Source organism: Eschrichtius robustus, chromosome 7 (assembly GCF_028021215.1).
Source record: "Eschrichtius robustus isolate mEscRob2 chromosome 7, mEscRob2.pri, whole genome shotgun sequence".
Taxonomy (NCBI): domain Eukaryota; kingdom Metazoa; phylum Chordata; class Mammalia; order Artiodactyla; family Eschrichtiidae; genus Eschrichtius; species Eschrichtius robustus.
The window spans coordinates 93,550,046-93,610,993 of record NC_090830.1 but is presented as its reverse complement, the minus strand read 5'-3'; the positions used below and the strand labels follow the sequence as shown (position 1 = coordinate 93,610,993).

At 38.5% G+C, this 60,948-nt stretch overlaps 4 protein-coding genes across 5 annotated transcripts in view; 3 read left to right on the top strand and 1 right to left on the bottom strand.

The window, feature by feature from the left end:
• Positions 1–202: 202 nt before the first annotated feature.
• On the top strand, positions 203–27,943 carry TFAM (transcription factor A, mitochondrial). Of its 2 annotated transcripts, XR_011074504.1 has the most exons (8): positions 203–458; positions 1,031–1,149; positions 2,423–2,493; positions 2,906–3,055; positions 6,511–6,606; positions 11,851–11,907; positions 13,453–14,600; positions 27,921–27,943. XR_011074504.1 is itself a non-coding variant. In XM_068548103.1 (7 exons), exons 1-7 carry the CDS (start codon positions 358–360, stop codon positions 13,579–13,581), a joined length of 723 nt encoding a protein of 240 aa, XP_068404204.1. In that variant the 5' UTR covers positions 203–357; the 3' UTR covers positions 13,582–16,725. The 2 variants fall into 2 exon arrangements, 1 of the variants encoding a protein (XP_068404204.1); XM_068548103.1 differs by lacking the exon at positions 27,921–27,943 and having other exon boundaries at positions 13,453–16,725.
• Positions 27,944–31,293: 3,350 nt separating this feature from the next.
• Positions 31,294–45,929, top strand: LOC137767704 (putative zinc finger protein 487). Its single transcript, XM_068548946.1, has 4 exons — positions 31,294–31,361; positions 39,415–39,541; positions 39,814–39,909; positions 45,169–45,929. The coding sequence occupies exons 2-4, from the start codon at positions 39,442–39,444 to the stop codon at positions 45,834–45,836; spliced, it is 864 nt and encodes a 287-aa protein (XP_068405047.1). The 5' UTR covers positions 31,294–31,361; positions 39,415–39,441; the 3' UTR covers positions 45,837–45,929.
• On the top strand, positions 45,857–47,019 carry LOC137767168 (zinc finger protein 300-like; the record flags this gene model as incomplete). The annotated part of the gene is given in 2 exon segments (XM_068547894.1): positions 45,857–46,592; positions 46,595–47,019. Coding segments are annotated over 2 exon segments (957 nt in total), but the record flags the coding sequence as incomplete, so codon positions are not given.
• A 6,025-nt stretch (positions 47,020–53,044) lies between these two features.
• Positions 53,045–60,948, bottom strand: part of ZNF239 (zinc finger protein 239) — a 16,284-nt gene continuing 8,380 nt past the window's right edge. Inside the window, 3 exon segments of the mRNA XM_068548098.1 lie at positions 53,045–55,841; positions 55,844–55,919; positions 55,921–55,976. Of these exon segments, the coding sequence (XP_068404199.1) occupies positions 54,499–55,841; positions 55,844–55,919; positions 55,921–55,976 (1,475 nt within the window). The 3' untranslated portion in view covers positions 53,045–54,498.

Here is a 60,948-nt window from a genome sequence, read left to right as displayed (position 1 = left end):
AGCGGCTGAACAGGCTGCGGAGGGCGGGCTGCGGATGGGGGCAGAAGCTGCTCAGCAGTGCCCCCTCGAGGCACTGCTGAGCCGGGCGGCGGTTTCCCTTCTCCGCCCCCGAGTTCCTCCTACTTCTTCGTAGTCCTGCCCACCAAAGAACCCACTACAGCGCCTGCGCCTTCTTCCTTGCCCCGCCCCCACCTACACCGGATGTTAACCGACGTCCCATAGTGCCTTGCGAGTGGCGGGCCTGATAGCAAAATTGGGGGGTAGCTACGGTTTTAAGTCGTTTTTGTTGGGGTTGTTTTATTGTGCCCGGGCGCTGTACGAGATTGGGGCCTGGTCAGTGCTTCGTCTGCGGATGCAATGGCGCTTCTCCGGGGCGTGTGGGGCGTGCTGAGTGCTCTGGGAAAGTCAGGAGCGGACCTCTGCGCGGGATGTGGCAGTCGACTGCGCTCTCCTCTCAGGTAGGACTGCTCGCCTGCGCCTCCGGAGGCGGCAGGGCTCAGGACACCCTGGGGTTGGAATGTAGACGCTTTTCTGCGCTTTCTGCCCCTCCTAAAAGGTCAGGGCCGAGTTGGCCCTGTGATTCAGACCTCGACCTTGCCACGGGGATGGTGGCTTTGAGACCAGGCCTTACTGCATCAGTACCCCGTGCCTTGCTTCCGGCTACCTTTCCCCTCCTCCCCGCCCCTTTTTACTGTCTAACCTTGGAGCACCCCGTTCTGCTTTCCCTACGAAGTCGCTCCTAGAGTCTCCTGCCTTCATCTAGGCATTAAGGAGGCGGGGCCCAGGAGCTGGAGTGTACACGCTTTCCTCCACTGTCTGCCCTTCCTAGGAGGTAAGGGCTTTGAGACTTAAGTTTTGGAAGCTTTTGCTTCTGGATAGGACAGGATTTTAAATGTCATTATCTTTCTTGTCGAAGGTGTCAGATATATAGCATTTTGATGACATCTTGTTTGGCATCTCTGTTCAGATCCTTACGAATATGGGCACTTAAATGCTTAACATTGGTTATTTTCTTTTTATTTGTATGTAGTTTTGCGAATGTACCAAGATGGTTTTCATCTAACTTCATTGGTTATCCAAAGAAGCCTATGACTTCATACGTTCGATTTTCTAAAGAACAGCTACCCATATTTAAAGCTCAGAACCCAGGTGAGGAGTTTGGGCTATATACTCTTCTTTGATGTAATAAAGAGGCCACTAAGCAGTTAAATTGGAAACTTGATTTTCACTACCAAAGCATCCAGTGAATGCAGAAACATAACCATTCTGTTTGATGTTCTGTAAAATAGGAGGTATAACATATTTTTTACCAAATAAAAATGCTTTAAATGTAATTGACATCTAGCGAAAGGTATTTTTAAAATAGCATGCAAAGTGGAAAGCACCCAGGGAAGAGGATGAAAAAGCTGAATTTTGGGCCTTTTTGCCATTGGCCCAGAGGACCATTGATGAATCATTTTAGCTTTTGCTTAGCTCCTGCTTCTGCCACTGGGAATTATTAATAAAGTTACAATGAAATAACTTATGTGGACATGTTATGTAAACTTTAAAGCTCTACACAAATTACTGTTAATTTCAGGAGCTTTTTCACTGAAAGTCAGTTCTTGAGTTCCTGAAAGATTTCCAGTTAGGAGGTTTGTTGACTCCCTAGAAAGGGTGTGGGTCTTTATTTAGGTTACAGTGTAAAGATAATGACTAAGTTAGTAATTGCTGACCTTTGCTTATGATTTCAAAAGCCTTTTCACATGCAGTACATCACAGGGCACTTGTGAAAATCAAATGAGCTGTTAATAGTCTTACATTATAAAGAACTGGTTTAAGAGACATGCTTCAGTACTCATATCTTTTAAAATGTAGGAGTTGAAACTAACAAGTGGTTTGTTAAATCATTTTTACCCTGTCATTCCAGTTAAGATGAGGAAGGCAATGGGGAATAATGAATTGGTTTTAGTATAATTTAGTTTGTTAGCAAATGGTATTTCTGTAATTGATATACAAGGTGGTGTTACATGAATCAAGCCTATATTTTGTTGTTTAGTCAGGTTTAATGAACTTGATAATTCCTGAAAGACTTGAAAAAAATGTTTTGATTGAAATGTGAAGTAAAAAATTTGTAGACACTGATTATGCAATGACTTAAACTAGTAATCAATTTCTGAGGACCATTTTGGTGGTAAGTGATAATCCCTAATTATTAGATAACAGACTTTAACAATGTTAGAAAATATTAAATTATTTATCGTATTTAAGTTAGTTGGTTAGAGAAAAGCTAAATCATTGTATTAAGTTGTGTGTGGTATAGAGGTATCTGTAAAAATACTTAATTTTAGAGCTAATGGATTATGCTTTCCTGGAAGTCTTTAGAAATTGATCCTGAGACATAAAATTGTGACATCAGTTTTTACTTTATTTCATTTCATAGATGCGAAAAATTCAGAACTAATTAAAAAAATCGCTGAGCTATGGAGGGAACTTCCTGATGCAGAGAAAAAGGTAAGCATATAAGTTTTCAACATTGCTGACCAGTTATTCTGTAGTTAAGAATAATTGTCATGTCCTTTAAGGAACCAGATGACCCAGAGTTTTTTTTTTTTAACATCCATTATCTACAAAGGAACTTCATACCTTCTGATCCACATAAATGATGAGAATATGGATGTATGGGAGTGGCGATGAAGGGTTGGCAGCAATTTGAAGTTGAAGGCTAATTACTGGACTCTCCCCTCGGTGATCATGTATATGAAAAATACGTGACTTATAAATGTGATCCGAGAGCACATTTTTCACTTGGTGATTCAGTCTGTCTTTCCCTGAAGTCATGCAGTTGTCTTTCCCTGACAGGTGTGCTATGTTTAATTAGTCAACAACAGTTTATTGACTTCTTATATGAGTTTTCTATTTATAGATATATGAAGATGCTTACAGGACAGACTGGCAGGCATACAAAGAAGAGATAAACAGAATTCAAGAACAACTAACTCCAAGTCAAATTGTATCTTTGGAAAAAGAAATCATGCAGAAACGTTTAAAAAAGAAAGCGTTAATAAAAAAGAGAGTGAGTATCATTGAAATATTCTTTTCCTTTGGCAAATAACTGAAATATATATATCTATGAGTATAGGTGTTTTTGTCTTATTTTGATGATATGGTAGAATGTCATCAAGTGTACTCTAGTTAGGAAAAAATAGGATAGTTCCCTTCTGCCACTTAGAACCACTTGCCTTTGAGTCTGTTTTGGAAACCCTTTTTGCTACTTCTGGATGCATCTGAATTTAAGATATATAGTTAGGACTGGCATGAAAGCTGTAGGAACAGAGTTATAAAACAGCCAAATCACGAATAGCAAGAATCTTGCTTCTGGGTCTTGTCTAGAATAACCTACTGATTTGAATTGTTCTATAGGTAATGGTGAATTTGATTCTGAATATTGCTTAATAGACTGAATTAATTAACAAAGTTTAAAAAGTGCCTGTTGTATCTTATCAAATAAGAAGTGCCTTTAGGATGAAATCCTGTTTTTCCTCATTAAAAACCCCACGTTTCAAAATTAGTGGTTTCCAGCTTAAGGTATTAATCCATATAAATTCCATTGTTTGATAGTTAGACTACATCTTTCTGTAGTATTAGGTGTGAGGTGGAGAACTTGCTGGTCCAGTACATATACAATAGAAAAGGGTCATCAGAGTTAAAACTATTTCTCTGGAAAAGTAGATTCTAGCCTTTAATGTGAGGTGCTAGGATCTCTCTCCCTAACCCTAATGTCTTAAGCCCTCCTAGCACTCGGGTGAGGACTCACCCAATTTCATTTCAATGATAGTAATCTGAGACTGCTGATCCAATTAGTAAAAGGAAGCCAGAAAAGATACTAAGAGTGAGAGATAAGAGTCTCTGCATAGGGATGGTATTTGGAGGGTTGAGAACTAGGGTTTACTATCCCTGTTTTGCTCTCTCCCTTTCTACTTAATGCACCCAAACCAGTACTTAGAGTGGGGAGGACCAGAAATGAGGATTGGGCAGATATAAGGGGTTTCCTAGTCAAATATTTCTTCTGTTCCTTTCTCTGTTCTCCTCATATTCCCATTACATGTGTGTTATACCTATTGTAGTTGTCCCATAATTGTTGGATATTCTGTTATCTTGTCTTTTCTTTTCAGTCTTTGTTCTCTTTGCTTTTGGGTTTTCGAGGATTCTTTTTGTTTTTTTTGGCTGCGCCATGCAGCTTGTTCCCTGACCAGGGATCAAACCCGTGCCCCCTGAAGTGGAAGCTCGGAGTCCTAACCACTGGACTGCCAGGGAATTCCCTCTGTTAGTGTTTTTTATCTCTAGCACTTCTTTTTTTTAAAAAAATGATTGTGCACTTATTTTATTTATTTATTTTTGGCTGCATTGGGTCTTCGTTGCTGTGCGCAGGCTTTCTCTAGTTGCGGCGAGTGGGGGCTACCTTCGTTGTGGTGCGCGGGCTTCTCACTGCGGTGGCTTCTCTTGTTGCGGAGCACAGGCTCTAGGTGCGCGGGCTTCAGTAGTTGTGGCACGCGGGCTCTAGAGTGCAGGCTCAGTAGTTGTGGCTCACGGGCTTAGTTGCTCCGCGGCATTTGGGATCTTCCCGGACCAGGGATCGAACCTGTGTCTCCTGCATTGGCAGGTGGATTCTTAACCACTGCGCCACCAGGGAAGTCCCTCTAGCACTTCTCTTTGGTTCTTATGAGTTCCATCTCTGCTTACAATGCCCATCTGTTCTTGCAAGCTGTCTAGAATCCTTAGCATATTAATCACAGTTGTTTTAAAATTCTGGTCTGATAATTACAGCATCCCTGCCATATCTAGTTCTGAGGATTGCTTTGTCTCTTCAAATTAGGTTTTTTGCCTTTTAGTATGCCTTGAAATTTTTTCTTGATAGCTGGACATGATGTGCTGGGTAAAAGGAAATGCTGTATATCGGCCTTAGTAATGTGGTAAGGCATGGGGACAAGGGAAGCATTCTACAGTCCTGTGATTACGTCTTGGTCTTTTAATGAGCCTATGCCTTGGCACTGTGAAGTTCACAAGTGTTTCTCAGTTTTTTCTCCCCTTTGTAGGTGGAACAGGATGGCTAGAATAAGCTGTAGTCAGGTATTTCCTTTCATTGAAGTCAGTTAGGCTCTGATAGTATACCAGCAGGTTAGGTTCTGATTAACTAGTTTCCCCTGAGGGCAGGCCTTGTTAAGAATAATAAAATGCTCAGGCATTTCAAAGTGTTTCCTTTTCTTTTCATCCTGCTGAAAGCAAGAGGGGATTTTTCTTGATATTTACTGTTGGAATCTGGTCAGGTTCCTGGGGATAAACCTCACAATGTGAGGTCCTTCCTATGACTGGGTAACTCTCAGAGTTGTCCGCATGGAGCCTCCAGCAGTTTGTTAACTGCAGTTCAGTTTCCTCCCCGGCACTGGTTTCCATTCCTGAGTCTCTGCTCTGGTAAGCCTAGACTCCCTGTGTTCACTTGTCTGTGTCTGTCTCTTCAGTCTTGGGGGCAGCAGTTTGCCATGTGTCCTCTCTTCTGTGCATGCAAGAGGATTTGTTGATTTTCCAGTCTGTTCAGCTTTATACTTGTTAGGATGGAGTGGTGACTTCCAAACTTCTTACATGTGGAACCGGAAACCTGAAGTCTGAGTGTTTCTGTTCTTTCTCTCTGTTGGAATTTTTCTTTCCATTAGATTCCCAGTTCCAACTGGTTAGAGACTAGGTGAGAAGTGTGGGAACCAGGAAGTTGGAGGTGAAGCACCTAGGAGAGAAATCCCTAGCAGTAGCTCTAGAAACAAAAGGGGAAATGCATAGTTAAGTTGTAAAATGCCTAGTTTCCTGACTGAGAGGTTCAGGGCCATGAAAGTGATCTCTACATGTAAATCAGAGAAGCCCTACTTTTACTTATGAATGAAAGTTGGGTTTGTTATTGACTGTAACCAAATTGCCATTAAAAGCTCCATCATTTTACAAATTACTATCAAATTCAGCAACTAAATAAGTTAAGATGATGCAATATCTTTCATTAGATAATGCATCCCCCTGAGCCCTTTTGATACCTAGTAAAAATAATTGAAATTAACATATCTGTTGAGGGTTAAAGGTTGAGAGACATGCAGGGAAGGAAATGAAATGAGAGATTTTTAAACAGATACTCTAATGTTCTTGAGTTGTGGTGGAGACATGTAGTGCTTTGGCCAAGGAGATGGTAGTGTACAAAAAGATTTTGTACATATGTGCTCAGTTATTCAGTTCATGGAGACCATGAAAATAATATGTAAAGGAAATGTTTTTGTATGAAAAATAACTCACAAAATCTATTAGAATTTTCAAAACAGTACTATAAAAATTCTGACCCCAAGAGGGAACAATCACATACTTTATATAAGAATCATAATGTTCACTTTAAAGAACATTCTGTAATGCATAGTAGTGAATAAAGTTTTTCTGTAGGTGAAATTAAGTCTCATAGAGGTTAAAACTTTATCTCACTGTTCCATTTTTATTGCTTAGGAGTTAACAATGCTTGGAAAACCGAAAAGACCTCGCTCAGCTTATAACATTTTTATAGCTGAACGCTTTCAGGAAGCTAAGGATGGTACATCACAGGTAAAACAGAACTGTTTATTTTTAAAATTTTTGTTTATTCTAAGTTTTAAAATACCTAGACAGGAAATTTTAGGGGTGCCACATGTCAAATGGTGAAGAAAAGTGGTAAATTACTATAAACAAATGTTATATACAAATAAGGCCCTCTTTCTTGTATCTCTTTTAAAGATGAATCCTTTTTCTTACCACATACAATTAATTTGAATATGTAGTTGCCTATATATATAGAGAGAGAGAGTCAACTTTTAAAATTCAAAAAAACATATAAAATTTTCAGCTTTATAGGGTTGTTAAAGTTCTGGAGACTTCTTATCCAGCAGTTCTTAACTGTTTTACGGTCACTGGGAAAGTAGGGTTGAGGTGTAATATTTTGTACTGGGATTTGAGTGTAACCTATGGCTTCATGTTATATCCTTTAATAAAATTTTAGTTTTGCCCACAGGAATGTATTACACATGTGAATGGCATATGAATGTGCAGAAAAAAAAAAAAGCTTGTTGTTCCTGCTGTGGCTTAGTGTTTCGTTTATTTCCTTCTTAGAGGCTCCAAATTGACAATTCTATTTTTCCTTTTATAATAAGCCATGGTAAGAGAAGTTGTCTGTTCAGATTCCTAATTCTTGTCAATCTGAGATGTAGGTTTTTTGCCACTCTGCTTCTTTGGGTTACTTAGATCATTTTACAAATCCTGTTGAACATACGATTAAATAATGTATATATGTGATGTACTTTTTCCTGGCTATATACTTTTACTGATTTACTCCCCTTGGGATTTTAAATTTAGTTTCCATGGCCCTGCATTACTAAAAAAGCAAGCCTATTTATTTTTTTAGTTGGAATTTGCTCAGTCACTAACTTACCTTGGATTTATTGATAGTTTTCTTATTAGTATAAGAAGGTTATATGCTTGAGAATCCTGAATCAGTGGTTCTCAACTCTGACTGCATCTTGGAATCACTTCAGAAGCTTCATGGCTGGGCCTTATCCCTGGAAATTAAAATTAACTCAATTATATCATTTTTATTCATGTAAAAAATACACCCTCATAGTTTAAAGAATCAAAATAAGGCTTGTTATGAAAGATACTAGTTTTACCGTGTATTCCTTACTCCAGAGTTAATACATTCTGTTTTAGTCGATTCTTGTGGTATTTATCTCCATATTTCTAAATAATGTTCTGTATCGTTACTTCCTGATTTTTTTTTTAAATTCTAAGCATTACATATATTTTAGGCATTACCTCTCACTATTTGATGAACATTTAACTCTTATTCCACTGTTCACATTTCCATCATCCTACCTCCCAATATAGTTATCATAATTTTGTTTAGATCAACATTCAGTACTTAACATTATTATGATAATGTAAACCATATTCATAGCTGAGGTGTTCCATTTGCTATGATTATTCTTCCTTTCTTGCAAAACTTTCACTGAAATTGATTATGTCTTGTTTTTGTATTTGCTTAGTTTTTTATGTACTATCCATAATTCCACCCAAATTCTTCAATATTCACTAGCTTGAGTACATTAGAGTACTTTAGATGCATTAAATATTCTGTCAGTTCCATTAAATATTCTGTTTGTTCCAGTTTGGTTGTTGCCTTCTATGCTTAGTGCATAGCTGACATCCTGGATCTTCATCATCATCCTTGTGGTGCTTTTGCTTCTTCTGTTGTCTTTCTTGGTTTACTGATTCTATTACAGCATCTCCCCCAGTAAGAGTACATGGGAGATTAATTTTTTGAGTTCTTGCATGTCTAAAAATGTCTACATTTGTTTGATAGTTTGACTTGACATAGAATTCTAGGAAATCATGTTCTTTGAAAAATTTAAAAATATTGCTCCTTTCTCTGGTAGCTTTTTAAATTGCTTTTGAGAAGTGTAAAGCCGTTTTGATTGTTGGTCTTCTGACAGTGATCCGTTTTCTTTTTTCTCCCCTTCTCTTTTTTCTTTGTTCTGACTCTCTGGAACTCTTATTATTTGTTTATGCATCTTCTGAACTGGTCCTCTAGTTTTATTAGCTTTTCTGTATTGTTTTCTCTTGGCCTTTTTTGCTTTTCTTTCTGGGATACACATTTTCACTAAATCTCCCTGTTTTCAGCATGTTACCATTGCCCCAACTGTACTGGGTATCCACAGAGTAACTATTTTACCCTTTTAAGACGATGAATATCATAGAATCTGCCCATGATGGGGATTTAACCTCTGTTTTAAACAGACTTCCAGTCGATCCTCATGTTTTAGCCTGACCTTCACCTCTATTTTATACCTGTCTGGTGCTGCATTGTAAATCAATTTGCCTTTTACTTTTTTGGGTTTAGGTATCATTTCTCCACCTGCTTTTCAGCTTCCAAAATGCTGTGTTAGTACTGCCCTCTCCTGTTGTCTTTGTCCATGTGGTTTTTATGCCTTAAGAAATTTTAGTTTAATTTAAAAAAAATAAATAAACCACAGAAATTTATTGCTTACAGTTCTGGAGGTTAGGAAATACAAGATCAAGGCACCATCATGGTGAGGGCCCTTTTCTGGTTCATAGCTGGCACCTTCTCACTGTGTCCTCACATGGTGGAAGGGCTCATTTAATGGGGTTTTAGGAAGCAACAAAAGCAAATATCTTTCCATCCCTTTAGTTTTTTTCATGATTTATTTTTTTAGTTGAAAGATTATTCATGCAACTTCATAAATTATTGTTTAATGCATTGAGTGTGAAACTTTATGGATTAAATATATTTTTTGAATTTATTAATTTTATTATTTATTTTTGGCTATGTTGGGTCTTCGTTGCTGCACATGGGCTTTCTCTAGATGTGGTGAGTGGGGGTTACTCTTTGTTGCAGTGTGCTGGCTTCTCATTGCAGTGGCTTCTCTTGTTGTGAGCACGGGCTCTAGGCGCGTGGGCTTCAGTAGTTGTGGAGCACGGGCTTAGTTGCTCTGTGGCATTTGGGATCTTCCCGGAGCAGGGATCAAACCCGTGTCTCCTGCATTGGCAGGCGGATTCTTAACCACTGCGTCACCAGGGAAGTCCCTATGGATTAAATATAAACAAAAAGATATGTTATGAAAGAATTGAGAGCATTAAAGCAATTTAAAAAAAAAATTAATTTATTTTATTTATTTTTGGCTGTGTTGGGTCTTTGTTGCTGTGCGTGGGCTTTCTCTAGCTGCAGCGAGCGGGGGCTACTCTTCGTTGTGGTGCGTGGGCTTCTCATTGCGGTGGCTTCTCTTGTTGTGGAGCACGGGCTCTAGATGTGCGGGTTTCAGTAGTTGTGGCTTGTGGGCTCTAGAGCGCAGGCTCAGTAGTTGTGGCTCGTGAGCTTAGCTGCTCCGCAGCATGTGGGATCTTCCTGGACCAGGGCTCGAACCCGTGTCCCCTGCATTGGCAGGTGGATTCTTAACTACTGCGCCACCAGGGAAGCCCAAAGCAATTCTTTCCAAAGCTAAGAGAACAGTTATTTAGTAACTGTCCCTGAATATACTAAATGTGTTTATAAAAGGTAAGTTTAAAATATTCAAAACATAGGCTCGGATACCGTCTGGTACCTCATTTTTTCTTAATAGGAAAATAAAATTCAGTCAAAGTTCTGGTCAGAATAGTAAAGTTCATTGTTTTAACTCCACTTCTCCTTAAAATCACTGATGATATTCTCCTAGCTTTAAACAGGTACTTTTCAAACCATATCCCTCTTTCCCTCACATTCTCCTTCTCCTGTCCCTCTGTCTCTTCTCTGCCCCTTGTTCTCCACCCACCCATTTTTCCCTTCAGTCTTTGCTCTCTGGTAGCAACAGCACAAGCTGTGTGAAGTGTACTCACTCTCCTCTCTGCCTCTCCTCCCGCTATGGGATCCCTGCATCCCTTTAGTTTTATAGATGAAGAACCAAGCCTAAGGGAGGTAATATGACTTTTTCCAAGTCACATAGTTAAGTTCAGCTAAGTAGAATAAGAACTGGTGTTGTATTTTTCCTATGACTACACCTAAACGTGTTGGCACAAATTTTAGAAGAAAACATTAAGCTACAGAGAGGAAATAAAACACTTAGTCTTTGAAGTTAGTCTATGACAGAATGTAGTTTATACTTGAATATTAATGTTTCTGGAACCATCAACAAAATGAAAAGTCATCCTATCAAATGGGAGAAGATATTTGCAAATGATTTAAAGAGTTCATACAACTCAGCAAAAAAAAAAAAAAAAAAATCTGATTAAAAAATGGGCAAAGGATCTGAATAGACATTTTTCCAAAGAAAGACATAGAGATGGCTAACAAGTACCTGAAAAGGTGCTCAACATCACTAACAGAGAAATGTAAATCAGAACTACAATGAGATATCAGCTCATACCTGTTAGAATGGCTATTATCAAAAAAACCCAGGAAATAACAAGTGTTGGTAAGGATGTGGTAGAAAGAACCCTTGTGCTAAAACACTAACTCAAAAAGGTATATACACCCCCATGTTCACTGAAGTATTATTTACAGCAGCCAAGACATGGAAGCAATCTTAAGTGTCTATTGATGGATGAATGGATAAAGAAAATGTGTATATGCAGTGAAATATTATTCAGCCATCATAAATAAGGGAGTCTTGCCATCTGTGACAACATGAATGGTCCTTGAGAGTATTATGCTAAGTGAAAAAAAATCAGAGAAAGACAACGTATAATCTCATTTATATGTGGAATCTTAAAAAAAGAGCTCATAGACACATATAACAGATTGGTGTTTGCTAGAGTTGGTGGGTGGGGGTGGGGGTCAAAATGGGTGAAGGAGGTCAAAAGGTACAAACTTCCAGTTATAAATAAATAAGTCCTGGCAATGTACAATATGGTGACTGTAGTAAATACTGTACTGCACATTTGAAAGTTGCTAAGAGAGTAGATCCTAAAAGTTCTCATCATACACAAAAATTTGTAACCATGTAAGGTGATGGATGTTAACTAGACTTACTCTGATCATTCTGCAATATATACAAATACTTAATCATGTTGTACACCTGAAACTAATGTTATATGTCAATTATATCTCAGATTTTAAAAAGATACCTTTTTAAATACCTTCATACCATTAATTTTTGTACATTTTAACAGTTTAATAATTTTTACTTAGAAAAGATGTTAAGAATTGATGAATCTTTGCTTGTGATTCTTGATATCTGAGTGTTTGTTATTGGAATGAATAATAAAAAAAATTTTTCTTTAATCGTTGAAATCCCTATATCTGGTACTTAAAGATATGTTGTTTTACAGGTAAAGCTGAAAGCTGTAAATGAAAGCTGGAAAAATCTCTCTAGTTCTCAAAAGCAAGTAAGTAGTATGGTTTTAGTCTCAAGTGTCTAGTTAGAATATCTATGAGAATGTTAGAGCAAGGCTTGATTCATGTGATATACTTATATTACACAAAGTATTTTAAAATTATTTTCATATTCTTGGAACCAGTTTGGCTTTTCTCTTTTGGTAGTTTATTTTTAATTGGCTTCATTTTATTTTATTTTAAAAAATATTTATTTATTTATTTATTATTTTTGGCTGCATTGCGGCACACGGGCTCTTTCGTTGCGGCATGGGCTCTTCATTGCAGTGCACAGGCTTCTCTCTACTTGTGGCGTGCTGGCTTCTCTCTAGTTGTGGCACGTGGGCTTAGTTGCACCACGGCAGGCATGTGGGATCTTAGTTCCCCAACCACGGATTGAACCCACGTCCCCTGCATTGGAAGGCAGATTCTTTTATTTATTTATATATAAATAAATAAGTAAATACATACATACATACATACATACATAAATTTAGGCTGCATTGGGTCTTCGTTGCTGCTCGTGGGCTTTCTCTAGTTGCGGTGAGCAGGGGCTACTCTTCATTGTGGTGCACAGGCTTCTCATTGTGGTGGCTTCTCTTGCTGCGGAGCACGGGCTCTAGGCACGTGGGCTTCAGTAGTGTGGCGCACAGGCTCAGTAGTTGCGGCTCGCGGGCTTTAGAGCACAGGCTCAGTAGTTGTGGCGCACGGGTTTAGTTGCTCCGCGGCATGCGGGATCTTCCCAGCCCAGGGCTCGAACCTGTGTCCCTTGCATTGGCAGGCGGATTCTTAACCACTGCGCCACCAGGGAAGCCCCTGGAAGGCAGATTCTTAACCACTGGACCACCAGGGAAGTCCCTGCTAGGTTTTTTTTGTTTTTTGTTTTTTTTAAATTAATTAATTTATTTTTGGCTGTGTTGGGTCTTCGTTGCTGTGCAGGCTTTCTCTAGTTGCGGCGAGTGGGGGCTACTCTCTGTTGCGGTGCGTGGGTGTCTCATTGCAGTGGCTTCTCTTGTTGCAGAGCAGGGGCTCTAGGGCATGGGCTTCAGTAGTTGTGGCCCATGGGCTCAGTAGTTGTGGCTCGTGGGTTCTAGAGTGCAGGCTCAGTAGTTGTGGCACACGGGCTTAGTTGCTCCGCGGCATGTGGGATCTTCCCGGACCTGGGATGGAACCCGTGTCCCCTGCATTGGCAGGTGGATTCTTAACCACTGCACCACCAGGGAAGCCCCCTGGTAGCTTTTGACTGCAAATAAAATTGGTATTTAAAACAGTGTCACTCATAACTTAGTGTCACTGTATCCAGTGATGGTCACACCCTGCCCCTGTTCCTTTTCCATACTCCAAGCCCTGAAATTGTAACAACTTCATTAATATTTAAAATCTTTGTCTCTTACCTTTCTTCATCTAATTTTTATCTCACAAAAACATTCGTTTCCAATCCCCCCTTATATATGTAGAATAGTAAGGTAATTTCTAGAGTATATATAGGAAAGCATTCCAGAAATTAATTGCAAAGATTCCTCTAAAGAAATCATTTTAACGATTACACTTTTTCTCAGGTATATATTCAACTTGCTAAAGATGATAAAGTTCGTTATTATAACGAAATGAAATCTTGGGAAGAACAGATGGTTGAAGTTGGACGAGATGATCTTGTACGACGTTCAGTGAAATACACAGCAAAATAGTGACCCTGAGAAGTCTTAAAATAGAAGATTGAATTATGTTCATAATGGATAGACTCAAGAAACCAATTAGGTCTCAATACCCAAAGCTGTTTAAAATTAAAATGGATAAAAGTTGGTAAACATTTATATTTAATTTCTTTTCTTTAGCCCATTGACTTCTGCCAGCCAATTCAATACATTTTGTATTGGTGTCTTGCTTTGGAAAACCCAAACAGATAAGAGTTCATGCGGAATGTATTTTGTGTTTAGGAACCACTGAGCATCAAAATAATCCATGAAATGTAACCATGAATCATTTTACCTTTGATAAAGGTAAATCAGACTGTGAAGTTTTTTTATACTCTATGACTATGGAAAGAATATTCTTGTTTCCTTATATTACGGAGGCAGGCGTTTCCTTTTCAGAAGTGTCTCAAAGTTTGTAGAAGCCATAATGTTCTGTGATATAATTGTTCGTTTTTAATAGAGCATCCAGAACTCATGTTGGCAAATTCCAAATCCTAGGTATAATTCATATTGTAGTCAGAGTTGATGGTTGTACATGCAAGAGATTTCTGGTGTCAGTTGCAACTTTTATAAAAGGGATAGAGAAATTTATATATCTTTTCCTCATTGTCTTTTTTCCTAAATTAAAAACTAAAAAATTATGTACCATATCTATGCATATTGTTTTATATTGCATAGAGTAAAAATTTAAGTGTTTCCTAATTATATGTTTTAAGGTGAGACATTCATTTTACAGCTTTCTGGGGGGGTTTTTTTGTTTGTTTTTTTAAAGTAGGAATTTGTATTCTGAATTATTTTTTCTCTTATGTGAGTATATTTATCCAGAAAGTAGAGAACTTATTTGGTATGAGTTTTAAAATGAGAGATCTAAAAAAACATAAGTCTCCTGTCTCTAGATTTGGAGCCTGTAATTTTTAAACATTTTGCATAACATATAAAAGCCTTTGTATGGGACCCAGCTCTGGCCTGTTGGTGAAATCCAGCCCACTGCCTGCTTTTCATGGCCTTGTGAGGTAAGAATTGTGTTTACAATTTTAAATGGTTAAAAAAAAGAATATTTCAAGGCACATGAAAATTAATATGAAATTCAGTGTCCATAAATAATGTTTTATTGGAACACAGCCATACTCATTGTTTATGGTTGCTTTTGTGCAACAGTGACAGAGTTGACTAGTTGTTACAGAGATGGATAGCCTGCAAGGACTGACCCGTACAGTGTGGAATGAGATGCTCTTAAATTATTTGCTATGGCTCAGTAAAATAAACCTTAAGAATTTGCCAGTTAGCATATAAACCTTACCATCCTTTAGCATTTGTTTATCCTCTTAGGAGAGTCAAGCAAAGGTTTTCAAAATCCTCACCAGCATTTTGAGCAAAGTATTCAACTGTCATCATCAGTTCACAGGAATAAGATAACTCAAAATTTATATTTATATTATACAAAATATTATGCCCAAAAATTGTGTATTCTAGATCTCCAGAAACAAATGAAGATTTTTGTAGTTTGTGGATAGAAAATAAGTTAAAAGTCATGAAAAAATGGCTTTTTACATACCGAATTTGGCAAAGGTAGGGACTGTAGAGAAAAATATAGCTTAAGAGAAGCCTAAGATTTAAATATATGAAGCTGAGTGTATTCAAACAACTTTCCCCTGTGGATAGGAATACAGGACAAAGTCTGCCATTAGGTAGGTAGGCACGATGGGTCTGAGGCTAGAGTATTTTGGGGAGTAAGGGTTAGGGAAGAAAAGGACGTGTGCGCTAGTGTCTATCACAAGCTTTTCTCAATTAGGTTTCCAGGAGAGAATTAAGCCCTAATTCCCTATGGCATCTAGAATGGTACTGATTTTTTATCATCCTCAGGAAAATGGAGAAAATAATCACTCAAATAATTTACTGTGTTCTGTGCTTCAGATGAGCCTAGGGAGCAGATAGGAGTCAGTGTTTGTAATGAATATTATAGAATGGGTGAGGTAGAGAAATGAGTTACGTAAACACCTGCAGGACAAGTGTAGTATAAAACACATCTTTGCAATTACTTTCTGAGCTCTTTTAGCATTTAACTACCTATATCATTTTATACCAAACGCATTCAAATCTTATCTTCCCGAATATACTGGGAAGTTCAGTGTCTGGTAAGTTCTTAAATATTTACATCTTAATGTAGGGAAGAAAAGTATGAAACAGTGAAAGGAGCTAGAGCAAAACCATTTTATGATAATATCATTTTATTGGTTTTTCTTTGTTTCTAAAAGAATGTCATCATTAATACTTTAAATATTAGGATAATCTGATTTCACACCTTTCTTAATAAACTTCAGTACATGTTGAAGACTGGCATGCCATATATCAAATGCCATCCAGTTTAACAATATACACAAATATTCTATTGTTATAAAGAATAAGAGCTTATATCAATAACCAGTGGCCAGTCATATAACACCTTACTTTTTAGACTTTTCTTTAATTGACCCAACAAAGTAATTGCTGTAAGAGCTAAAGAATAGTGCCAGGGAAAAGATGCTGAGGAAATGAAAGCAGTGTTTATGCTTTTCTGAGCAGTTGGTCATAAAGAGATGTTTATACTTTTGTTCATTAGAGTACCAGTATTAGATTTTTTGAAATAAATTGATGATGGGTATGTGTGTAATTATTTTACTTTCTGATGTTTAAGGGATATTAATGTGCAGATTCAGCCTACTGTAATCATGTAATTTTGCTGTTGCTTTTGGCTAACTCCTTTTTTGGAAATGCCACTTTCTTTTTTTAAATAGTTGGCTATGAATGTGTATATTTAAATTTCTGAATTAAAATGATATTACTACAAGTAGAGTTAAAGTAACTAGAAAACTTTATTGATTTTTCTGACATTTACTGTACCTAAAATTAATCACCACCAGGTTGTGCTAAAGCAGCAGGAAGTTCTTATATAGTTAAGTAATAAATACCCATTATTTCTCTTAATTTTATCAATCTTTTTACTATAAGAATTCTCTCAAGAATACTCTTACTTTCCTCTCCTCACAGCCACTCTCCCTCCTTTTCAAAGCTCCAAGCTCTTACAGACAAATTTGAAAATGTTATAAGCACAGACTGTATGTTTTGAAATTTTAAAGCAGTAATACTTTTTTTTTTTTTAAATACTTTTTTTTAAATTGAACCTTTGGGAAGAATAAGAAATGAACATATTTATTACTTTGAACTTGTAAAACCTTCCAAACAGAAAGTAAAACTATACAAAGCTAGTATCATCAGTCTCTCACATTGCTCACAAAGTACTTTTGGTAATTTATTAAATAATTGATTATATTTAATGGAAAATACATGAAACATGAAACTATTTTCTAGCACATTAAAAAATACTAAAAAAAATTTTTTTTTTTTACTGGCTAAGAAGCTACATACTTAAAATTGACCCTAAACAAGAATTTTAAATAAGCTAAACATTTAAAAATCACCCTAATGTCATTTAAATCATCGTTACATAATGGTGTCTGATTTACATATGATGTGCAAGGAAATATTGAATTTACTTTTTTGCCTATATTAATTTAAGATTTATCCAATTTCATTTCTCCACCCCCACAAGTCATGTATAAGAGGAGAATAAGGAAGGCAGTATAGTTGACCTTTGAACAGTGCAGGAGTTAGGGATGTGGTCAAAAATCCATGTATAACTTATAGTTGGCCCTCTGTATACACGGTTCCTCTATATACGCAGTTCTGCATCTGTGGATTCAGCCAACTGTTGATTATGTAGTACTGTAGTATTTACTGTTGAAAAAAATCTGCATATAAGTTAGACTCACACAGTTCAAACCCATTATGTTCAGGGTCAATTATACAGTTCTGACACAGTGCCTTTTTACTATAGAGACTACCAACCATCAGCCTTCACATTAAAAAGTTGATTGGTTATACCCAACTCTAAGATTCTATTTAAATAATTTGTTTGATCTGGAGACAGGGTGGGATCAAGATGGAGTAGGAAAACCTTGAACTCACCTAGCCCAATCAACACATCAAAAATACAACTATGTATAGAGCAATTCTTCATGAAGGAGATCTGAAGACTAGCAGAACAGCTCTTGTACAACCAAGGCTGTTGTACACAGAGTCTGGTAGGGAGGAGAAGCATCCTAGCCAGGATCCACATCCCTAGCAGGTGATCCAGAAGATTGGGATGTCACAGGCTTGGGATCCTTTCTAAGAAGCAAGGAATTCACACCCCATATGAAGCATCCCAGTCCTGGGGTCTGGCACTAGGAAGACAGCCCTCTTAGTTGGTTTGAAGACCACTGGGGCTTACTGGAGGGCTGTAAGAAACTGAGACTCCACTCTGAAGAGCACACACATATTTGCTCCCAGTCCCAGCACAGACCAGCAGATTGAAAACTGGTGCTCTGGCCAGCCTGCCAGGACACCCCAGGGTACACTCCAGTCTGCACCAGGATCCCACTCCAGTCCCACCTGAACTGGCACCATTCCCCATTAAGGTGGAGACTGCCATTGCCAACACACATGTATGCACTGGGAAAAAAGGAGAGCCAGCTCAGAGGTGAAATTCCAACACCTTGGCTGCAACCTCACCTCTGACCAAGGCAAAGACTGCCACCACAATTGCACGTGTGCAAATGTACTAGCGAAAGAGCAAGCCAGCCTAGAGGTGGGGTTCTAACCCCTTGGGCCCTGACCCCACCTCTGACCAAGGTGGAGCCTGCCATTGCCATCACGTGTGTGTGCGTGCACTGGAGAAGAAGCAAAGCCAGCTCAGAAGTGCTGTTCCAACCCCTCAGCCCCAACACCACCCCTAACCAAGGCAGAGACTGCCATCATGCCAGGAAGAAACTTGACTCCCTTAGGGCTCCTGCTCCAGCCCCTTGGACTTGGTCCCGCTTCCCAATAGGGTGACAACCACCACTGAGCCTGGGACAAGTCCCAGCTCACATCTGACTCCAGCTCTATTCCCTTGGATGCTAGCCATACCTCCCATCAAAGCAGCTGCCATCAGCACACACCAGGAGAAGACACGGCCTGTGCTCACTTCAGATCTAGCTCCCACCAAAGCCACTGGGCTAACACAGACTGCATAAGGATGCTCCCACAGAAGGACATGCCTACAAGACCATAATAGGTAACAGTTTCACCTAATTTCATAGAGACAAATAGAGGAAGTCAAAATGAGAAGACAGAGGAATATATTTCAAATGAACGGGGGGGGGGACCCCAGGGGGGGAAAAATGAAACATAATTTACCTGATAAAGAGTTCAAAGCAATAGTAAAACAAAAAACAACAATAAAACACACACACACACACAAAACAGAAAACACAAAAAACAAAAACAACTTGGGAAAAGAATAGAGGAACACAGTGAGAAATTCAAAGAACTATGAAACATGAAAAAGAACCAGTCAGAGAACTGAAGAATAACTGAAACAAAAATACATTAGAAGGAATTAACAGGAGATTAAGTGATAAAAAATAATGCATAAGCAATCTGGAAGATAGAATACAGGAAATCAAATCAGAACAGCAAAAAGAAAAACTTTTAAAATTATTTATTTATTTTTTGGCTGTGTTGGGTTTTCGTTTCTGTGCGAGGGCTTTCTCTAGTTGCGGCAAGCGGGGGCCTCCATCGCAGTGCGTGGGCCTCTCACTATTGCGGCCTCTCTTGTTGCGGAGCACAGGCTCCAGACGCGCAGGCTCAGTAGTTGTGGCTCATGGGCCTAGTTGCTCCGCGGCTTGTGGGATCTTCCCAGACCAGGGCTCGAACCCGTGTCCCCTGCATTGGCAGGCAGATTCTCAACCACTGTGCCACCAGGGAAGCCCAGAAAAACTTTTTAAAATGAGGATATTTCAAGAGACCTCTGGGACAACATCAAGAATACAAACATTCACATTATAGGGGTCACAGAAGGAGAAGAGAAAGGGGTTGAAAATGTATTTGATGAAATTATGGCTGAAAACTTCCCAAACCTGAGGAAGGAAAAAATGTCCAGGTACAGGAATCACAGAGTCCCAAACAAGATGAATCCAAAGAGACCCACACCAAGACATCATAATTGAAATGACAAAAGTTAAAGAGAGAATCCTAAAGACAGTGAGAGTAAAACAAAGAGTCACATACAAGGGAACCCCCACAAGGCTATCAGCTGATTTTTCTGAAGAAACTTTGCAGGCCAGAAGGGAGTGGCATGATATATTTGAAGTGCTGAAAGGGAAAACCTACAACCTAGGATACTCTACCCAGCAAGACTGTCATTCAGAATTGAAGGAGAGAGAATTTCTCAGATAAGCAAAAACTAAAAGAGTTCATCAGTACTAAACTAAGTCTAAAAGAAATGTTAAAGGGTCTTCTCTAAATGGAAAAGAAAATGCTACAACAAGAATTTATAGGAAAGGATAAATCCCACTAGTAAAGGCAAAATACAGTAAAGATTGAGGATCAAGCTAGTATGAATAAACTAGTATGAAGATTAAAAAACAAAAATTGTAAAATCAACTATAACTACAGTAAACATGAAGGGATAAACATGAAGATGTAAAATATGACATCCAAAACCAAATGTGGGGACTTCCCTGGCAGTTCAGTGGTTAAGACTCCATGCTTCCACTGCAGGGGGCGCAGGTTTGATCCCTAGTCAGGGAACTAAGATCCCACATGCTGCATGGTGCAGCCAAAAACAAAACAAAACAAAAAAACCGAAAACTAATTTGGGGGAGGGGTGTAAAATGTAGATCTTTTAGAATGTCTTTGAACTTAAATAACTATCAGTTTAAAAGCAAGTAGATGTAGGACTTCCCCGGTGGTGCAGTGTATAAGAATCTGCCTGCCAATGCAGGGGACATGGGTTCAATCCCTGGTCTGGGAAGATCCCACATGCCGCAGAGCAACTAAGCCCACGTGCACAACTACTGAGCCTGTGCTCTAGAGCCCGAGAGCTGCAACTACTGAAGCCCACACACCTAGAGCCTGTGCTCCGCAACAAGAGAAGCCACTGCAAGGAGAAGCCTGTGCAACCTCAACGAAGAGTAGCCCCCACTCACTGCAACTAGAGAAAGCCTGCACACAGCAAAGAAAACCCAACAGCCAAAAATAAATAAATCTTAAAAAAAAATTCTTAAAAAAAAAAAGCAAGTAGATATAGTTCAACATATATGAATCCCACGGTAACCACAAATCAAAAACCTACAATAGATACAAAAAAAACTGGAAACGAACACAAGCATATCCCTAAAGAAAATCATCAAACCACAGGGGAAGGAACTAGAAGAAGAAGAAAAGAACAAAGAAGAACTACAAAAACAACCAGAAAACAAGTAACAAAATGACAATAAGTACATACCTATCAATAATCACTTTATCTATCTATCTATCTATCTATCATCTATCTATCTATCTATTTTGGCCGTGCCACGAGGCATGTGAGATCTGAGTTCCCTGAACAGCGATCGAACCAATGCCCCCTGCAGTGGCAGTGCAGAGTCCTAACTACAGGACCACCAGGGAATTCCCTCAATAATCACTTTAAATGTCAATGGACTAAAGCTCCAATCAAAAGACATAAGGTGGGGACTTCCCTGGTGGTCCAGTGGGTAAGACTCTGTGCTCCCAATGCAGGCAGCCTGGGTTCGATCCCTGGTCAGGGAACTAGATCCTGCATTCATGCTGCAACTAAGAAGTCCACATGCCACAACAAAGACCTGGTGCAGCCAACAACAACAAAAAAAAGACAGAGGGTGGCTGATTGGATTAAAAAAACAAGACCCATCTATATGCTGCTTACAAGAGACTTACTTTCAGAGCTAAAGATGCACACAGACTGAAAGTAAAGTTATGGAAAAAGATATTTCTTGCAAATGCAAATGACAAGAAAGCTGGGGTGGCAATACTCATATCAGACAAAGTAGACTTTAACACAAGGTCTATAACAAAAGACAAAGAAGGGCATTATATAATGATAAAGGGATCAATACAAGAAGAGCTGTGACACTCATTAACATACATGCACCTAATATAGGAGCACCTAAATATATAAAGCAAATGTTAACAGACATAAAGGGAGAAATTGACACTAATACAATAATAGTAGGAGACTTTAACACCCCACTTACATCAATGGACAGATCATCCAGACAGAGAATCAACGAGGAAACAGTATTCTTAAACGACACGTTAGATCAGTTGGACTTAATAGATATCTATAGGACATTCTGCCCCAAAACAGCAGAATACACATTCTCCTCAAGGGCACATGGAGCGTTTTCCAGGATAGATCATATGCTAGAACACACACACACACAAAAGCCTCAACCAATTTAAGAAGGTAGAAATTATATAACCATTTTTTCCAACCATGACTATATAAAAGCAGAAATCAATTACAGTAAGAAAAATGGGAAAAACAAACACACGGAGACTAAACAATATGCTACTAAAAAAAAGGGTCAATAAAGAAACCAAAGAGGAAATCAGAAAATACCTGAAGACAAATGAAAATAAAAACGCAACTTTCCAAAACCTATGGGACTCATCAAAAGCAGTACTAAGAGGGAAGTTTACAGCAATAAAGCTCTACCTCAAGAAACATGAAAAATCTCAAACAACCCAACCTACCATTTAAAGGAATTAGAAAAAGAAGAACAAACAAAGCCCAAAGTCAGCATAAGGAAGGAAATAATAAAGATCAGAGAGAAAATAAATAAAATGGAAAACAAAAATCAGTAGAAAAGATCAATGAAATTAAGAGTTGGTATTTTGAAAAGATAAACAAAATTGATAAACATTTCACCAGATTCATTATTAACAACAAAAGAGAGAGGGCCCAAATAAAATTAGAAATGAAAGAGGAGAATTTACAACTGATATCACAGAAATACAAACAATCATAAGAGAATACTACAAACAATTATATGCCAACAGAGTGGACAAATGGATAAATTCCTAGAAACATACAATATTCCAAGACTGAATCAGGAAGAAATAGAAAATCTGAACAGACCAATTACTAGTCTGAAATTGAATCAGTAATCAAAAAACTCCCAACAAGCAAAAGTCCAGAACTGGATGGCTTCACAGGGGAATTCTACCAAACAATTTTAAAAAGTAATACCTATCTTTCTCAAACTATTCCCACCTGCCCAAAAAGAGCAAAAAACAAAAAACTGAAGAGTAAACACTTCCAAACTCATTCTATGAGGCTAGCATTAATCTGATACCAAAACAGACAAAGACGCTACAGAAAAAGAAAATTACAGGCCAATATCCTTGATGAATATAGATGCAAAAATCCTCAACAAAATATTAGCAAACTGAATTTAACAATACATGAAAAGAATCATATATCATGATCAAGTGGGATTTATACCAGGGATGCAAAGATGATTCAACATCTACAAGTTGATCAATGTGATACACCATGTTAACAAAAGATAAAAATGATATGATCCTCTCAGTAGATCCAGAAAAAATATTTGACAAAATCCAACATCCATTCATGATAAAACCTCTCAACAAAGCTGATATAGAGGGAACATACCTCAACATAATAATAAAGGCCATTTATGACAAACCTACAGCTAAACATACTCAATGATGAAAAGCTGAAAGCTTTTCCTTCTCTAATATTAAGAACAAGTCAAGGGTGCCCACTTTTGCCATTTCTATTTAACATAGTATTGGAAGTCCTAGCCACAACAATCAGATAAGAAAAAAAATAAAAGGCATCCAAACTGGAAGGGAAGAAGTAAAACTGTCTCTATTTACAGATGACATGATACTGTATATAGAAAACCCTAAAGTCTCCATCAAAAACTGTTAGAACTAATAAATGAATTCAGTAAAGTTGCAGGATACAAGATTAATATACAGAAATTTGTTGAATTTCTATACACTAATAATCAAATATCAGAAAGAGAAATCAAGAAAACAATCCCATTTACAATCACATCAAAAAGACTAAAATACCTAGGAATAAATTTAACCAAGGAGGTGAAAGACCTATACTCTGAAAACTATGAGATACTGATGAAGGAAATTGAAGACGATACAAATAAATGGAAAGATATTCCATGTTCATGGATTAGAAGAATTACTATTGTTAAAATATCCATACTACCCAAAGCAATCTACAGATTAAATCAAACCCATAACATTTTCCAAAGAACCTGAACAAATGACTCTAAATTTTGTATGGAACCACAAAAGACTCCAAATAGCCAAAGCCATCTTGAGAAAAAAAGAACAAAGCAAGAGATATCACGCACCCTGACTTCAGACTATACTACAAAGCTCCAGTAATCAAAACAGCATGGTACTGGCACAAAATCAGAAACATAGATCCATGGAACAGAATAGAAAACCCATAAATAAACCCAAACACATATTGTAAATTAAACTATGACAAAGGATGGAAGAATATACAATGGGTAAAATACAGTCTCTTCAATAAATTGTGCTGGAAAAATTGGAGAGCTACATGTAAAAGAATGAAATTTGAACACTTTCTCACACCATATACAAAAATAAACTCAAAATGCATTAAAGACCAGTGTAAGACTTGAAACCATAAAACTCCCAGAAGAAGACATAGGCAGTATGCTCTTTTACATAGGTCATAGCAATATTTTTTGGATCTGTCTCCTCAGGCAAGGGAAACAAAAGCAAAAATAAACAAATGGGACGTTATCAAACTTAAAAGCTTTTGCACAGCAAAGGAAACCATCAACGAAATGAGAGGGCAATCTACTGATAGGGAGGAGATATTTGCAAATGATATGTGTCATAAAGGGTTAACATCCAAAATATCAATATATACCCAGAAAACTCCATATCAAAAAAAAAACAAACAACCTGATTAAAAGATGGGCAGAGAAACTGAATAGGTATTTTTCCAAAGAAGACATACTGTTGAACAACAGACGCATGAAAAGATGCTCAAAATCACTAATCAGGGAAATGCAAATCAAAACCACAATGAGGTATTACCTCACACCTGTTAGAATGGCCATCATTCAAAAGACAAGAAATAATAAGTGTTGGTGAGGGTGTGATGAAAAGGGAACCCTAATATATGGTTGGTGAGAATGTAAATTGGCACAGCTACTAAGGAAGATGGTGGAGGTTCCTTAAAAAACTAAAAATAGAACTACCACATGACCCAGCAATTCCATTCCTGGATATATATCCAAGAAAAGGAAAACACTATTTCGAAAAGATATAGGCACACCAATGTTCATTGCAGCATTATTGACAATAGCCAAGATACGGAAGCAACCTAAGGATCCATCAACAGAGGAATGGATAAAGAAGACATGGTATATATACAATGTAATACTATTCAGCCATAGAAAGAATAAAATTTAGCCATTGCTTAGTTAAATAAGTCACAGAAAGACAAATATTGTATGTTTTCACTTATATGTGGAATCTGAAAAATAAAACAAACTAATGAATATTATAAAACAGAAACAGACTCACAGATACAGAGGAACAAACTAGTGGTTAACAGAGGGGAGAGGGGTGGGAGGAGGGGCATGATAGGTGAAGGGGATTAAGAGGTAAAAACTACTAGGTACAAAATAAGTTACAAGGATGTAACTTACAGCACAGAAAATATAGCCAACATTTTATTATATGAAGTATAATCTAGAAAATATTGAATCACTATGTTGTACACCTGAAAGTAATATAATACTGCAAGTTAAGTATACAGAGGAAAGATTCATAATTTTAAGTCCTTTTTAGTAAATACAGGGGACTATCATTAGGTGTATGGTGGAAGTAACAGTCAATTCTGGCATCGTTTTTTTCAGGCAGGCATTTTAATTGTGTGTGTGTGTTGGGGCAGGGGTGGCAGGGTTGTCAGGAATTTCATCCTAGGGACACTGCCTTATGCTGCTAGAAGCCTTGCTAGAGTTTGGTTGTCTCTCTGCAGAGGCCTGGATGGAGTCATTACATACAGGAAGTTTTGCAGTTCATAGTAACCACAACAGTTCATCACCGGGAGACAAAGGGCCCATGCAACTACAACTCTTGCTGTTTCTGCCTGAATCGAATAACAGATTTGCAGTGACCAGTCACCAACAGACTTTGAAAGAAATGATGTGACTGGTCACTGATCATGGTGTGCATCCATTATTAATGTAGTGGTTTGTAGACTGAAGAGCTAGCAGGCAAGTTTGTAGTACTTTATGGGATTTCTCACAATTAATGTAAAGTAGGAACTGAAATTTGAATTGTGTTATTGGGGAGTGGTGTTTAACCAAACCATGTTGGATGAAATTCATGCATATCTGAGCCCTCCAAAGGGTTGTCTGTTGAGTACAGTGCTGCCACATTTTATGGGAATGTAAATTGTGCAAATTTAGAATAATATGAATAAATATTTGGAAGTTGTATGTTATGTACAACGTTTAAAATAGTGCAGTTCTCTTAAAATTAAAAAAAATGGTTGGGAGTCACAGAATTTCAAAACTCTTGAACAGCAAATTGAGGGCAGTGTTTGTTATTACTATATGTAGTCGCCTTTAACACACAAAATTTAACTCTATCCTGTGTCAGTCTCCTATAAATGTTGTGAATATGCCTTGAAAGTTTTGTAAAGGATCTGCTGACTTGTACTGCTATTTTAATATTCAGTGTTGTTAAAATTCCAAATCTCTTTTTTAACCAACTAACCCAAATATTCATTAAGGAGTAGTGTTAATGCTTGTGCTGTAAAACATGCCTGAAATTTGATAACTCTGGAACAGAATTATGTTTTTAATAAAATTTGATTTTGATGCACTGTGCAGTTGGATGGTAGATAATAGTCTGGAATACTCAGAAAATATGAAGCAGAATTAAAACAAAATTTCTCTATCCTATTTGTAGATTTATGCTTTTTGAGAATGCCCTCTTTACACTTTTTTCCAATGGGAAAATTAGCACTTGATTATCTAGTGATTCTTAAGTGAATCTTGCCATGTCTACACTTACACATTCCTCACATCACTACTACGTGGGTTTTGTTGAATCCTGGATTTAAAAAGACAGCGTCAAAAACTTCACAAAACTTCTGTAACAGACACTCTCAGGACGAGATATTTGAATATGGACTTGATATTAGATGCTTTTTTTTTTTTTGGCTGCGTTGGGTCTTTATTGTTGCGCGCAGGCTTTCTCTAGTTGCAGCGAGCGGGGGCTACTCTTCATTGTGGTGCACAGGCTTCTCATTGCGGTGGCTTCTCTTGTTGCGGAGCATGGGCTCTAGGTGCGTGGGCTTCAGTAGTTGTGACATGTGGGCTCAGTAGTTGCAGCACATGGGCTCAGTAGTTGCGGTGCACAGGCTCTAGGGTGCACAGGCTTCAGTAGTTGTGGCGCACGGGCTTAGTTGCTCCGCGGCATGTGGGATCTTCCCAAACCAGGGCTCGTGTCCCTTGCATTGGCAGGCAGATTCTTAACCACTGCGCCACCAGGCAAGTCCATGGACTTGAATATTAGATGCTTTTTATGGTTAAATTTTATAGGTGTGATAATGGTATTGTGATTATGTAGGAGAATGTCCTTACTCTTAGAAGATACATGATGACACAGTTAGGGTTGAAGTTTCATCACAAGTAAAGACACATCTAGATAAAGCAAATATGGCAAAATCAGCTGTTGACTCTAGATGAGATATGTCTGCTCACTGAATCTTTCAAATTTTCTATTTGTTTGAAATTTTCGATAAGGAAGAACTGGGAAATATATTGACCAAGAAAATGTTTATATCGTTTACTGAAATAGTTATGGCTTGAATATCCCATTTGTGTAAAACGTCAAGTAGTTGTGCATGTTATCTAAGGGAGATGAGGCTGTGTGTGATAACCTGTTTTTTTCAGTTTGTATTTTTACTCATCTAACAATTTTGTGTATTGCAAATGTCAACTGAAAAAGAATGCACAACCTAAAAGTTGGGAGTTATGTTTTATGAGGCTGACATTCTTAGGACTTCAAGCCGGGGAGGCAGCATCTCAAGTAACCTTGAGAAAACTGCTCTGAGGAGGCAAGGGGGAAGTCAGGATATATAGGAGTTTTGCCTCAAAGGGCAGGTAGTCGGAACAAAAGATTACCGTTAATAAAAAACAAAAAAAACCTAGGTATCTCAAGTTAAGGAATTTAGCGCTTTTCTACGTATGGGAAGATGCAAGAGTCTGGGCTCACTGAAACCATTCCTTTGATACGCACCTCAGCGATCTGGGGCCAGTATCCTGTGTTTTCTCATCCCGAGTTTCCTCAGGTCTCACTGTGGGGAGTGGCTGCAATCCGATGGCTGCTAGATGGCAGGTATTCTTTGTTTCCTTTCTAAGTTCCCTCAGGGCTCACCGGCTCACCCTCGGAGGTGGCTGCAATCGTTGATGACTATGACCGTTGATGACTGTGACACCCTTTGTTTACTGACATGGCAGGCAATATTCCATTTCTCACAAGTAATTTTGAGAAGCTGGCATCATCACAGTTTATCATGATTACTACTACCGCCAACACCACCAGCACTGGGCTGCTGTGCCTTCCTGGGAGAAGCCCTGCTACCACCAGGTTTGTTTTCAAAGTTTGCACTGCGTGTCTCTTCTCTGGTCTTCTCTTCCACCCGCGTTAGCGTCTGGGCTAGCGCAGCAACCGCCTCACACCCGCTCCCTGGCTGCGATCAAAGTGGCTCAGGTCCCACCCCCAGCTCCGGGGCGGGGCTCCAGCCGCGAGGCCGGTCGGGGGTAACACCTTCAGGGTCGACAGGCGCTCTGGCGCATGCGCCGCCCCGCGCGCAGCCTCAGTCGGGGTGCGGCGGGCACTGGAGCGCGGTTGGGGCTTGGGCGGTGCGAAAGGCGGCAGAGCTTGAGGGAGGGGCGGGGTTCAGGCCCCTATCCCGGCCAGCGGCAGCTGCTGCGGTGGCTTGTTCGAATCTGGTCTTTGTGCGCTTACCGGCGCCTGCGGGTCCCCAGAGAGGCCGCTGTAGTGTTGGCGGCCACTGTTGTGAGGCCGCCGCGCACTCGGTGAGGACGGCAGGGAGTCCTCGCCCTCCCACTGTATTAGGCCCGGAAACTGACTCAGAGTGGCTAGCGAGTGCCTCAAGACCGCAGAGCCGGCGGAGGAGGCACATCCACATCTGCTTCCTCCCTAAAAAACAATTCTGCCTAAACGTTGTGCCTGTCCCTGCACTGAGCCAAAGGACATCGCTGTCAAGTATAACGTGGACTCTTTTCTCATGGGGCACTTGTATTTCTGGGATTCTTGGTGTCTCTTCGGGGGTCTGGGATCATAGTTCATAATGGTTAGTTCTGGGGCTGGTATGAACTGTCCAGCCTGTGTGTTTTCAGTGGTTCTGATTTGAGTTTACTGAAGGACCCACCCAAGACTTGGGGGCATAGCGTGTTCCAAGATTTGGGGCGCTCATATAGGTTCCAACTAAAATGATTTTGTCCCTTAGGTTCAGGTCCTGATTCCTAGGAACAAAGCCGATCTTGTGAGGTAAAGAGGAATCCCACCTGGAAGATGGCTCATATGAGTGGAGACCTTCCACCAGGGCTGCAGAACAGGAAGATCAAGGCCAAGAAAGAGCAGGCCCTAGATTTGCACAGCCGATTGCACTATGTGATCCTTGTGCTCCGCAAGCCACCCGTCAGACTGTGAGAACGTGAGGTGTGAGCCAGGTTTCAGGAGAGGGAGCTGGGCTAAGGCAAGGGGCAAGTCTGCCCAGGAAATTATACTTCTGAGAGAGCGTAGTCTGGGGGAAAGAAATACTACCTACCACTAAGAAAACTTATCTCAGACCTTCCTGACAGCCTTTGACTTCTTTCAGATTCTCTATTCTTTCCAGTGCCTGAGGGGGCCTCACCCTATGCCCTTTATCACATGTGACATTGAGAGACGTGCGTGCTTCCTCCATCCTGACTTCACAGACACAGGAAGTAGTGAAGGAAAGAGCTTCCTGGACTACTTGTTTCTGCCTAGGATGAAAGATGAAAACCACTGAGCCCAAGAGGATGAATGACCAGGTCATCCCATTCGTAGCAACCTAGCCAATAGTCAGATTTTCCAACATAGTTAAGTCAAACCCAGTTTCTATTAAAAGACTGAGAAACTACTGCCAAAGTAGTTCAGGACCAAAAGATGTTCTACAGGAGGACATTTTATCCCGCTAGTGTGTGGAGCTTATAGGCAGGAGAATCCAGGAGATGCAAGGCAGATCAGATCTCTTGTGTTCTATTCTTTCTTCCTCCAGCCCAACTTTGTAGTTCTCTACGTGTTTCCTCGATCCACAGAAAATGAACAGATCTCAGGTGGTTTGTTTATTTTTTCCCTCCTTTGTTGACAGTGTCTTACATGAGACTTTTTAGGGTTAGTAGATTAGAATGGAAATATAGAAATAGATGAAAGTCAACTTCAGGGATAATATGCAGGAACACATCAGTATCAGGATGAAGTACTATGCAGATATATGCAAGTTCTATGCTATTACTAGACTATTCTGTGCTATCGTTGACCAAATTTGTCTGATTTTTCTGATAGTCATAGCAAAAATGCAGATGTTCTTTGTTACATGATTTGCATTGGCCTTTAAAGAAATCATCATGTGAATTCCTCATGAGGCATTAAGAATTCTAAAGAAGATGTTCCTTTCCTAATCTTCCTGTAGGTATCATAGTAAATAATCTTTCAGTGACTATGGGAAATGGGTGCAGCCAGCTGCCTGTAATTGCTCCTCAGGGGAAGCAGGACACTTTGTGCCAAAGGAGAACTCAGTCAGTTGAGGTTTCCAGGGGCTGCTCACCGTGGTCTTGTAGACCTCTTTCTCATGGTCCCGCTTGATCCGGGCATAGAACCAGGGATATCTGCAAGAAAGAATGGATTATGTCACCTTCAGATAATCTTCTCTAATATTATGTATAGATTGTGCAGCAGATAGGTTAAAGTTGTATTTTCTGGCACACACTTTCCCAGTGCCCTTTTACGTTTCAAACTGCATCACTTGTTGGATCTGTCTGGTAAGGGACACCAGTGACCTTATTATGACAAATGTCATTGATCCTATAGTATTTGCCTTAATTGAGCATTCTATCCTGTTGACACTCATGTTCAGTCCCTCCTAGAAAATGTTGATTGGTTTCTGGTCTCTTCCTCTGTGATTATTTCTTTTCTATTTTCTCCATGGGGTCTTCTTCCTCTTCTTGCCTCTTATTACTGCTTCTCCCAAGGTGTCCATTATTGGTCCCCTATTGTCCTCACTCTCCTGGTCTTTCTGAGTGATCTCTTTTCCTGTCTGGGGATGCATCATTTGCTGGGATGCTTTTCTGGCTCTCCAGCCCAGACCTCTCCCCTACCTTAGACCCAAATGGCCAACTCTCTGCTGGACATCTCTGTGTAGCTCTTCTAAAGGCCCATCAAACTCTACAATCCAAAAGGAAAGTTGTTATTAACAGCTCCCCCCACTTTCTCCTTTATTTCCCATCAAATGTTATCACCAGCAAACCCATCATCCGGGTGAAAAACCCAGTATCTATTTCTAAGTGCTGTCCTTTACCTGCTACCCGCACATCCAGTCAGTGATCAAATCTTGTTACATTCAAGTTGTTAATATTTCTTTCTTTTTTTGAAATTGAAATAAAGTGCACACAAATCCTTGGGGTACAACTTGATGAATTTTTCACACGCGCTGCAGCTGGATAGCTATCACCCAGCTCGAGATAAAGGGCATTTTCTGTACCGCAGAAGGCTTCTTTTCTTTCCAAGACTACTTGCCGACTCAGTCAAAGGTAATTATTATTTTGACTTCTGTTATCATATATTAGTTTTGTCTCATTTTAAACTTCAAATAGAATCATGTAATACATAATCTGTTATGTCTGACTTCTTTTACTCAACATTATGTTTGAGGTCATCCATGTGAAGTAGTAGTTTGGTTTTTTCCCCATGGTATGAATATACCAGTTTATCTATTGTGCTCTGAAAGGATATTTGGGTTGTTTACAATTCTGGCTTTTGTACACATGTGCACTTGAATCTGAGGGATAGAAACCTAGGAGTGGAATTGATGGCTCATAGCACACATACATATGTTTAACTTTGATAGATTCAGCCAAACGGACTTTACAAAGTAGTTGTACTGCTTGACACTCCCGCCAGTGGTATGTGAGAGGTTCTCTTGTGCCATCGCCTTGTTAGCATTTGGTATTGTTTGTGAGGTTTTCTTTTTCTTTTTTCTTTTTTAGTATTTGGTGGGTGAGTGTAGTGGTATCTCACTGTGGTTGTAATTTGCATTTCTCAGATTGCTGATCGTGCTGAGGATCTTTTCATGTTTTCTAACCATTTTGATGTCTTTTTCTTTAAAGCATGTATTTGTTTTGTTTGTTAAAAAAATTGATAGTTTTTCTGTGCTGTATTAACTTGGATGTTTATATGTTCTAGATATGAGTCCTTTGTCAGATATGTGTACTACAGATATCTTCTTTAAGTTTGAGACTTGTTCTGAATTTTAATTAAGTCCAGTTTATCAATATTTTCTTTAATGGTTAGTGCTTTGTGTCCTGTTTAAAAACATTTTTGCCCATCCCAAAGTCATAAAGGAATTCTCTTATATTCTCGTCTAAAAATTTGAATTGTTTTAGCTTTCAAATTTATGTCTATGATCTATTTTGAATTATTAGATACATATACATAAACATGTATATATCTTTTTTTGAGCTATGGCTAGTCAGTTCCCACAGTACCATTTATTGAAAAGACCTTCCTTTCCCCACAGAATTGCAGTGGTGTCTGTTAGAAATCAGGTGACCATATGTGTGTATCTCTTTTTGGATTCTTATTTCTGTTACAGTTGCCTCTTTGTCTACGCTATGCCAGTACTGCCCTGCCTTATTATTTAGCGTTATAAAAAGTATTCATATCTGTGGATATAAGTTGTCCACTTTTGTTCTTCAAGATTTACCGTAACTACTTTTAAGTCCTTTGTATTTCTTTTTTTAAAATAATTAATTAATTAATTAATTTGGTTGCGCTGGGTCTTAGTTGCGGCAGGCGAGCTCCTTAGTTGCGGCTCGCCATCTCCTTAGTTGCGGCACGCAAGCTCCTTAGTTGCAGCAGGCAGCCTCCTTAGTTGCGGCTCGCCACCTCCTTAATTGTGGCACATGGGCTCCTTAGTTGTGGCATGCGAACTCTTAGTTGCGGCGTGCATGTGGGATCTAGTTCCCTGACCAGGGATTGAACCCAGGCCCCCGGCATTGGGAGCGCAGACTCTTACCCACTGCGCCCCCAGGGAAGTCCCAGTCCTTTGTATTTCTGTATAAACTCTAAAATCATCTTGTCAACACCCTGCCCTGGGAATCTGCTGGAATTTGGTATTGCACTGGATCTATAGATTGATTTGGGAGTTAGGTTATATTAATACTGGCTTGAATTTTCAACTCATGAACATGGCATTTCTCTTCATTTACTTAGGTCTCCTTTAATTTTTCTCAGGAACGTTTGATAATTTCCATGTGTACATCTTTTACTTCTTTTGTTAGATTTATTCTTAGGTAGTTGAAAAATTTTCTCCCTATTTTGACGTTGCTAGTATATATAGTCAATTTTTGTATACTGAACTTGTTTTCAGTGACCTTACCATTTATTAACTCTAATATTTTATCTGTAGATTATTTTGGAGTTTCCTTCCACACAATTATGTTATATGGATATTTCTTACTTTTTGTCCCATTTAAAACTTTAATTTCTTTTTCTTTATTGCTGTGGCTAGGAGCTACCATGGAATAGAATAGTACGTACTTGTTTTCATTCCAGTCTCAAGGGAAGCTTTTTGATATTTTATCATTTAGGATGATACTTGCTGTAACATTTTTGGTAGACGTTCTTGGGAAAGTTTCATTCTCCTGGTTTGCTGAAAGTTTTTATCATCCAATGTTGTTGAATTTAATTATTGAGTTGATTGTATGGTTTTCTCCTTTATTCTTTTAATGGATTGATATTAACATACTGATTGATATAATTCTATTAATGTTTTGATTTTCAAGTGTTAAACCAGACTATTTTTCCAGGAAAAATTCCCACTTGGCCTTGATATTCTGTCATCTTTGAATGTATTTCATGATAAGTTGTTTAGGATTTTTGTCTTTCTTCATGAGAGAGACTTTTATTTTCCTTTTTTATAATGTTTTTGTCATGTTTTGTATCAATTGTATATGGCCTCAAAGAAACATGTTAAGTATTTCCTCATTGTCTATTCTCTGGAAGTGTTTGTTGAAGATTGGTGTTATTTATTACTTAGTGGTTTGTAAAAATTCACCAGTGAATTTATATAGGGCCTGGATTTTCTTTATGGAAAGTTTTAAATTATAGATTTAATTCTTTTATATTAGAGAAATTATTTTTTAGAACATGATGTAAGTTGTAGTTGCTTCTTCCCAGTTTGTCATTTGTTATCCCCAGCTGGGAGCAGGTGCTTTTTGTCCCAGGGCAAAGCACAATCACACCAAGGGTTTCTCACATTTTGCTTTGCTCTACACAAACTTCCACCTTAAAATTGCTACACTAACCCCCAGTGTTCCCATCCCCCTTACCTTAATACACTATGTATTGTGTATTAAGGCACTTCTCCAACACACTCTTCCAAAACACTTCTTCTCATCCAACACTACAGTTTCATTATTACTATGTTGTTTATTGTCTGTTTTTCCCTTCCTGAATGAATATAACTCTCCTGAAGACTGGAGGGGGACATCATTGTTTTTCACTGTTGTAGTCTAAGTGCATAATAAGTATTGAAAAGTCGCTAAGTGAATGAATGAATGAACTTTCATGTGCCGTTTTGTTTTAGGTGTCTCCTTTGTAAGCACCATGTAGCTCAATCTTTTTAATCCAATCTAAGATTTTCTACTTTTTTGTAACAGACTTAATATGTTATTACTTGGGTGCTTCCTTGTCTTTTGTTTTGTGTTTTATACTTATTCATTCAAATACATATTTTTATATAGTGTGAGGTGTAATTTTTTTTTTTACAAGTAGGCACTGTACATATATTTGACTCAATTCTGGGACTTTTTCTTGTCACTGATGTATTTTTCTTTTGATTAGAGGAGCTTTGTAATAAAAAGTAATATCCCTTTACAGTTTTTATTTTGAACATACCTTTTTCCCCTTTTGAATTAAAAACATTATACCTGGTATATTTCCTCCCCCTCCTGTAAAAATTTTTAAGCACAACAACCAAAAAAATTGTTTGCTAAATTAAATTGTCTTAAAGTTTTATGTTAGTTTTCTCCCCCCCCCCCCCCCACCAATTTTGCCCATTTTATGTATGGGACATACGGAAAAAAAAAAGCTTTGGGTTTAATTTAGTCTTCTTCATTTATTTTGGCTTTATTTTAATTTTATTCACTTAAGATTTTATCCTTATTTTTTCATGCTTTTTTGATCTGTTTTTTATTTTTCATATTTCTTTTAGCTAAACATAAAGTTCATAATTATTTTCAGTCTTTATTTAAAAAATAAAGACAATTTTTCTCTGTGACAGCTTTAGTTTTAGGTCTTAAGTTTTCATGTAATGAATTTCCCCCTTTGTTTCTTTCCAGGACAGTAGTAATTTGGATGTTGGTTACTTTTCTTTGATCTAAAGTTTTTAATTTGGAGAATGTCTTATTTTATGAGTTAATGACTTTTTAGTGAGTTTTTAAATTTTTGGTTTTATAGGTCATAATCAGACGAAGTAGCTTGTAAAACCTCTGATTTGTAGGGTTTAGCAATATTTTCTCTGAAAGCACAGCATAACATAACGATTATAAGTGGTGCTTTATTTTCAGATGACCTAATTCCAATTTAGGGTAACCTTGGGAAGTTGGGTAACCTCTTTCTGCCTCAATTTTCTTATCTGTTAAATGGGAAAAATAGTATCTATGTTATAGGTTTGTCCTGAGTATGAGATAGTATGTATTTAAAATATTCTATGAAAGACATTTTTCTAAATAACTGAATTTTAACTATCATTAGTAATTACCTGAACACGTGAGTTTAACAAACTCCATTTGGTAGTCCTTTCTTGTTGATAGAGATATATTGCCTCTTACTGTGATTGTGGTTTGTTTTCTTTAACCAATTTATCTTGTAACTGTAGCAGTTTTTCTTTTATCTATTTGGATATATACAGATTTGACTTAAACCTTGATTAATTTTTACCATTTATCATTACATGGTATCTGCCTTTGCCCCACTGAAGTTTAAGACTGCAAATTCTCCTTAATCTGATATAAATAAGACCATGCTTGCTTCCCTTTTATTTGCTTTTTCTTGTAGTAGTTTGTACATTCCTTTTATTTTAACCATTCTTTATCACTTTATTTTAGGTTTATTTTTTGTAAACAACAAATGGCAACATTTGGGGTTTTTTTTTTAAGACTAATATGGCATGTTAGTCTTGCATAAGAAATATATCCATTCCCATTTTCTGTGATAATTCGTATATTTGGTTTTATATATCTGTCTTAGTTTACTACATATTATTTTTGAGTATAACATAATGCAATATATATCATAATTTATACTATTAATTATACTTCTTTAGAATCTTTACTTTTTCTGGTATATTCAAATTTGTCATTGTTTCATTTTTCTTCTCTGTTAATTTGGTAGTTTTCTGATTTTCAGTTCTCATAGCTACCAACCCACACCTAAATATTATAACTGAGCCATATCTACTAGCATATCAGATTACTTTGTTGCTCTTCTGCTGCTCCATGGTGTAGTGATTGCTACTCCTCTTCCTCCAGCCCCTCTTAGATGACCTTCGAAAGTTTTAATCCACCCATTACTCCTCCCCACACCCAGGCTCCATTTTAATAATTTATCAGTATATTACTGGCTCTGTTCTTATGGAGAGTCTCTTCTGTTTCAGGAGGTCTTCTTTAATATTATGTTATACATTTCAAATCATGTTAATATTATCCATCTAGTTGTAACCATGTTTCAGTAACAAGCTCTATTGTTTCTCACTCCTTCCCCTTGCTTGAGACTTGCTTGGTAGCTCATTAGTACCTCCTTAGTGTTTTCTCTGCAGAGATTACAGGGGTGATTTATTCCTCGAGGCCCTGCTCATTTGAACGCATCTGGTTTTGGGCCTGTCATATGAAAGACAATTTATTTATGTATAATATTCCTGGATTGAAATTCTTTTCTCATAATCTCATTGTCTTTTTGCTTTCACCACTGCAGAGGAGAAGTCCGAAGCTAGGATGCTTTTCTTTACTTTGTGAGTCAGCTGTTCTTTCATCTAGAAGCTCTTAAGAGTTTATCCTTGTCATTCAGAATTATATAAATGTATGCCTCAGTGTGTCTTTTCATTAATTCTGTGTTGGTGGTTTTTTTCCTTCAACACTTTAGATATTTCACTCCATTCTCTCCTTGCTTGCATGGATTCTGAGAAGTCGGTTGTAATTCTTATCATTGTTCCTTTGTAGGTAAGGTTCACATTCCACCAACCCCTGGGGCGCAACACCACCCACACCCCTTCTTTGCTTTTTTCAAGATCTTTTGTATTTGGTTTTCTGCAGTTTGAGTATGACAGGATGAGATGTGGTTTTGGGGGCATTTATCTTGCTTGGTATTCTCTGAGTTTCCTGGATTTGTCATTAATTTTGGAATGTTTGGTTATTACTACTTCAGATATTTCTTCTGCTCTGTTCCTTCTTCTTCTGGTATTCTAATTATGCATATATTATGCCTTTTAATGTTGTGCCACAGTTCTTGGATGTTCTGTTTTTTTCATTCTTTTTCTTTTCACATTTCAGTCTGTGAAGTTTTTGTTGACCTCTTTTCAAGTTCACTGGTTCTTTCCTTGGCTTGTTGTATGATGAGTCCATCAGAGGCATTCCTCGTTTCTATTACTATGGTTTTGACTTTGAGCATTTACTTTTGATTTTTTTCTAGAATTTCTATTTTTCTGCTTATATGACTCATTTATAGTTGAATGTTGTCTAATTTTTTCCATTCAACTCTTTAACATGTTAATTATAGTTATTTTAAACTCCCTGTCTGATAATTCCAACATTTGTGTTGTATCTGAGTCTGGTTCTGATTATTACTTTGTCTCTTCTCCGTGTGTTTTTTATTACTTTTTGGTATGTCTTGCAATTGTTTTTTGAGAGCTGGACCTGTATCTGGTAATAGAACTAAGGTAAATAAATTTTTAGTGTGAGGATTTGTGTTACTCTGGCTAGGAGTTGGGCTGTGTTTAATGTTTGTTGTAGCTGTAGGCACCAGAGCCTTCAAATTCCTTTAGTGTCCTTGTTTTTGACTTCCCTAGATCACTAGTTTTTCAGCTTTGGTGTCTCATACCTGGAGGGCTTATTAAAACACTGTTCACTAAGTCCCATGCCCGGAGTATCTGTTTCTGTAGATGCCTTAATCTAGTGCTGCATAAGAAAGCACCCCAATATTTATCAGCTTAAAGGCAACAAGAAACATTTATTGCCTCATGTAGGGGTCTCATGAGGCTGCAGCCATCTGAAGGCTTGAATGGGGCTGGAGGATTTGCTTCTGTGATGGCTCACTCACATGGCTAGCAAATTAGTATTGATGTTTGGCAGGAGGCCTCATTTCCTCCCCATGCAGACTTCTCCATAGGGCTGCTTGAGTGTCCTCATGAGATGGCAGCTGGCTTTACCCAGAGAAAGTGATCCATGAAGGAACAAAGTGGAAGCACCAGTGTTCTTCTGTGACTTGGCCTCATTGGTCATACTCTGTTATTTCTGCAACATTCTATTGGTTACAAAGATCAGCCCTATTTAATGTGGGAGAGGATTGTACAAGGGCACTGGGGGAGGAGGTGATGACCATCTTGGACACTGGCTATCCAAGTGTCTGGATAGGGGCTGGAATGGGGCTCGAGAATTTTGCATTTCTAACAAGTTCCCAGCTGATGCTGATGTTGTTGACTTATGGACCACACTTTGAGAACACTGCCCCAGGGAGTACCCAAGAAAAGCTATTGGAATGTGGGAAGGAATTATTAGCGTATCGATGTTCACATATTTGTGTTTTAAAAATAAGAATGAGATTTCATGTACATATAAAGATATAAATAGCCATGCTGGATGAGTGCTCAAACTTTAATTAAGGGATAAATGATCAAATGTTTTGAAACCCTTAGGCTGGAGGACATATCCACAATTACTTGTAATCTTGCTTATAATCTTGCTCTTAATTATGTCTGTGAGGCTTTATCTTAATACATCTCAAACCCTTTTCTCCTACTGTATAGTTCCATTAACTTATCAAGTATTTTTTAATGCTTCCATGCCTTTTTTATGTCGTTGGCCCATATTTATAAAGAATGTGTGATTCATGTGTCAAGACTTAATACTTTACTCCTCAATAAAACTCAACCTGATAATACAAAATAGAACTTAACGTTTCTTCCCCCTTTGCAACTACCCATTTACCTTTCAGAGACTTTTTAGCATTGCTTCTATAAAATTTGTTGCAGATATTTATGTTTAAATATGTTTTCTGACCTGATTATAAACTCCTTGAGAGCAGGATTAATCTTTTATTTTTCTTTGTATTCCCAGAAATTGGGACAGTTCCTGGAACACTGGCAGGAACTCCTATACTTTTTGTATGAATTAAGAAATTAATACACTGGCAAGTCCTTATACCATGATTCCTCATTTTCCCACAACATATAGTACTGACAGAAGGGATCCTACATTGCGTTTTCTCTTCAACTATTAATTGTGAACATGACCAGGTGTTAGATCCCCAACATATTGCATGCTCTCCAGTTCTGGTCACTGTAGATTGAACACAGATGTGCTGTTTCAGGGGCCAGTGTCATTTGAGGATGTGACTATGGGCTTCACCCAAGAGGAGTGGCAGCACCTGGACCCTGCTCAGAGGACCCTGTACAGGGACGTGATGCTGGAGAACTATAGCCACCTCATCTCAGTGGGTAGGGATTGTATAATTTGTAACTCCAAACAATATTTGTTTCCTTTTTAGCTGCTGATATAGGTGGTTTCTTTGTAGAGATTAATAATTTATAGATTTGAAATTCAGGAGTCAAAGGTGATCCCTTTCGGGCACTACAAAGAACACTTATGTTCTCTTCCCCAGTGAAATGTTCCAGTGGATTTATTTTCATGCAGGCTAACTTTGTCCTCCTTTAAAGGTCCTGAACCTCAGGGCACCTGGTCCAAGTCCTGTGTCATTTTCCATTCACAGGGTATTGTGTTACCAAACCAGAGGTGATTTTCAAATTGGAGCAAGGAGAAGAGCCATGGATGTTAGAGGAAGAGTCCCAAAGTCAGAGCCACCCAGGTGAGTTAGTGAACATAGACGTTACTGTAACCTGGGAGAAACTGGATCCCAGGGAGTTAGTTCAGATGTTGGCATGTTTGAGATTTTTTAGGAAATTTTTTTTAGAGTTAATAGAACTTTGGAAGTGACCAAGAATAATTGGCCTTCATGCCTCAGATGCATATATCACCCTGGCGGATAAGAGCTAAATGGTTTCTTTTTGGGTTTTCTTCCAAAAATCCAATCCTTGCCTCTCTCATTTTAGATATTTGTTATTCTTTCTACATCAATTTCATTTGTCGTCTTTTAATCATATATTATGTATTAATTCACTAAGTATTAATTTGACATCTACCATATGCCAGGTTTGTCTGTGTGCTGGGGTTGCAACTGCTAACAATATAATGACTGCATTTTAGTGGCAAAAGAGAATGAAATGTGGTGCTGTTTATGAAAGTGATCAGGAAAGAGCCTCTTTAAGGTCAATGTTATAATTATAATATATAATTATATCTGTGTTATTAATAATAATATATATCTGTGTTATTATAACACAGATCTGAATGGAGGGGGCCAGTGGATTTTGAATATTCCAGCCAGATGGTATACCCTGTGCCATGAACTTGAGGCCGGAGTGTTTAGTGTCTGCAGAACAGGATAGCGTTTGCCAGGATGAATAGAGATCAGAGAGTTAGAGATGATGTCAGAGAGGTAGTTGGTGCCAGGTTATTTGGCTTTACTGGCTATCGAAAGCTCCTTAATTCTTCTTTTTTTTAAGATTTATTAATTAATTATTTATTTATTTAATTTATTTTTTGCTGCATCAGGTCTTAGTTGTGGCACTCAGGATCTTTGTTGAGGCGCGTGGGATCTTTCATTGTGGTGTGTGGGCTCTTTGTTGTTGTGCACAGGCCTCTCTCTTGTTGTGGCAGCAGGTTTTCTCTTCTCTAGTTGTGGCTTGCAGGCTCCAGGACGCGTGGGCTCTGTAGTTGTGGCGTGCAGGTTCCAGAGTGCATGGGCTCTGTAGTTTGCAGCACGCAGGCTCTAGTTGAGGCGCATGAGCTCAGTAGTTGTGGCACGCGGGCACGTTGTGGCATGTTGCCCCGCGGCATGTGGGATCTTAGTTCCCTGACCAGGGATTGAACCCGCATCCCCTGCATTGGAAGGTGGATTCTTTACCACTGGACCACTAGGCAAGTCCCGAAAGCTCCTTAATTCTAATTGAGTTGGAGTCATTGGAAGGTTTTGAGCAAAGGAGCACATGTTCTGATTTGCTTCATGTATACCCCTGGCTGCTCTACAGTGGAAATGTTGACAGAGGGGGTGGGGAGGAGGGACAAGTAAAGTCAAGGAGAGCAGTTAGCAGTTCTCCATGTGAGGGATTGTGGTGCCTTATACCGGCTTGGAAATAGAAAGTAAAGTGACATGATTGGGTTCTTGATGTATTTTGAAGTTGTAGCCAAAACAGGATTTCCTGTTAGATTGGATTATGGGTACAAGAAAAAGAATAATCAAGAGAAAAACTGAAAGGTTTTTTTTCCTGAGGCACTAGACACCTGGTAGTACCTTTAACTCAGACAGGGGAACTTGAGGAGAAGCAGTTCTGGGAGGAAACAAGTAAAGATATGGGTAAGTTTATACAAATATTATCTGTAAAAAATACAGATGATCCCCAAATTACAGTGATTCAACTCATTTTTTGACTTCACTGGTGCAAAAGCAATACCCATTCACTGGAAATTGTACTTTGAATTTTGATCTTTTCCCTGGGCCAGCGATGTGTGGTAGGATACTCTCTTGTGATGCTGGGTAGCGGCAGTGAGCCGTAGCTCCCAGTCAGCCACATGACCACGAGGGTAAACAACCTTACAACCATCCTGTACCCATACAACTGTTAGTACAGTATTCAGTGAACTGCATGAGATATTCAACACTATTATAAAATAGGCTTTGCGTTAGATGATTTTGCCCAACTCTAGGCTAATGTAAGTGTTCTGGGCACGTTTAAGATAGGCTATTCTAAGCTATGATGTTCAGTAGATTAGGGGTATTATATGCATTTTCGACTTTTGATATTGCCAAGTTACAATAGGTTTATGGGGACATAACCTCATTGTAAGGCAAGGAAGATCTGTAGTAGCAATGTTTATTCTGTTGAGTATAAAAACAACAAAAATAAAATATTGAAAAACAATAGCATGTAAATAATTTATCAGTTGACCAGACTGGTGTTCTAAAATCCTTTTATTTTTTAGAAGTGTTGTTGAGTTAAATATGAATGGTAAAATTTAATGAGTAAATGCTAGAAGAAAGTAATGTATAACTTCTAAACTTCTGAAGGGAAGAAAATAGAAAAGAAAAAAATATATATATTAGATCAGACCAAAAAAGAACAATGAAAGAGAGGGGAAAAGCAAGTAAAAATTAGAATAAGTGGAAACTGTAAGTGAAATGAAGGAAACCATCCTAGATATTTTAGTAATTACAATACATTCAAAAGGACTAAACCCTCTTGTTAAAAGACAGATATTGTCAATTTGGATTTTTTACAAATATAGGTATATGGTGTTTGAAAAGTACATATGAAATATAAAAAGAAATAATAGGCTATATTCCATTATTGGAATGTAGAAAGGAATAGTGATATACTTCAAATATTAAGCAAAATAGAATATTAACCCTTGGTATACCATCAGGGATCCAGTGTACCCAATTTTTGTTTTTTTGTTTTTTTAAAATTTTATTTATTCATTGATTGATTGATTTATGGCTGTGCTGGGTCTTCATTTCTGTGCGAGGGCTTTCTCTAGTTGTGGCAAGTGAGGGCCACTCTTCATCGCGGTGCGCGGGCCTCTCACTATCGCGGCCTCTCTTGTTGCGGAGCACAGGCTCCAGACGCGCAGGCTCAGTAATTGTGGGTCACGGGCCCAGCTGCTCCGCGACATGTGGGATCTTCCCAGACCAGGGCTCGAACCCGTGTCCCCTGCATTGGCAGGCAGATTCTTAACCACTGCGCCACCCAATTTTTGTTTTTGAATTTCTGTTTGAAGCAGTTCTAATTATTTGCAAGGGTTGTTGTTTTATGAATTTCATAATTTCTTATAAATTAAAATATAATTTTAACTTGAATGAACAAAGAGAAAATTTACTTATATTTTTAAATGGAATAAAACTTATTTTATCTTGCAGTTTCCACATGGGTGACTTGGTCCCATTTATAAATCTAAGAAATATGGGATTGTTGTGATCTTATTTTAATGTATTTTGAAATGTTTTGCTACTTCATCCCCCTAGCAATTATTCCAACATTACTCATCAGTTATGTCCAATAGTGCTAAAATACACTAAAATATAAGAAAATAGATGATGGAATTTCTTGGAAGGATAATGCAATAGTGAAGTAAATCCTCACCATTATATCATCCTTCAGTTTTCTTATTGAGTTCTCTGAAGTGTTGCATCAACTGTAATGAAGGGATGAAAGAAGTCTGGAGACCTTATTTGTTGTTTCTTTTCTTTTAAATTTTTTATTTATTTATTTTTTTGGCTGTGTTGGGTCTTCGCTGCTTCATGTGGGCTTTCTCTAGTCGCAGCTAGCAGGGGCTACTCTTGATTGCGGTGCGTGGGCTTCTCTTGTTGCAGAGCACAGGCTCTAGGCATGCAGGCTTCAGTAGTTGTGGCTCGTGGGCTCAGTAGTTGTGGCTCACAGGCTCTAGAGAGTGCAGGCTCAGTAGTTGTGGCGCACGGGCTTAGCTGCTCCGTGGCACGTGGGATCTTCCTGGACGAGGGATCAAACCCGTGTCCCCTGCATTGGCAGGTGGATTCTTAACCGCTGCGCCGCCAGGGAAGTCCCCCTTATTTGTTGTTTCTTTCTTTCTTTAGCTTTCATTGAATATAGTTGAGAATTTAGAATTTTTATTTTCTATCTTTAATTGCAAAGGGCAGAAAATTGACATAAGACTTTCCATAATTATTAGACAAATCAGAAGATGAGTGTAAAGAGATAGGGAGAAGCACTCTAGACTCTAATAACAGTGGATAATTGATTGTATAAGTGAAACTCTAACTGTAAGTTTTGTTTTTTTTCAAATAAATTTTATTTATTTATTTAATTTATTTTTGGCTGCGTTGGGTCTTCGTTGCTGCACGCGGGCTTTCTCTCGGTGCGGCGAGTGGGGGCTACTCTTCGTTGCAGCACACAGCCTTCTCATTGTGGTGGCTTCTCTTGTTGCGGAGCACAGGCTCTAGGCGTGTGGGCTTCAGTAGTTGTGGCACGCAGGCTTCAGTAGTTGTGGCTTGCAGGCTCTAGAGCATAGGCTCAGTAGTTGTGGCACACGGGCTTAGTTGCTCCGCAGCATGTGGGATCTTCCTGGACCAGGGCTCAAACGTGTGTCCCCTGCATTGGCGGGCAGATTCTTACCCACTACGCCACCAGGGAAGTCCCCAGACTGTAAGTTTTAGGTGATGATATGCTAGATGAATAAAGATGTGCCTCTGATCCTGTTGTAAGAATAGCCTAAATGTATACTTCATTTAGGCACTACTATTCATTGTGAATCCCCATGAGAATGCAAATGTAGCCTAGGCAATACAGTTTTCCTTTTAACTCTAATGAAAATGAGTACTTTCTGAAATTTAATTTGGTGGTATTATGTGGAATAGAAAAGAGGAGGATGAGGTTGTAAGCATGTATATTAGTGAGGCTCTTCCTTCGATAACGACTAGGCCCTGATTTAATTGTTCCAAGTCTAATTGTTCCTTTGATATCTCCCCTTACTGTCATTGTCTATTAATTTTCCTTGTGATTCTACTTAATATTTGTTGAGTTGTTGGGCTGATTCTATTACCTGTGCAGTTCCCCACCCCAAGATTAAGCAGTCATTCAAAATTTTAAATTTATTGTTTGTATTTATTTCAAATTCTCTATTTTTGAATGTCACATTTAAAAAAAATTGAGGTATAATTGGCATACAACATTTTAGTGTCAGGTGTACAATGTAATGAGTTGATATTTGTATATATTGCAAAATGATCACCACAATAAACATTTTTGAAGTGTCAAAGTATTGCGTTTTGTTGCCAGATTCCCCATTTTTCACTACTGCAAGTTATTTATTTATTTTTCAAACCTAGAGGAGCGAGGGAGTATGCCCTTGAGATTACTTTCATAGCAAATGACTGGGCTAGAATAAGACATATGAATATGTCTTCTCTTCATAAGAAATATATTAACATGTATAAACTATGGTAAATTATTTTCATTTCTATACTTCTGCATAGTTGACCTGATGGAGAAGAGCCAGGAAAAGGAAGTCCAGCATTGGTGGAAAGTTGATTTTGTCAACAACAAAACACCGACTAAAGCGAGAAATAGTGTATTAGGAAAAACATTTTCTCTGGATACAAACTCTATTTTATCAAGAAAAATACCTGGTAAATATGACTCATATGGAATGAATTTGGATTCTCTTTCAGAATTAATCATTAGTAATAGACACTCCTTTGTAAGGCAGCTTGATGAGTTTAATACACATGGGAAATTACTCCTCTGTACAAAGCACAGGAATTCTCATTCTAGAGAGAAATCTTTAGAATATGATAGAACTGGAAAAGCCATTAGTCAAAATGACAAATTTCAGCATCAAGATACTCAAATTCTGACGCTTTCTTCTGAATATAATGAATGTGGGAAAGCCTTCAATGAGGGGGCAACTTTCATTACCCATAAGAGAGGAAGCTCATGGGAGAAGCCCTATGGATGTAATGAACATGTCAAAGCCTTTTCTGATAGACCAACATTCACTGTTCATCAGGGAACTCATACAAGGGAGAATCACTATGAATTGAATGACTGTGGGAGGTGGTCTGTTGGTGAGAAGTCAATTTTAAGTAAGCACCATGGAGTTATCATGGGGAAGAGATACTATGAGTGTATTGAAAGTGAATAGTTTCAGAAAGAAGTCACTCCTTCAGCGAATTTATAAAGGAGAGGAAACCTTTAACTGTTTGTTTTGAAGATTGGGAAGTATTCTGCAAGAAGCCAAATTTCATTCAGCATCAAGAAACACATATAGGGAAAGAAGTCTATAAAATTAATCAGTGTGCTACTGCATTTTACAAGAAGCCAAAGCTTCCTACATATCAGAAAACAGATATAAGAGAAAAACTCTATGAATGTAGTGAATGTGGGAAAACCTTCAGCCATAAGTCATCTCTCATTCTACATCAGAGGATACACAGAGGGGAGAAACGCTATGAGTGCACCAAATGTGGGAAAACCTTTGGGTATAGGTCAGGCCTCACAGTACATCAGAGAACACACACAGGGGAGAAACCCTATGAATGTAACGAATGTGGAAAAAATTTCTGTGAGAAGTCAAATCCCCGTGTACATCAGCGAACACACAGAGGGGAGAAACCCTATGAGTGTAATGAATGTCAGAAAGCCTTCAGTGCTAGGTCAGCTCTCACAGTACATAAGGGAATACATAGTGGGGAGAAACCCTATGAATGTAAGGAATGTGGGAAAACTTTCTCCCAGAAGCCAAACTTCATTAATCACCAGAGGACTCACACAGGAGAGAAAACCTATGGATGTCACAAATGTGGAAAATCCTTCTCTGTGAAGTCGAAACTGAGGGAACATCAGAGAACACACACAGGAGAGAAGCCTTATAAATGTAATGAGTGTGGGAAAACTTCTACCATAAGTCATCCCTCACAGTACATCAGAGAACCCACACAGGGGAGAGACCCCATGAATGTAACCAATGTGGGAGAACCTTCTATCAGAGTCATTCCTCACAACACATCAGAGAACACACTAGGGAGAAACACTACAGGTGTAATGGAACCTTTCACCAGCATCTCGATTTCAGTAAACAGCAGAGAAACAGTACTAAGAAGAAACCCCTGTCAACATCCTGAAACCTTCACCCTCTTGTTGGACTCATTGCATAGCAGAAACAACCTGGGGCTGAGGTGGGGGACCCAATATATATGAGAAATCTTTTGCCTAGAAGTGACATTTCATTGAGTAGCAAATAATTAATATTTGATAACTTTATTAATATTTTGAAGATGTTACAGTGTCAAAAAAAGTTTAAAAAGGAGGCCTTTTCTTTTGCAGACTATGTGTAAGTATGCTATGTAGAAAAACTTTTCATGATACGTTTGCTTATTAGAATGCAGCATTGTAGTAGGAAGTATATATATATATTTGCTTAATAACTCAAAGTTTTTATTTCATAATTTTAATATGAATATGAAATGTATAAGTTGTCCCATACTTAATACCTATGTAATTTTTTGTTTTAACTGAAATTTTTATTGAAATAATGGTAGATTGTAAGATGCAGTTGTAAGAAGTAATACAGAGAGACCTCATGTACCCTGTACCCAGTTTCCCCCAGTGGTAACATCTTGTAAAAATATAGTACAAATATCAGCCAGGATAATGACATTATTGATATAATCCAGCAATTAGTTCAGAATTTCTCAGTTTTATTTGTACTCACTTATGTGTAGGTATATTTAGTTCTGTGCAATTTTATCACATGTCTAGGTTTATGTATCCACCATTGGCTGTGGCATCTGTTGACTGTGGTATCTACGACCACAGATATTTCATGATATTCAGGGGTTATTAGTTTTTCCGGTATTATAATTATGTTTTTCAAAAGAGTCTCTATATTTTAGAGATAGAAAAATAACATATGCTGCAGCATTCAGATAATTGAAATATAGGCAACAATACCATGAGCTTGGAGATATATATGTATTTAATTGGATCATCTGTTCTTTCATTTCCAGGATTTGTTTATATAACTTGTATATTTATTTGTTGACTACATTAGGTTACAAATATCTCCTAGACTGTGGCTTATCTTTTAATTTTATTTATGCTATATTATACTGTATAGAAGTTTTAAGTTTTGATGCAAATATAACAATCTTTTCTTAGGTCTTTTTGCTCTTTGTTTAAGAAATTCTTTTCTAGACTGAGGTTACAAAGATATTCTTCCAAAAGACTGAAGTTCTGCTTTTCAAATGTTTATATTTTTAAATCTGTCTGGAATATTTTTTTAATGGTATAAATTAGTGATCTACTTTCATTTTTTTTTGCAAATGGAAAAGTCAGTTGTCTCAGGGCCACTTTTGAAGGTCTGTATATTCGTTTCACAGGGCTGCAGTAACAAAGTACCACGAACTGGGTGGCTTAAAATAATAGGAATAATTGTTCCAGTTCTGGTGGCTAGAAGTCTGAAATCAAGATGTCAGCAGGGCCATGCAGTCTCTGAAGGCTCTCGGGGAGAATCTCTTCCATGCCTTTCCCTCAGCTTCTGGTGGTGGCTCTCCATCCTTGGTGTTCCTTGGCTTACAGCTGCATAACTCCAATCTGTCTCCACTGACACATGCATTCTCCCTTCCTGTGTCTAGGTCTCTGTGCCTCTTTTGGAGCCAGCAAGGCCATGGCCCTTAACTGTCTGCTTGCCCAGAACCTCACCTAGCTCCTGCCGGTGCGCAGCACGCACTGGTGGAACTGAGCAGAACCCTGCACCCACCCCCACCCCCACCCCCTGCCAAGTACAAAGGCCCCTCCATATCCCCTGCCTCTTGTTTATAAAAAAGTACTAGATCTATGGCTAGCACAATTTCAAGAACTTGGCCATAAGAGAATGGGATTAACACTGTTGCTCATAATAATCTATATCTTTGTGGGCATCAAAATAATTGTAGCTTGTTCTGCCCGTATATGTAAATGAGCAACTACAATTGTCAGCAAAGAGATACTACAGAACCCACGTCGACATCTTCCACTCTAAGGATATGGTGCCGTATGTCAGCATGAAGTTACAGAAGACAGACCTTCGACCATAATCCAGTAAAAATGGAATGATGTTCTGACAAGTGGGGATTTGTAAGCAGCTTTTGGCAGGAAAAAGCTCTTTGCAGGAAAGAGCCCTCTGCCGGAGGCCCCTTTTATCTTGTCACTAACCTTAAACCAGGTGCCCCCATGCTCTACTCATCTCTGACCCTAGCACACTTTCAAATCTTTTGATCACATAATACCTTGCCTAATCTGTTGGTTCTTTCCATAGATCAAAGAAGTAGAAATGAAGAATAAGTAATTAACAGATGACCCGATCTCTTCCCTAGCTTCCCCTTCAGTAATCTTGCGAACGAACTGTGTGAACAAGACAGTATTGAAAGAAAGATCACAAGAAGTCAACAAGCCTGCATGACAAGCCTGCATGCAGTGGGGGATGGCGATGCCTCTGACCTCCTATCTCAAGGATTAACTGAGATTACTTACCTTTTCCCTTTAAGAACTTCTCATGGCTGAGCAGAATCTTGGGAGGTGGTTTTGGGGAGTCCACCATCTCCCCAGCATTCTGATTAAAAGCAACCTTCCTTTCTACCAACATTTGTCTCTCTTGAGTATTGATTTCTGAGCAGCAAGCATCCAGACCTGATTTGGTAACGCTGGGATGGCAGCACGAGGTGTGCGGAGGGTGGGGGTCTTTTCTTTTTATTGCCTTGTTGCACAGGCTAAACATCTGGGACAACGTTGACTACAAGTGGTGAGTAGACATCTTTGCCTTGTTCCCAGTCTTAGGAGGAAACCGCTCTTTATTTCACCATAAAATATGATGTCAGATATATGTTCTTCCATAAATGCCCTTTATTAGATTAAGGATGATTCCTTTAATTCCTAATTAATTGAGAGTTTTAAATCATGAATGTGTTGAATTTCTTCAAATGCCTTTTCTACATTATAAAGATATGGTTTTTCTTTTTTAGTATGTTAATATGATGAAATACATTGATTTTGAATGCTATGGCAACCTTGCATTTCTTGGATAAATCCTACTTGGGCACGACGCATTACCATCTTTTATAGATTAGAAATTTCAATTTGCTATTTTTTAAAAGAATTTTTGCATCTATGTTCATAAAGTTATTGATCTATGATTTTCTTTTCTTGTGATGTCTTTGTCTGGCTTTGGTATGTGGGTAATGTTGACTCGTAAAATAAGTTGGAAAATGTTTATTCCTAGAAGAGTTGGTGTACAGTTGTTACTATGTCTTCCGTAAATGGTAGAATTCACTTGTGCCGTCTGGCCTGTACTTTTTATTGTGGGAAGGTTGTCAGCTACAAATCGTTTAATAGGGCTATTCAGGTTTTCTCTTTCTTCTTGAGTGACCTTGGGTAGTTTGTACCTTTCAAGGACTTTTTCTATTTCAACTAAGTTGCTGAATTTATTGGGATAATTATTAATAAAATTCCATGCTGCTTTAGCTGCATCCCACAAATTTTTATATATTCATTCAGTTCAAAATATTTTCAGATTTTCACTGTTACCTCCGCTTTACCCCATGGCACATTTAGGAGCCATTAATTTCCAAATGTTTGGTGACTCTTCAGGTATCTTTCTGTTAGCAATTTCTAATTTAATTCTGTTCTGGTGCTAGATATACGTTGTATGATTTCCGTTCTTTTAAATCGTTTGAAACTTGTTTTATAGCCCGTATTATGTGCACTTGAAAAGAATGTGTATTATGCTGTTTTTGGAGTATTCTATAAATATTGAGTTAGTTGATACTCATTTTCTGTCCACTTGTGCTATCAATTACCTGAGAGTGTTGAAATATCTAACTATAATTGATAAATTGTCTACAGCTATTTCATGTTTTTATTTCATGAATTTTGAAGCCCTGTTATAAATGTATTGGAGCTAGAAGATAACTGCTTTGCTGTTGGATTCACAAAAGTCAAAATACAGGTCTGTCTCTAGGGGCCATTCAATTTCTACAGAGAAGAAATTTCCCATCTCCTGCTGGAGGGTAAGTCCCTGGTTGACAATGCACAGGGGTTGCAGAGGAGGGCAAGTGTGTATGGAATGAGGGGAATGTCCCGTATACGACTGGCCACTAATTTCACTGCTTTCCCTTCATGTCTCACTCCTGTCCTCCACAGTATTAAGCATTTCTGAGTCTGGAGCCAAGCTGGTTCCTTTTTGTCCTTAATGCAAGTAGTATAAATGGTGTCTGCTTCTGCTCTGATACAATAGCTGTCCTCCTTCCATATTTCAAATTTTTATTGAGACCTCCTATTTACTGGTGGTTTTTCATTTGTTCTCTTTATTGCTGTGGTATTATAAATGTAAAAACTTTCAAGGATTTTAATGCTGTCCAGAGAGATGTTTAACAAAAGCACACTTTCTAGTCTTTTCCCCTTAAGCATTTTGCTTAGCTGACCAAACCCTGAATGATTTTTGTAGCCCCTGCCGATCAGTTGCCACACACTCCCTATGTCTTAGCTTTTCCCAGCTCTACCTCTTGAACCTACTTGTTGGTATCACCTGCTCTCCTACTTGTTGGTGTCACCTGTACCAACCCAATGTCAGTTTTACTCTCGCAACTACTTCGGGCATGTTGCTTTGGACTTTCCCTGGTCCTCATTACCTACGGTTCAGCCTTGCCCTTCATGCTCAGTTATGTGCCTTTCTCTTCAATGAAAAGTACAATGAGAAAGGTCATGGAGCTGCAAAAGTGAACGTCCATATTTCTTTTTATCCCCTAACTCTGGCTTTCAGGGTGGGGGATGAGAAAAGAAGAATTTAAAAGGTTATAATTTAGAAGTGTGACTACAAGTAGTGATCACATATTCACCAGTATTTTGACCTTAAGATCTTAAATGATCCACACAGAAAGTAAATAGCACCTACCGAATAGGTAAGAATTTTAAGAATTGTAAAATCTTAAGTACTCAACAAGTAATCTGTAACCTAGATTCTTTGCTAAGTTAGTGTTAGAATTATCAATTGAATACAATTATTGAATTCCAAAGCTCTTTGTTCAAGTCAAGTACTGGTAAAGGATCAATCCTAGGGCAAGCCTTGAATTCTGAAAAGGAAACATTTTGCAACATATCTTTTTTTTTTTTTTTCATTTTCACATCTCTGAACCTGGGGTGTGTCTTAAAAATTAACAAAGTGTTTTCTCTTTCTCAATCCATTGGCATCTTTAAGATCTGATGAAATGTGACACATCCCGTTGTTCTTCCTGCATTTTCATGCAAAAGTCTCTTTTTCTAACTAATTTTTTCCCCCAGACTTTCTTACTACAATCAGTGAAATGCTTCCCAAGGACTCTGATCACATTTCAGTTATATTAAGGAAGGTAATGCTTAAAAGAGAACAGTAAAAGCTAACCATAATTAAAAACATTGATAAGGTATGTATAAAAGGAGACTTGGAAAAACAGGCTAATTTATACGCATTTGAGACTTGGACTTCAAATCTACCCTCTGGTCTCAGTGCACATGGATTCTTGTGATCTTATTTGACTCCAAGTCCCAGATAGATTATATACATCAGCCAATTAGAAGACATATATGATAAACGAGTCAAATCCAGAACAGATGCTCAGATATAATCTTATGAGGGCAGGAGAAACTGGGAGGCATTCATCATTCTAGAGGTCACTGAAGCAGAATCACATCACTTGTGATGCCATCTTACGGTATCCAAACGAGTGTATTACGCAATGCCGAAGGGCAGATGCTGGGTCACCACCCTAACCATTCCATGTGGGCTGCTCTGAGTTGGAGTCAAATATTCTGGGACTATCTCTTGAAGGAAGGCAAGTCTCAATCTGTGGCCCTCCTCCATTCCTTCTTTGAGATTAACTATGTTTCCCCTAAGTTAACATGTCACTTCCCTGTTATCTATGTCCAGTTAACTGCTTCAGGTTACCTTTGATCAGGATATACCAGTTACAACCCCACCTTCTCAAGGTAATGAATATTGCATCCATATCCCCCCCCACCACCATTTTTCATGTATGGATATTAGTCATTGGTGGATAACTGAAATATAGGTGACTGGGCAGCCTCCTGAGCACTGCTTGGGGAATCATCAGTCATTGTTTAGAAAATCAGGGCTGCGATCAGGAGTTCATTGTATAGTAACTTCCACTCTAGTTATGTATTTCCAACCACGTTTCTCTCAACTGTTGCACAAGCTTCTTGTTTTAACTTCTTGTTTTAGCTTAACCCTTTGAGGTGTCCTAGCGCCACACCCCAAGTGAATTATATGTGCATATTTTAAGCCTGGTCATCCCAAACATACTCTCCAAGCCTTCCCAGAGTTCCAAAGAGTAAATTTAATCAGAGAAGTGAGAAAATGCAGAAAGAAAGGAAAACAGTGAAGCAAGACAAAATAACAATAGTTTAGCCATTAAATAAAGTCAAGGACCTATAGTTCCTCCTGAAGGGCTATAGATAATATCTGAGCAATGTCCTTTGAGCTGTTTTGCAGATACCGAATCTGCCACCAGGTGGAAGAAGTTAACTGTATGCTGCCCACAAGCAATTAAGACTCCAGACAGGATGGAAACAGAAGGTTGACGATGTTGACTCTCAATTAACTCACCACCAACCAATCAGAAGAATGTCCACGAGCTGATCATGCACCCCACAGTCCCCCCTTCCTCACCCTGTCTTTTAAAATCTTTCCCTGAAAGCCATCAGGGAGTTTAGGCCTTTTGAGCACTAGCTGCTTGGACCCCTTGTTTGGTGCCCTGCAATAAATGGTGCACTTCCTTCACAACCCAGTGTCAGTAGATTGGCTTTATTGTGCATGGGCAAGCAGACCGAAGTCTGGCTCAGTAACAATGCTGCAAAAACATAAATGACTTTTTGGGGGTATATCAAATATTAAAACGAGTTAAGTCTGAAGAGAAAAATATCAGAACTCTCTCTCCTGACTCCTTTGTTTGGTTCCAAACATGGGTGGTGAAGAAAATTAAGGAAATAAGAGAGGTTCAGTGTTGAGAGACAAATTAAATACATTTAAATATATTTCAACTTCATTTAACATGTTTCAACATGGTGTAGGTACCCTACTTGGCTTTAATTTGGTGGGGGTGTCATCTGAGGTGGCAAGACCTGGAAGCACCCCAACAGACTAGCTGCACCCAGGAAAAAGAACTACTTATGTTCTTGAGCAGTTGCCTTGTGGGGAGGAGGGGGAGGGGTTCCACATCCTGTAGTGTGTGGGGTGTACTGCACGAGTAGCTCTTCTCCACGTTCGTGTGAGGCCACAGACTGTAGTACGTGTGTGCAGTAACAGATTTCCATGCCCATTGTATCTCCAACCACCCCCTCAACCTAAAACTAACATATTGTATAACCAGAATTTATAGAGGACTACTCAGGGCTGGAAGGAAATAGGAAAACACAAGGCACATGATTTGAAGAGAAGCCAAAGTTCCAATTTCTCAGAGAATGTGAACAAAGGAAACATGTTCTGCTTGGACAAATATAAGGTTCTTGCACTTAAAAACGCTGGGTAGGATACGTAGTTCTAGTAACACGGGCTGAACAGCAAAGTACAGACGTTTTCACTCTACCCATCTGAGGAACAAGGGCAATCAATTCACTGTGTAGCATAATAAAGTGCTTCGTACTTAAATACTTTAAATGAATGATTTTCCAGTGAGGGAACTTATCTGAATAACTCTTACTATATCCTGAGAATATAAAAGTAAGAGTGATGTTAAAAATAAGTCTTTAGTGTACAAGCATGCGATTGAAGACCTCATTTAATGGGGATCTTTCCTGTGGACCCGCTGGTGGATGTGCAGGTTGGAGCTCTGGCTGAAGCCCTTCCCACACTTGCTGCACTCGTAGGGCTTCTCTCCAGTGTGGACTCTCTGGTGGATAAGGAGTTTGGAGCTCTGGCTGAATCCCTTCCCGCACTTGCCGCAGTGATAGGGCTTCTCTCCAGTGTGGACTCTGAGGTGGATGCGGAGGTCTGAGCTCTGGCTGAAGCCCTTCCCGCACTCATAGCACTGGTAAGGCTTCTCCCCCGTGTGTGAGCACCGGTGGATGTGAAGGTTTGAACTCTGACTGAAGCCCTTCCCACACTCTCCACACTTGTAGGGCCTCTCCCCTGTATGGATGCGCTGGTGGATGTGCAGGTTGGAGCGCTGACTGAAGCTCATACCACACTCCCCGCACTCATAGGGCTTCTCTCCGGTGTGCACTCGCTGGTGGATATGCAGTTTGGAGCTCTGGGTAAAGCCCTTCCCGCACTTGTCACATTTGTAAGGCTTCTCGCCTGTGTGGACTGAGTGATGAATGAGCAGACTTGAACTCCTCGTGAAGCCCTTCCCACACTTGTCGCACTTATAAGGCTTCTCATCTGCGTGGACTTCGCGGTGGATGAGGAGACTTGAGCTTCTCGTGAAGCCCTTCCCGCACTGATCACATCTGTAGGGCTTTTCTTCTGTGTGGTCCCTCTGATGAAGGACTAGCTCTGAGCGCTCACTGAAGTCCCTACCACACTGACTACATCTGTATAGTTTCTCGGCAGTGTGGATTTTCTCACCTGGGTGACCACCTGGGCTGGTGGTACATATTTTCCCACAGTCATAATGGGTACAGGGCTTCTCCTCTGTATGAGCTCTCTGATGACTACGACTGATCACCCATGATTTCCAACCACAAATGTCCTTGTGGTTACAGTCAAAGGGATCCAAGGATTCTTTTGACTGGCCAATCTGGCATATTGTCTCACCTCTGAATGAGGGCGAGACCACTTCTTTTACATCAGACACAAGTTTATTTTGAAGTTTCTCTGAACAATGGTCGATGGGAGGACTTTTCCCCTCTGAGATTTTCCTCTCAGTGCTTTCTTCAGTTACAAACAGACTTTTGCTTTCCTGAGGATCTTGGGGCTCATTCTTACAGAACGTCACTGAGGAGTCCTGTGTGGCCATTTGGCTTGGGACTTTCAAAGACAAATATTCTTCACTTTCCATGTTTTTTAAATCATCACTCTGAAGAGTCACCAAACTGCTTTTGTTTTTGGAAATATGAGAAGATGCTTCTCCCCACTTTTGACAGGTGGGAAGACCTAGTTCAGGGTTCCTGTACACTGAAGATTCACAATTTAATCCTGACTCCCAGTTATTGTACTGGCCATCTCTTCCAAAATTTGCCAGGAGGAAAGCTGTTCAGGTAAGAGATAACCTAAGTCCTTTCTGTTGATTCTCCACAGAATTTTCATTCAAGTCTCCTAGGGAACAAAGAGAATTCAATGATAACAAACAAAGGGTAGATTTCAAGATTTCAGAACTGGAGTGCCTAAGGTAACTAGCAAAAAGTTCAGTCTTGTCCTTATAGTCATGTCCTTTGGGTTAATGTCAGGAAGGGAGAGGGCCTGGGTACACAAGACAGAAATCTTGTCTCTGCTTTTAAGTAAAGCCAATAAAAGTATTCGTACCCTAGCCCTGCAGAAGGCTATGGATCCCACATCCTTGCCACATTTCATTTCACTTTACTTCATTTTAATTAAATTTGCATTTAATTGGTAATCTAATAGGTGCTGGGGATACAAAGAATAGAAATCCTTTTGCTTGACACACTAGAGTCTACTGGGAAGAAGGACAAATAGGTCAACAATAATACCATGTAAGTGCTACTATAGATGCATGCGCAGCCAGTCATGGGAGCACAGAGTAGGGGCATTCAGCTCAAACCTTGGGGGAGATTTCTGGGAGCAAATGTAAGGAAAAAAAAAAAAGTGAAATGTGGAGAGAGAAAATATGACATGTTCAAAGGGCTTGGTGTGTACTCAGAGATCCCCTCAGAGATGTAAAGCTATTAAAGGATTACGACTGGGAATGAAACGACTGACTTTGATTATAAACACCATCAGAAATGAGCAAGACTTTAAGGTAGAGAGAGAGAGCTGCTGTAGTGAATCAGAAGAAAAGTGATTAGGAGGATAGTTATGGAGAGAAAGGGAGAGATTCACTCTAAATCACATGATGACTGACTAAACTCAAAAGGGAAAGGAGGCACCAAGCATGATCCTCAAGTTCCTTGAGTGACTTAGGTATGGGGGTACTATACCATAACATAGGGAATCAATCTCCAAGGCTGGAGTGGGGAAGGGTGACATATAACAAACTCAGAATCTGACTTGTTTAATTTGTGCTGTTGGTGGAACATTCTTGCACTGTTCAGTAAGCAGTGAGATACATGGGTCTGGAACTCCTGGGAGAGAACTGTGCTAGGAATACAGATTTTAGACTTACTATAGACGGTCCCTGACTTACGATGGCTTGACTTACGATTTTTCAACTTTATGGTGGTGTGAAAGCGATGTGCATTTAGTAGAAACAGTACTTTGAATTTTGATCTTTTCCTGGGCTAGCAGTATGCTGGACAATACTCTCTCATGATGCTGGGCAACGGCAGCAGCCACAGCTCCAAGCAATATGCCTATAACCATTCTGTTTTTCATTTTCAGTATAGTATGCAATAAACTTCAGGAGATATTCAACACTATTATAAAATAGGCTTTGTGTTGGATGATTTTGCCCAACTGTAGGCTAATTTAAGTGTTCTGAGCATGATTAAGGTAGGTTAGGCTAAGCTATGGTGTTCGGTAGATTAGGTGTATTAAATGCATTTTTGACTTAACACTATTTGCAATTTACAAAGGGATTATGGGAATGTAACCCCATTGTAAGTCAAGGAAGATCTGTGGTATGTATGTTAGTCAAAACAATTAGCGTGAAGATCCTCATATTACACTGAAATGACAAAAAAACAAAAACAAAAACACAATAGTCTTGGAAAAAAAAGAAAGGTTGTCATCACTAGAATGCTGGGGAATTCCTAGTGATAAAGAGCAGATGGATGAGGTCTAGTGGAGAAACTAAAAAAAAAAAACAAATGCACAGCTCAAATTATGTACAAAATAAGCCTCCTAAAGAAGTAGGAGAAATTCTCAAGAAGTCCTAGAAATTCCAAGCTCAGAATCAACACTTATGAAGTAAGAGAGATTTATTCTGGAAGGAGGTTATCAAATCACGTTAGGCATTTCTAATGGCTCAACTAGTTGCTGCAGCACCACTCTCCCAACGACCCTCTTCCCCACAAAAAATGAAATACTGGGAGGCTAAGGGTAGCGGCCTCATATAAAGCTTCAAAAACAAAATAAGTTGTCCGCCAAAGAAGGACTCCTAATAGTATTATTTGGGCTGAAGAGGGAAGCACAAGCTGAGGTAATGCCAAACCTGTACAATGACAGGATTGAGGTACAAAAAGAAGCAACTGACTCCACATGTACCCAGGATAAAGCCTCAAGAAAACCTGTGAAGTGGAATTTCTGACAAGGAGGACACCCCAGAGCTGGAGACTGAAGCAGGGCATGTCCCAGATAACTTACTGGCCTGAAGAGGTAACCTCAAAAAAAAAGGGTCTACATCACTCACCATCTGGATTCTTATTAGATCCATCCCAAGCCCAGTCAGCAGAGGTGTCCCCTGTAAGTAGAACACGCATGCACCAAAAAGGGATGAGCATCAGCTGAGGATGTACACTCCAGTATCACTGTGAACATAAGACTTTTGGGGGGGGGGGGAGAAAAGAGAGACAATTGAGAAAACATAAGGAGACAAAAAAAAATGTAGAAAACTAACATCAATAAAGAGAGACACAAACTCAAGAAACAGTAAACAGAGGAAATAGAATTTAAAAGGTTCATAATTAAAATCCCAGAGAAATCTGAGGGGATATCACATCTAAAAAAATGGGACAATCTAATAATAAAATATAAACACATTGCTATGAAGAATAATCAGAATTCTTCTAAATTAATGAAAGGACTGAAAAAGATGTTAATCATAATATTTAAGGTCTACTATGCTCATCTGAAGCACTCAGACACTGGTTGCATGATCTTATGTGAGAGGAACTATTAGGACACCCATTCTACACCAGAAGAAACCAAGGTTGAAATGATCGAGTAACTTGTGTCATAGCTCCCAGGTGTCAGGCAGTCTGATTCTAAGGCCTGCAATCTAGATGGGTTGAAGAGCAAAACGAACATCTGGCTAAGGTGGAAGATTGAGGGGTACTCCTGGAATGAAGAGTAAAGGGTAGACAGATGCAAAGGTAAAAGTTAAAAGCCCATCTTGTAGGAGTTCGATGAATATAGTGGAGGTAGAATGAAGGGAAATAAATGATCAAAGAACTAACAGGAAAAAAATGTTTCCTAGAATTCAAGATTCAGAGGTCAGTAAATGTGAAACCTCAGGACGCCAAGGAAAAAAAAACCCAAACAAACCCAGAAAATGCTAAAAGCATCCAGACAGAAAAGCCAGGTTATGTGCAAATATAAATGAGAATTATATTGACAATGAACTACTATACAGCAATACTGTATACCTGAAGTTAACTGAGCAGTATCTTCTAATTTTGGAGGTAAAGTGATTGTGAAATTAGCATTCCATTCTATACCCAGCCAATCAAACATTTCAGTGGGAGGAATAGACACTTTGTCAGATAAGAAAGGATTTAAACAATTACTGAAACAATTATTCAGCAATGTACTGTAGCAAAAAATTTTTAAATTAAGAATAAGATGATATACAATAAATAGCAGTGAGCAAAGAAGTCAAAAAAAGACAAGCTGAATCAATCGTTGATATATAAAAGAAAACAATAATTAACCAAATCAACCAAAACTCTTACAGTAAAACAGAATGGAAAGGAAAAAACCCCAAATAAAATATATTTTGAAAAACAAGTATTAGTTTTAGGAAAGGGAAAAAACAAACAAAAAAAAGGAACTGTAATCATAGTATACTATTTGACTCTGCAGGAACAAGAATTATGAAGTCAAAGCAACTAAACATTAACCACTGATGCGACTGACAAATTCTTGGAAAGATGGGCATGTTGGGAGAAATAATGTAAAAGAGCTAAATCCTCATCTATGACGTAAAGAAGTCAATACAAAATATCAAATATTGATAAACTGAAAAAAATTGCAGTATACCATAATATAATAAATTCAAATTAAAACTATAATGTGGTGCCATTTTCTACCTGTTAACACTGGCAAAAACCCAAAGCATGGTGACACAGCTTGTAAGTGTAAATTGGTATCACCCCCCTCCCAGAAGGACATTTTAACAATTATGTATCAAAATCACAAATGCATGCACTCAGCAGTCCAGCTTGGGGGTTTTATTCTTCAGATTTCCTGGCACAGTTGTGAAGTGATGCTTGCTCAAGATTTAGTCACTGCAGACAGTTTGTGACAGCAAATGACCAGAACCTGGGTAGAGTGGAGTTAGGGACATGAAAGAAAGTTTTCACTGTGTACCTTTTAATTTGTTTTAATTTTTATAGTATAACTTTAATCATTTAAAAACATTTAGTACATTTGCAAATCTTTTCTTTGCTACTCATGTATAATTTGTTTTCTGCCTTTCTCCAGCTTGTCCAAAATCCTCAGTGTACATTTTTTCCCGGCTTTTTTAGGCATAACTGCAAGTAACATTGTGCATATTTTAATGCTTCTTTTCTTAACCATGTGAGTGCATTTGTTCTTTAAAAAAAGGAAAATAAGTAACTGCATGAGCATATTTGTAAATATGAAGGCAAACACCATAAGGAACAAGTGAAAGGATTCAAACTGAGGGCTTTGAGAAGCCACTCTGTGGCATGAAGAGCAGCAGAGCAGGGAGACTGGTTTGTATTATAAGCCTTTCAATACGATTTGTTTTACCTAGGTGAATGTTTTACTTTTTGTGCAAAGTTTGCAAAGTTTAAAAATCGTGGCAAAAAGAAAAAGGAAAAAAATAACACTGAGAAAAGCTGTGCAGTTTGGAGCAGTTAAACCAGGAGGTGCGCTGAAGTTATTAAATAGTCAAAGGACACTGCTTCAACATCCTTGCTGTACAATACTTGGGAACGGCTGCAGAAATGACAGGTCTATGAAAATCAGTGGAGGAGGAACTGTATTAATGGTAGGTTTTATAAGCAGTAGTGAAATCTTGTGATACTGTTTTTTAAAATATTTAAATATTATCAAGAATGAGTATGTAATAGTAGAAGAAAATGCTGACGTAATGAGAAAAGGGGTCCTTTTACAGGGAGTTAATATGACATAACAAAGATTTCTAAGACATACGATGTAAAACATCCAGTTGAAAAATACATACAGTATAACCTCATAAAATTTTAAC

Excerpts from the sequence above, each read along its gene's own strand:
- TFAM (XM_068548103.1), top strand. The coding sequence starts at position 358 with ATGGCGCTTCTCCGGGGCGTGTGGGGCGTGCTGAGTGCTCTGGGAAAG. Across the intron at positions 459-1,030 it reads CGACTGCGCTCTCCTCTCAG|TTTTGCGAATGTACCAAGAT; the intron begins GTAGGACTGCTC and ends ATTTGTATGTAG. Across the intron at positions 11,908-13,452 it reads TCTCTAGTTCTCAAAAGCAA|GTATATATTCAACTTGCTAA; the intron begins GTAAGTAGTATG and ends ACTTTTTCTCAG.
- LOC137767704 (XM_068548946.1), top strand. The coding sequence starts at position 39,442 with ATGGGCTTCACCCAAGAGGAGTGGCAGCACCTGGACCCTGCTCAGAGG. Across the intron at positions 39,542-39,813 it reads TAGCCACCTCATCTCAGTGG|GGTATTGTGTTACCAAACCA; the intron begins GTAGGGATTGTA and ends TTCCATTCACAG. Across the intron at positions 39,910-45,168 it reads CCAAAGTCAGAGCCACCCAG|TTGACCTGATGGAGAAGAGC; the intron begins GTGAGTTAGTGA and ends ACTTCTGCATAG.